Here is a 70605-nt window from a genome sequence, read left to right as displayed (position 1 = left end):
TACCAATGGATAAATCAGCGTCCACTTCAAGTCTTTACAGTAACGTTGTTAAAGGGGATACGGATTTCGAAGAAAGTCCCACGTGGCTGCGAAAATATCAGCAAGAAGACGAGGAGGACGCCTTGAAAAGAGCAATAGAGGAGTCTTTGAAGGTAACTATCTCAGTCGAAAAATGAAAATGTCATTATACCAATCGATCAGTCTTATAAGGCGTTATTCTTCTTCTCCCGTATAGAAACAAGACACAGACACAGACAGCTCAGACGATAGCCTATTAGAAGTAACTGGAGGATTCTCATCCACGGCAATGAAGGTACTCAATTTTCAGCCGAACAAAACCAGTGGTCGATGCAATACTAAGGAAGCTTCGTTGAGTCTCTATTTTATTACAATAAAATCTGCAATTCCACAGCGACAAACCAATGAGTGGTGCCGGATCACTTGTAGACCTGGATCAGCAAATTATCTCAAATACAAAATATTAACGGCAGACTGATCCCAACGGCGGAGGTGACGAGCTTGATAGAACGAACAACAAAAGCTAGAATAACTGAAATATATTTGTTTTAAAAAAAAAAACAAATTTTTGCCTGATATTTCGGTTTGCAATACAAACCTTCCTCGGGGGCTGAACCACACTAAACAAACTATTCCATTCAGCCTTTTCCTGCGAATCTGTCGCATATGCTCTACCGACGCTTTCTTTGATAAACGAAGCGAAGAACTCATCAAGCACCTGGTCCAACGTGGTTATAGCCGCTATTCCCAACAAAAAGATGCAAATCGCGTACGAGCCATCCCACGTCACGCAACACTACAGCCACAAGAACAGAAAGCCACAAAAACAGACAGAACACCGCCCTTCGTCATATCCTTCAATCCTGCTCTTCCCAAAATCTCATCTATTGTGAAAAAACATATCAACATCCTCCAGTCCTCCGCCAACTGCAAACAAGTTTTCCCTCATCCACCAGTTATCGCCTACAAACGTAACGCAAGTGTACGTGTTCTCCTGGTCCATTCCGAGCTACCTCAAAACAAGCCTTCCAATCAACAACCCTTGGAATTCATAAATGCAACCACCCACGATGCCTAACTTGCCCATTTCTCCAAGAAGGTCAAACGAACTACATTTTTTTCAACACTAACGAATCACGCAAAATTAGTGACTACATATCTTGCAATTCCAAAAACCTAATCTATTTAATTCAGTGTAAGAAGTGCCACTCCCAATACATTGGGGAGACAAAGCGCAAACTTAATGAACGTTTCGGGGAACATCGCAGATCTATCCTGAATCACCATCAACTACTCAACCCTACTCCTGTCTCGCTACATTTCAACCAACCTGGCCACTCAATCAACGACGTCCAACTAAACCCGCTTGAACTTATACGCAGCAAACGTGACTCAGTTAGAAAGGATCGTGAAGCTCATCTAATCAACAAAGCTAAAACATTGCACCCTCTTGGTATAAATAGACGTGACGAAACACGCCAATGACATGTCTCACACTTGTAACTTAGTCCTAATCAACCAATCATTGTCATGTATTTTATATTTTAAATCTTCTTTGTAACGATCCTTTTATGTTTCTCACTTTTCTTTTTTGTTCAGCCCCCGAGGAAGGTTTGTATTGCAAACCGAAATATCGGGCAAAAATTTGTTTTTTTTAAAAAAAACAAATATATTTCAGTTATTCTAGCTTTTGTTGTTTGTTCTATCAAGCTCGTCACCTCCGCCGTTGGGATCAGTCTGCCGTTAATATTCTCTATTTTATTGCCAACTTCAAGCGGTACGGGGGGCCTAAATTTAGTTTTGTTTTCCGAAAATTTATAATATGCAAAAGAATAGTGTTGTGATAGCTAACTTCACAAGAGGGGCTGTACTTATAACTGGAAACGAATTTTACATTTCGTAAAATATCCACCCACGGATTTGCGTACATGGACTACAATCTTTGCCGTTTTACGGCTAGGAAAATGTCAGATAATTTCTTTGCAAAGTGTGGCATATTTTGGGCATGATACAAATTATTCGAGACGCCCCTGTTTTAGCTAATTCTTATTTAAATGCCCTGTTCTGATTAGGTTAGAGATGTATCTGAAACTGAAGAATGCAACAATGTAAGGAAAACACTGCCCCCTACCAAGAAGAAGGTAAATATTGCCAAGTATTCCTTATTTGGACGCTTGTTTTTTTTTTTCTTAGATAAAATAAAAATTAAAGCACTCCAAATCTCCAAAGCTCCGCTACCTAACTGGGCCTTAATCGGCCGGGCTGATGGCCGACTATTGATTATTAACATTATTAAATGTTATCTTTGAAACTTTTTTTTTCCAATGCTACCCCTTAAATCTAGGAATTGAGCCTAATAATTTGATTTTTTTTTACGTTAGAATAAGAGAAACGCTATTTTTGAATCTTGGAAAGAGGAGGACCTCTCCTGGTGTTCCTGTGCTACCGCTGGGAAATTACACCTATCGAAACGTGAGTAAAGTGAGTTAGAGTTAAAGCATTCCCATTGCAACCGCTGACACGTTGGTGTACACTCTCTGTCACCACGAAGTTATTCTGTCTTAAAGGAGGCTAAAAACGGTTTTTGGCTTGGCGCGGGCTCATAACGTTCACACGCCATAATACACCTCCGGGAATAATCGGAAGTCTTCATAAGTGATCTTCGGGAGGAGCCCCGATCGGGTGAACTTCGGCGATCTTTGCAAAACCTCGGATGACCCTGAGCTTGTCTTGATCATGAAGTTTCTTTGAACCAACTTCGGAAAACATTGTAATTTGCACTGAATTACCTTTTTTCTGCATCGCGTTTCCTGAAAACTGCATTTTTCTTAGCTAGTCAGAATCGAGAATTTTTTATTGTGTATACAGTCGAATGGGCATAAACCAGCACTGCATTAAGGGGTCGCCCTCTATTCAGCGGATGCCAAAGTTCCTAAAATTACGTATCTTAATTACTGTCATTTTGACCTCTATAAAACGGTCCCAACGAGCTGTTTCTATTGTATTGACCTGTTTTAAACGATCAATTTGTGAAAGGAAACCACTCAAATATGGTAACAAATAGCGTGCCAGACAATTGAATTTCTAATGACCTACAATATTGATTGTAGGATCTTGGCATTAATGTTTTGTCCGTTTCTATACTATGTTCTCCTTTGTCATACCATTTAATCGCTGCAATTTCTTAACCAAGTGAGTGATTTTTTGACCGCTTTGGTGCTTACCTCTTACGCTTCGTCCGTGCATGCTCTCCAAAGTTCCCGCGTGCCAGTCCATAACTCGATATACGCACGCTAAGCATGGACCAATTTTTAAATTAACTTAGTTTACGTTAACTTACGTAGTAAGTATGAAACAAATGGAGGATAAACACCTTTTCTCTGGTACTAGCTGTATATCCTACATATTGATTTTCCTTTACTTCAAGCAAGAAAACGCAGCTGAACTGAAGGAGACTGAAAATCCTGCTTCGAAAAAAAGAAAGAGGAAACAGAAGTTTAAAAAGGAGGTAACTGAGCTAGTCAGACACGTTTTTGTCTTATTAGGCACATCGTCCAGCTCTCAAACGTTACAAAAACTCTGTCGCTCTGAAAATGCCCTAATTTGAAAAAACAAAACAAAAACATAACAGCTGTTGATAGCCGAAATTCGCTTTTTTCAGTACTTTAAGTAGTAATTCTGTTTTACTCGAAAGAAACATTTTGTTAGACGAATAGCGATTTCAGAGATGACAACAGTAATGGAATAATGTGGTCATCTTTTCTTGAACGTATTTTGAGTTCAACCCAGTTCAGGCCTCGTGAATCAATTGCCGTGATTTTGTATTTAAAATTGACGGACTTTGGGTTTCGTTTTAGGTTGCAAGGTCCAGTAACCATCTGACTGGTACTTTTTCCGGAGGGCCATTTTTAATCGACTTGACGACTTCTTCGCCCGAAAAAGAAAGTACAAGGTATGTACTGGAGAACAATCTCTCATTTGGTTGAATACCCGGTATCAGTATCGCCATACTTGTTTTTTTAAAATTTAATTGATGACTGTTTTTTATTACTTTTCAGTAGAATGCATAATTACAAAGAAAAGAGATAATTCGTGCATTCACAGCTTGGTATAAAAATACTGCGAGAGCCTGCTATATTATACTCGTTTCTACTGGAAGAATTTGTGTTATTCCGGCAATTACAGAAAGAGTTTACACAGTGGGTCGGCTCCTCGTCATTCAAAACGACAAGTTTGTCCTAATGATGACGGCACTTTTGGTGCTGATAGGAGACAAGGGTATAGATCTCGACCATTAATTTTGGCGGGTTGGGGGAAAGGATTTGAAGGTGTGCGACGCATAACCCGACCCAAAGTTTTTAGAGAGTGCCCCCCCCCCCCCCCCCCCTTCAGTCAACGTTACTCTGTATTTTTCCCAGAAAGCAGATGTTCACGCAATGTGAATTGTTTTTTAGTTAAAAGCCTTTCAATAAAATCTTCCTCTTGCTCACCAGGGTCTATTCCAGTGGGACAGAAAGCGATGAGGATATACCAAACACGATCAAAAAACAACGGAAATACGACCCAGATATGTGGGAAAGCGCCCCAGTACACGACGTCACCCAATTGCCCGAAGGTATCGATGGTTTAGTTGTTTACAACATAGTCAACATCAGCGACGGTACAAATAAAAGAGCAGCACTCGCCACTGATGGAAGAAAATGGAAAAAAAGTACTGTCACTCATTGGAAAAAAATTCGGTCCTATGCGATATGCTAACTGCTATGGATCGTATAGATGCAAAAACGACAAATGCCCATTTAGAACGGAGTATGGAGTTATAAACAAAACTCAGTTCAAACGTAATCAATACGGCGAGGAAATTTGCCGAATCTGTGAAAGCGTGGGTGAATATGTACCTTGCACCGCACGGCGATACATAAGGAAAGGCAAAAAGAGCGTGAAGGTATTCCACCTGGGTACCCACACATGCCCGCTATTATCAAAACCTGAGAAGCCAAAACAACAAGTGAAAGAAATATTCCAGAAAAATCCGAATTTAACACCAAGTGAAATACAATCTTCATTAGCAATGTCGTCTTTAAGAAAAGGAGAAGACTGGGAAACGGTAGAAAGTACAGCAGCAAAGATAGTGGACAGAAAGTGGATTTCGAACCAGAAACAAAACGCCAAGAAAGAAATTCACCCCAGTGGCGAAAACTTCGAGGCTGTTGTTACATTTAAATTATATTACGACGCAAAAGACAATCTTCTAGTCTATAAGGTCAATGACAGTCGTCTTTTTTCTTTAAGACGAGCCGCGAAAGAATGGATATTGCCGTGAAGATGAACAAGGATGAGGACCATTTTCTGCGGGAAGAGTATTGCTACTTTGATGGTAAAGTAAAGCGCTGTCGAAATTACGTCACCTTGACAGCAAGCACTTATCATCCCCTTCTCAAGAAACAGATACCCCTAGCCATCATGGAGACTCAAAGAGAAAATTCCCAAAATGTAGAACTGTTCTGGACTCTTTTCCAGGAAGCTTATAAAGTTGTTGCTGGTGATGACACTATGTCTTTTAATCCGAAAGGCTGTTGTACAGATATGGCTGGTGCCAACATGAACGGTTTACAAAAGGTGTTTGGAGACAACGTTCTTACACGCATCAAAACATGCGAATTTCAAAGAAAGCAGAAACAAAATAGCAAAGAAACTTGATGAAGATGACGGAAAGGTTTTCAAGGAGCTTTGCGATCAAATACTAGCTTCCAGCTTGGAGACGAGCTATTTAAATGCCAAAAAAACCCTGGAAGAATTTATTCAAGAAAAGACAGAGCGTCAATTTCTGAGTTCCTGGATGAAGTGGTGGGACAGTCGACGAGTAATTATTTTTGGTGCATTCGCACCTAAGAATGCACCAAAAATGAACTTGGCCAAGGTTATCCACGCTGGATGGAGCAATCGTGACTCTCCAAACCTTTCTCTCTTAGACGCGGCTCAAATCGACGCAAAAGACAGTATTTTACTGGCTGCAGAGTTGAAGGCCATTGAAAAGGGTAGCTCGATAGCCTTTGGGCAAGGTCCTTCTTTCCAAGAAAAGAGAGCAAGGAGTCACTACCAGGAAGTAGCCAGGGCGGTAGAATTTGGAAAAGATATTGTTTCCTTAAGTGATTTCCAAATCGACCCCAACTCTGCCCATCGCCCACCAACTGCAAAGAAAACGAAACAATGTAGCAGGAAGGATACCAAGAAAAAAACAGAACAAAGATCCTCACAAAACCCATCCACGTCCACGCAAGACTTCCTCACGCCCCCCACGCAACAACCATCCACGTCATCACCACTGCCCGTCACTCAGCAGCAAACTGAAACAATTAATGTGACGGATAAACAAGACCAGTCACAACTCAATCAGATTTCTGTGGCATCTTCCACACGTGGCTTGCCGCAGTTTGGTACGGTACCGATAGCAGATCCCTCAGGGCGTTTGTCTGCTCCAGGCCCCTCAAATCAGTATCTCTTGCCCGGTCCAAGTCATTTCCAACAGCAACAGCAAGTTTTGTTCTCGTCAACTTTGGATAACCTACAAACCTCTACAGCAGCTACACATAACCCAGACATCTCTCATCAACCTCTTTCACAACGACAACCAGAAGGAATCCATACACACTATGGATTAGCCACTCCTTGTGTGTCTAAGCAAGCTAGGTCGGGGGGAAGTTGGCATTCTGGTCATTCACCTTATAGATATGAACTGGTCGAATTGCCTTCCAAAGTCAGGAAGTGTTACGGCTGCGGTGTGGAGTTTTCTGAAAAGTTCCGACAACCTCCTTATAATTTTGTTGTGAAACATGTAGACCGTAGACTAGTAAGGAGGGATGAGCGAACAGGCCAGTTTCACTACAGCGCTGATATAGCGCGTAAAAATCCAGTGTTTGACGGCAATGTTTATCTTTCCATGGTGACATATCAAACCCTTGATGCTAGACAGTATCATGTCATCAGCACTTCCAACGTGAACGTACTTTTGGTTTAATTTGTGTTAATTGAACTACCAAGATGGGCTATCGTTAATGTTTTGTAATCGCTTGAATAGAATTAAATATACGAGCTATACAAGTTAATCAAAGGTTTCCTTTTGCAAACAGGACGAGCTAGATCTTGTCACGCTAATTCCTTAACCTGTCAATTCACCTGTTGTCCACATTATACGCCTGACAACTGTAATAAAGTAATCTGCGCATTTGCGTATAAATGCCCCCTTCCGCAGTGCCAAGTTACTCTATACTCCTCTAATTCAAATAACAGATGATGGGCTTGAGGAGTTCATGAATACATTACTGTATTAAATCTATTTTTGATTTGTTCGGGACGGCCTTTATAATAGACTGGTCTGGTGGGAAAAGAATCGTAATGGTCACGCAACGACGTCACGCTAGGTTGTCACGCCAGACGGGACAACATGTTACATAAACAATAAATGAAGGGGATGCCTACATAAACAAAGAATCAAATTTCAGAATTGACTGAAAGGGACGGGAGGGTAAGCTGAATCGATTACGAGGGGATAGACTTGAGCCCACGATGCTTGAAGGATAGGTGCAGTTGTCAGCGAAGTTGCACACACTTTACGAAGGTTTTTGAATTATTTATTTTAATTATTTTAATTATTTTACCCACGACTTTTACCCAGGTTTTTTTAAGTTATTTATTTTAGTTGATTTATTTTATTTATTTAATATTTTTTTTTACCCACGACTTTCACCCACGACATTTATCCACGACCCACACCCACGACCCACGACCTCTACCCACGACCCACGACCCACGACAGATAGTCATACTCGCGGCCGGAAGGCTTGCATCACCGCGTTCTCCGATATCAACATTGTTTATTCTTGGTTTTGACATGACGTCATAAAAAAACTGAAATTCATAACTAAACACAGTTTTGGGATTTTATCTTCATCACATATAAGAAAATCTAAATTTCCATCGGCTTGCTTATTTTCAGCAGGATAGCATTCTTTGTTTTGAGTTGTTTAGAGCAGTTTGAATTTTAGATTTTTGCGCAGTGCGTGACAGAAGGATTGCTGCTCTAAACATGTCACGTACATGAAAACATCGATTCGCCTCGTGTTTTTTTTAGGTCTGATCAGCTAACATGTAATAGAAGCTTTTTGTCAATGTGTGAAAGTTCAGCAGAGAGATGAAAAGCTTTGAAATAGCCAAGGTAAACTCCAGATGTTTTTGCTGGTTTCCGGACGCCATGTTGGTGCCCATCAGACGGGGCACCAGCATGGCGTCCCATACTAAACTCTGTAATTTTCCGTGGTACATTTTCTCGAATAACTCGATTAGGAGATATCGCACAGCCCAGTGGCTTTCACACGTTGTTTCTGTATCACTCTTCTACAACATATCAATTTCTTGACTTTATCTATTGAATGGTTGAGGATTTTATTTTTTCACTTGCGTGACGATGTGTGAGGTGAAAACCACCTGTTGTGTCCACAACTCGCTTTCTAGCATCTGAAGACAAAAGTCCATCACAAGTAGATGAAGAATGCTTTATAATATCCCAAGAGGCTAAAAAAAGTAACGGAACGTTCTCCATTTTCCCGCCACAACTCACTGGCCTAAATGCGACAGATCTCGCTTGGAAATAGCTCAAGGGACTTTCCTTTCACAAACTGGCTGGCCTTACGGCCAACCAGTTGACTTGAGAGGCTACATCATCCGTTAACTTGGGCTCAGAGGTGATCCATAAATCCGATAAAGTGAAAAATCGTTCGCTGCCTCTGCAATGTGCGCCATTGTTCATGTTGGGGCGCGCGCACGAAGTGAAATGGATTTGTCTTTCCCACAAAATTTATCTTGCCTCTTAAAACGGTCATTCGATAAAACATTAACAATTTTGTTCTGCTCGTCATTAATTAAGTTTATTTCAAATCCAAGCCGATCGATCCTGAACACATTAACACTTTTCTGAACACGAAACACCTTTCCTGGTTAGCTTATCGCCTTCGTTGGTGGATTTCTAGACCGCACGTTTAATTATTGTGTTTCATGAAGAGATCGACGTCCAGTCGCGAATTCCAGAGTCGAGTTAAGCTCGTCATATACTGTGTCAATAATCCTGGACATTTCCCGAAAGTTGTTAGCGGGTAAAGCGAACATCTGAAATGTTTATTTTTTGTAGATAAAGAAAAAGTTCTATTCGTTCCCTCCTGCATTTTCCCAATTGCTGTTAATCATTGTTTATTTATTTATTTATTTATTTATTTATTTTTCAATCTGCTCCCGATAGTAGAGACATATTAATGGACCCTATTTACAAGTGGCTGGCTCTTTAATATTCCTTCTTTTTGTATTTAAATTAGCCTTAATAACTACGTTCTTGAGTTCAAAATAAAAAAATATATATATTTCACTTGAACAAGGCGGCCAATTTGAATGCAGGCAAAAGAATATAAAATGTGGGCCATCTTTGCATAGGGTCTATACGTTTCTTCGGATAACGTAGAACTTGGGAAAGTTTTTGGCGAAAAAAAAAAATGGAGTACGGCCAACAAGGCCTCAAGCTTGCTTGGAGAGGTATCGGGCGTCTCAAGCCCTGGAGGAGTTAGAAGGAAAAATTTCTCGTAGTCTTCATCTTCGCTTGAGTTTCTGGTACATGTTATCAGTTGTAACATTGAGAAATTGTTTATATCCCACAACCTTGCAGGTACAAGCAGTGTAAAGTTTGCTTGCGTTTCTGTTACATGTTACCAGTCGTAATTGAGAAATTATACCTATCCCACAAACCAGTGCAGGTACAAACAGTGTAAAGTTTGCTTGAGCTACATCGAGTACCACGCCGCGAGTGATCCTGGAGCCACGACTGATTCCGGACAGGAAATGATCCCCGACCGGGAATGATCTCCAAATTGAACCACAAATGATCGCCGATCACAAATTATTCCCAGCCGGAAACGATTCCCGTAACAGAGAAAAATGATCCCGTGTAAATTTAAAGGAATTGGGTGGATTTTTGATGAAAGGTACGTTTGTGGCAAAAAGGAAACAAAACGCAAATTGCGTATGAGTCAAATAATTTTAATGAGACAAACGTCACAGTTTCTATCTATTAAAAAATAAAAATAAATAAATAAATGACTAAAATAAGAAACATATTTTGGAGTACATTTCCAGGTGTTGTACCGTCAGTCATTTGAGAAGGTAAAGGCAGGTAAAGTCGCACAAAAGCCTAAGTGGCACACACGGCAGGAGCTTAGCCCGGTTTCTGTAGCATGAAGCAACTAGGAGTATTGGTACTCCCCCCGGGATGGGATGCTAGTCCATCACAGGGTTATCCCCGGCAGTATGTCGCTGGTATATACACCTGGGCGAAGAGAGACAATATGGGACAAAGTTTCTTGTCTAAGGAAACAACACAGCAATGAAGAGACCAACCTGGCCTCGAACCAACGACCTTCAGATCGTCCGACCGTCCGATCAAAAGTCCGACGCGCTAACCACTACGCCTCCGCCAGTCATTTGAGAAAGCCACCTTGAAATCGTTGTGCTTGCAAGTATATGCAATTGGAAACAATAACAAAGTTGCGAAAAATAAAGGTAAAAATAAAAACCACAGGTAGATTTGAAATTTATATTGACTTTCACCGTTACTAACAAAACACACGGCAGATTATACTTGAATTATCAGAAAGCTAAGCGCTTCATTTTTACACATGGTGCGCTCATAACATCCTCGGAGACCAAGAGCCCCCGGACAACAATTTCTTCTCAAAATCGGGACTTGGGTCGAAAACTTCCTCTAGAGCTATTCCGTTCCGTTTTTTTTTTTTTTTTTTTAAGTTTCCCTCTTCCAAACTTTGCGCGCGGAATGTTCGACCCTATCCATCTGCCAATCTTAGGATCTGCAAAGATATAACCCGCGGAGATATCAAGTGAGAATAAGTATGATTCTGTCTTTCGAGAGGTCCTCGAAGTTATCCATGGTAGCTGTTACGTGCCTTTAATTTCAATACCGTTACTCAACAGGATTTATATACTTTAAATATATTAAAAAAAGAAAGACGAATTTTCACGGGTTGGATGTATGGTTAAAATCGGACTGGAATAATTTTTCAGCCCACGAAACTGACTTGCAAAATCAGTCACAGATCGCACTGAAACCTCCGTAGAACTTTCTTGCAAACTTCAACTGTTGGTGCTGAAGAATATTTTCTCTAAATATTGCCCTGCTTAACTTAACCATCTTCCAACCCTTCTTGCCTTAAACCTACCCTAAAGCAAAACAAAAAACAAAGATGAAAATTCAGCTGAAAACGTTTTTGAAAAATTGTTGGTAATTTTGCCTTCAAATGGGAAACGTTTTCCCCAATAGCAACACTTAATATTTCGCTAAGTGGCACTAGTACGCACATTGCCAATATCAAAATTAGCACTTTTGTAGAGCCTGGGGTACCTGTCTTCACACTTGTCAACTTAGCAAAAGTACTCTTGCCTATAAGGAGCGTGTCGACGGTCTTAATAGTACAGGGTGTCCCAAACGTTCGTTACTCTACTTTAAAAGCCTGCATTTAAACGCAATTTTACTCGATTACCGAATAATTTCAAATACAAGTTTGCAAGACTATTACCTTTCATTTGTTTTACTTTATTTCTAAAATTTTCAATTTATTTTTATTTTCCCGCCAAATTCGCGCGCACGCGTCTAATTTCCCGCCAAAACTGTGATCACTTTTTCAGCAGTTTTTTAGTTGAGCTGCTGCACTCATCGAACCATTTTTTGTTCTTTTATGGAAAATGAACCCTTGAAATGGTATAAAGCTTACGTATTTGAGGGCCCAAGCTTATGCACTAAGAGTTAACGGATTCACAGTCAAAAAAATCGCTAAAGAGCTTGAAAAATCTGAGCGTTGGGTTGTGAAATGGTCGGCGAGAAGTGCCGAAAATTTCGAGGATAAACAACGACGTGGAAGGCCAAAGGTAACCAAAGATGTACCACTTCAAGTTTTGAATAAAGCTAAATACAAGAGAGGGAATTGGACAAGACAACTTGCAAGAGAGGTCGAAACAAAAAGGCTTGATGGGGGTAAAAACTCTGTCTGGAGGTACATAAAAAACCAAGGATGGAGGGCACTTGGACGGCCAAAGAAGCCTCTTCTCAGTACAAAGCAGCGAACCGCGCGTCTGAAATTCGCAAAGGCGTTTAAAAATTTCACTGCAGAAGATTGGAGGGATTTCCTATTTTCAGATGAATGCCCCAAATACCTCTTTCAACTTCCAAACCCCAAAAATGACATCGTATAGGGCTCACAAGAGGACAAAGTTTTGCCAGCTTACCAAGTCAAGAACAGCTCAAAATGGATGGTCTGGGGTGGGATGACCGGACGTGGCTTGACTTCTCTTCATTTTGTACCCCGAGGGAGAACTGTAACTGCCGATTATTACATCGAAAACATCCTAAAGAAAGAAGTAAAGCCTCTGCTACTCCGCATAAGTGCAACAGAAGCTGTAGACAAGCGAAAACTGTTCAGCTCTAAAAAGCAGATAACGCTGGTACAGGACGGAGCACCAGCCCACACTGCAAAGGCTACCAAAGCATGGTGCGGTAAAAACTTGCCGAATTTCGTCGCTAAGACAAAATGGCCAGCCAATTCGCCAGATCTCAACCCTGTAGAGAACCTTTGGAGCATCACGGATAGCGAAGTCTACAAGGACCCTTCTCCTAAGAACATGGATCACCTAAAAAGACGCCCGAGACAGGCCTGGAAGAACATCAAGCCATCTACGCTGCGCAATTTATCGCATTCCATGCCACGCAGGCTTCAAAATGTGATAAAAAATGAGGGGGCGGGGGGGGGGGGGAGCACTCAGGATATTAAATTTTGGAAGACTTGTACTTAGTTGAAATATAATTGCTTTGTTTAAATTCTGTATAGAAATAAAGCTGCGTTCTTGAGATATAACCATTTAAAATAGAGGAACGAACTTTTGGGACACCCTGTAGATGCACGTTTTGGGATTCAAAACAAACAGTCAACCAAACAACCAAACAACAGTAATTCGCTTCTCAACAGACTTTTATTTTTACATTAATTCTTAATTATACATAATGTAAATGAAGCAACCAAGGCGAGAGATGTAGATACATAAGTTATATTTAAACACGTTGTGTATCAAAGCTAAAAGCTTCTGGCGTCGTGTGACTAAAACTAATTACTTTCTAAGCAAAAAAAAAAAGTGTAAACTGGTGAAAATAGGAGCTATTTACAGGACGATAAAAACGGAACAAACATTTAAAAGTACTTCTGAACCTATAAAAATTATAAACAAAACATGTCAGTTATAAGAAAAAATTATTAAAGTTTAAAACTTGAAATTTAAGCTGACGGGACACAAAGATTGAAATCTTTAAAAATGCGACTAACACTCATTGGATGTTAAGTTATCATAATGCGGACAGACAACTATCCAAAAATTAACGTCGGGTCATTGACTAACTCGCAGCGATTTCACAGTTCACATTTGATACATAGATCTTTGCACTTCGAGAAGGCCGGAACTACCATTCTGGAAATATTGGAAAGGTCAGTGATATGACGTCTCACCTCTCGTTGCGGATCTCAAAGGAGACACCTTTGGACGTTATATCTATACTACGAATATTTTTCTTGTTCGCCGAGCGGTATCATCTGGACACTTGGACCCCTCTTACATCAACTCCCGGTAAAACTGTCAAATTTGTTTGAACAATTTGCATTATCCGATTACATGTGTAATCATAAGACGAACTGATCAAGAAAATTCTATTTTTTTGTAAATGTAGCTGCACTGAAGTCCAATGGCGCAGCAAATTCAAAGTCAACCCGACCAACGAAAGGTAGGAAAGCTTAGGGATAACGTCGTGTTAGCGTAATCTATGACTCGAATGCCAGTATACAGGGAAACGTTTTGCACCAGCGTTGCGTAGACGTGTCTACCTCCGCGTGAATCAAAGGAAATACGAGGCGTCTACACGAAGCTTAGGGAAACCGCGTTTGAGAAAGTAACGATTAGTTTTGGTTTTGCTCGTGATTGGAGGAAAAAGTAGAACGATTTTACCCACAAATCACAGGGCGTAGCAAGTAAAGAAAACCGAAGGATAGCGCAGTCCACTCGAACGTATACCAGTATTAATAAATCAGTCATCATTGGCTAAAACTGTAGCTAAAGGAATATGGGTTCCTGTTCTAATCATTTACTTGTTGAATGAATAATAATAATAATAATAATAATAATAATAATAATAATAATAATAATAATATAATGTTAATAATGATAGATGAATTAATCGTTTGTCTCACAATTGAGTCACAAAGATGTGGATCGCGACGTTTCGACCGCTATACTCCTGTTGTTGATTGGAGGACTTCGATCCTCGTCGTTCAGACTAGCAATTGTTCCCTTGGCCGTCCGCCTTGGTACTGATCGGCTGCTGTGTTGTTTGATCGTGGGCATCCACGCTTCCGGAATTTCAATTCCATTATCCCCATTGATGTTGTCAGGGTGAAGTCTCATGTGAATAGCCTCAATCGTGAGACAAACGATTAACTCATCTATCATTCTAAACCACGATGACAAACACCTATCATAATAATAATACTAATAATAATAATAATAATAATAATAATAATAATAATAATAATAATAATAATAATTATAATTATAATAATAATAATAATTAACGATTCGGGGGACTAAACAAGAGAGAACACCTCCCAGTTATTAGGTTTGAAATGGTACGACCCCGCTAGGATTGTGAGGTTGTCCCCTGTGTCTATTCCTAGTGGAATGGAATAAGAGTGTCCAAACTTTGTGTATGAATTATCATTTCTGTTTGCCTGATCAGAAATCATGATGTCGTGGCCGCCGCCAAATACTGGACCAGAGTGTGAGCTCCTGTAAATTGCTTGTGACCGACTTTTCACCAAGCTCTTAAACGCTCCTCGTACTTTGTTGCGAAGAGAAAAAATAAACGCCTTGTTAGTGTTACCATAGGAACCAGTGGAATCAGTGTCTGAAAGTTCAAAAAATAAAGATAAGTTTTTGTATTTGTCTATTATAAATAAATGGGGAAATTACAAATGAGGGGCAAATAGGTAAAAACCACTAGAAAGGTGCGCAAAATCAAGGATCAAGTGGTCTGTACGAGACAGACCACCCATAAAAAACGGACACTGTTTATGGCTTCCGTGTACTCGACTGAGCTCAGCTTACTGCCGGGCATAGGTCCTAATACACAGGTAACAGCAGAAAAATGTTTTGGGGATAATTTGAACATGTTTTAAGGCGGATAGCTGCCATTTTAATCAAAAAAAAAAAAGAAAAAAAAAAGCGACCCAACAACGAAAACGCGGTCATTAAATACCATCCGTCCCAGTTGTAAGTAAAGCGGAGGTCAATATCTTGCAACCTTAAGTTAAATTTGAGGTAACCACGCTTATTTCAGAGAAAACTTAGCAAAAGGAGCCCTGATTACGGCTCCTTTACGTAAAGCGACAATTATTCTAAAAAGCTTTAAAGTGCATAACAATGTACGTACGTATACGTCATTTTTTGCCAAATTGAAGCTTAAATATTGGCTGTAAATTACAATACATGCCTTGCAGCCAATTTCGTCGGTAGCAAACAGGATGGTCAAGTCGGGGCGATAGATCTTACACATAGAAAAGTGACTTTTTAGGGTTACTCGATTTAATGAGTCAGTTCTTAGGAGTCACTGGATCCACCTTTAGTAGAAACAAACCACAGGGGACCCAAGTCTTACGAACGTCTATGTTGTACTTTGTAATGCTACAATCACGAACGGTAAATTGGGACGTCATGGCAGCCGTTGCGTAATAGCGAACTTAAAGGGTTTTGTGTAGCAGAAAAACGTTTCCGATAGGAAAACAAAAAATTACGAATGATTTTTGGATAATAATTCCCCAGTAGTGGAATCATGGTAATACGATTGAATATAAAGTAATACTATGGAAACACAACTATTTGGATTCGCCTTAATTCGACTCAAAAGGGACACATGATACAAATAACCACGCAAAGGAGTTTAAGTTTTATCAAAAAGTATTGGTAATTTTGTTTCAAAAAGGAAACGTTTTTTTCCCATACAAAACCTTTGATATTTCGCCACTACGCAACGTTTGCCGTGACGCTTCAATTACCGTACCATGATTGTAGCATTACAAAGTTCCACGTAAACAATTGTCGCACCTGGACTACCTGTAACTAAACAAGCATTAGAAAAAACAACCACAACAACAATCAGACCATTGACTTACTCCAAGAAATGTCCGTGTATCCACCAAAAATATTAGTTCCTTTTTTTATGATGGTAACAGTATTGTCCTTTCCATCGCATTTTGTGTGGAAGGTACTTGCCAGCCAGCCATGGAATGAGGCGCGGTAGCAGAGCAGCCAACGAGAATGTTTCCCAACCGCAGGCTCTAGATACCGTTGGAGAATCTCATAATAATATTGATTGTCCGATAATATCATTGATTTCATTGAAAACTCTGAAAAATAAAGAGCGAAAAAAGTTAATATTTGTGGAGAGGTAAATACAAATTTGGTTAACCCCTGGGAATTAAGGGAAATGGTATTTATTTGACATGAAAATAAACATGGTAGATGTTTGTCTGTTTTTTTTTCAGTCAGTGACACAGGCATACCCAGAAGTAGAAAATCCAAGTTCTCTCAAAAGGAGTCGAACTAAATACCTTCCGATTACTAGTTTGGATGCCCTACCATTGAGGTACAGGAGACTCGTGGAAGTCCACCCATCGATATTGAAATCCAAGAAGTATTTAGGTTGTTTATTTATTGTTAATTACGTATAATGCTATCCATGGACTCACTCCAGCGTATCTTAGCGAACTTATCACCCTAAGTACCGTATCTAGATATAGTATTAGATTGTCCGGCGAAGCCCTCCTTCAACCGCCCAGAATCAAGACCCTGCGTACACTGGGTGATCGTGGCTTTACCGTAGCCGCACCAGCGCTCTGGAACAATTTACCCAACGCAGTTCGCTGCGCACAAAGCGTTCAATCTTTCAAGGACAGGTTGAAAAGTCATTTATTTCGACAAGCCTTTGACCTTTATTAGAATTGTAATTAGCTATTAGGAATCATCTACAAATATTTTATTGATAGGTTATTTCCTAAAGAATGAAGTTGATCATTGTATTTTAGCCATTGACCTTGTAATTCCATTGTAATTTTAATTATATTTATTAAGGATATCTATATTGTAAAGCGCGCGAGAGCATCTGTTTATGACTCGCGCGCTATATAAGTAATAAATTATAATAATAATAATAATTATTATTGTTATTATTATTATTAATAGTGCTTTCGAATTACACAGGCAAGTAAAAACCAACGATATAAGGTTCCGACGTTTCGGCGACGTCATGACGCCATTCTCATTCCTTGAGAATGGCGTCATGACGTCGCCGAAACGTCGGAACCTTATATCGTTAGTTTTTACTTGCCTGTGTATTATTATTATTATTATTATTATTATTATTATTATTATTATTATTATTATTATTGTCCTATCTGAACCTAGTTTACTGGCCTTAGCTCCAAAGAGCCTCCAGTAGCTCAGTGGTAGACCAACCGAACTAGTCATCGGAAGGTAATCGGTAACAGGTGATGGGAGAACGTGGATTTTCATTTTTCGAGTATACCTATGTTTCTGACTGAAAAATATCTAACATTCATTCGCCAGCCGCTGAAGACACAGCATCGCATTTATTTTACAAATATATTGATAAAGATACTTGTCATCCTCATTCGTTACGACAGAATCTTACAAATTAAACCCATTTATATTGAGAAGTACAAATTGTTTATACTTTAACGTAAGATCTGAAAATTGTGATTATTTGTATCGAAATTGTGACACCTCGAACAGGAGGAAGCTGAAATAACTACTCTTAATAGAAAGTATGTATTTGATTATTTTAGACGCCTTCTTAAATGTTGCTAAACGATCTTCTTGTGAAACATGTGGTCTGTTTACACTGAAAGATACAAAATGCATTGTTCCAGATCACTTTTCCAACTTTATCATAGCAATTATACTAATTCTTGTAAATTTTGAAAGGATTCAGTAAGATTTCCAATCAATTTTCTCATCTCGGGATTTAGTATGTGTGTAGGTATAACTCAAGCGAATAAATTTATACAAAAATTCGTCTACCTTCATGTAATATAGCTAATCGAGGCGGGGGAAGAAAGAAACGAAATTCAAGTAAATAAAATTGTAACTTAATTGGAAGACTAGCTGTAAAAACTAACAAAAAGTAACACTAATAAAGATTATTATGTGCAGGAAGGATGTAAAAATGAGATAAGACTGAAATTGTAAAGATTGGTAGATGTCAAGAGATGAACAAAGAAAAATACAGGCCTATAGGTATTACATTACATTACATTGATAAATTGGGTGATCTCAAGATAATCACTATTATTAATGACAATTTCCATAAGTCTTTATTTAAGTTAAGCTGGCGACACGCTAGGCGATTTTATTCGCGCTTCTGGTTTGTGTAGTGGCTGGCTAAAGTTTCCTTTCGACAAACCGGAAATCTGTTTTTTCCCCTAATTTTCCAAGTCCTAGTGTAGTATTTCCAAAAGGTTTTTGAATACTTTTGACCCACAACTTCACATGCTTTTGTCTGTTAGTGTATTAGTCAATCTTTAGCGTCGTAAGTTGGTTTTAATTTGTGTGGATTTGAACAGTGTCGAATTCATGCACTTTACGCTAATCGTTAACGAGTAGTGTTCCGCGTCCTCTTTTGCAAAAGTTTCAAATTGTCCCACCCTAAATTTTACAAATGTTGAAGACCGATAATTTTTTTCATAACATAACAAAATATTAGCTGGATATATTTGTATATAGCAGCTTTACAAAACTGCAAACTTTACATCTTGCTGCACCGCGCTTGCGTGCGACAATAACGCCATTAATGGCGCGTAACATGTAAATTGTAAACAAACATTTTTTAACTATATTTTCTTCATTCCCCTTGCAAAAACTTAACAACGTGCAAATTGTCACTGCAGAGTGACAATTCATTTGGAAGGAAGAATCGCTTTTCCTGAAATGAATAGGCATTTGGGAGTTTTTTAAACAGAAATCGACCTTGTACGAATTATAAAATCTATAAGATATACCGCTGTCATCATGGCAAATCATCACATTTTCTTTGTTATGAGTTTGGCCTGCTTCTCGCTTTTATTCAGTTGTTTATTCGTTTCATTTCAAGATTATTATCAAGTTAGAACGGTATAAAACATACTGAAACTCAAGTGTGGCTTCAATTGTCGACCACGTTTCCTTTTCTTGGGCAGCGATTGGACAATATTCAGTAGGAAATGATTGTCTTCTGAACTTAAATTGACACTAGAGATACTATTTTAGACGTGACCTTCACCCAACCCACTTATGCATACCGGGAACTACAACTATGGCAAGTGAACTCCAATTCTAGATAAATCCAGGGTGATGAACAGTGTTCATATTTTTGGCCCTCATGGGGACAACTGTTTTACATGTCCTTATTAACACTGATGAGTCCAATTCTGATTAGGGGAATGTATCTGTCGTTCCAAAGAGACTAAATCAAGATATTTGCCAAGTTCGTTAATATTCCTTGCAGCGACAAACGTGTTTATGTTCACAAAACATGTCAGTTTTCACTTAAATGGCTACAATATGAGTAGTCTTGTTGCCTTTGATGCTTAGGACTTATAATTAACCTAATTTGATGCTTAAGTCTTATAATTAACCTAATTATGAAGAACATTAAGCAGCCAAATGTCAATGAAGTTGAGAAATGCTTTTACCTTGCTCAATCAAATGAGCATCTCCCAAGGACAGATGGCCATAATAACCTTTATATAACTTGGGCAGTTAATCTATAACAATTTTATAACCTGATGATGTACAGATAAAACCTTCAAATATTTGAATCACATCACAAAAGAGTTCAATGCTAGTGGGTACAAGTGCCTTCGTTATCCAAATAGTCTTAGTTGAACAAGTACAAATATCAATATCGCCGAGTTAGAACCTACAAATGCTTCAGACTCCCCGTTTTAGCATATGCATTGCAGATTTTGTGTCTGAAAATTTGACCCATTTTTTACTCTTGAGTAATGCATAAGGAATGAATAAGTTGTAGCATTACTTCCACAGTCATTGTCTGCAACCTTTTGGTTTAATTCTGCTGACACCAAAACCATTGAGTGATTTGTTAGCCTTGACCAAACCTTTTAGGATGTGTCACAAGAAAACTATGAGAAAAAGGTAACAAATTATGTATCTGATAATTGAGTGTACAAGGCAGCAAACCATTTTTTTTAAACATAAGATCACTGCTAGTCTTTTTTTTACTGCACAAACATTTTACTGTCTTTTTTGCTCTCATGAAGACTAACCACGTGTGCAAGTGAAATTAATACACACCAAAATAAACTAGTAACAATATAATTTCCTACCCCCAGCACTAGCCCTGCACGTTTGACTCAAAATATAAAGATAAAGTGCCCCAAAATTGCTACAAACCCATAAGCATTGGATAATTTAGATGTTGGTTGGTATACATTTTTGGAGTGGAACACTTAATAACACGTAAGAATTTTGCTTCAAACAAGACCAGTAAATAAACTGACCATTTTATTATAATAACAGATCAGTTCCCAGTACAAAAATCCCACAGTATATGAAAAAGTTTGCAGTTTTTACATTATTTGCTCATTTTATTTGTTTGCCTATATTTTATACTCCTCCCTCCTTCCATTCCTAAAATAAGAACATTATGATGTCAAATACTAGTTTGAAACAACAACAAATGTTTGAAATCTTCAAAATCTTCAAATCAGGATTTCTAAAAACTCTGCAGCCCGCAGGGTAACAATTGGAAAGATTTTAATCCGCACAGCCCTCAACATTAACAATTATACATGAACCATTGTCATACAAATCCTCTTTTTAAAACGGCAAGCGTGAATAGAGCTTGAGCCGCAAAATGTATACATAATTAAATATATGGTGCCGTGCAGAAATCTTGCCTTTTAATTTACAGACTAGTTTCTGGATCTTCAGTTGTGCAGGGCCGGAGAAAATCAAATATTATTTTTTACAAATACTAATATAAACGAAAGAATTATATAGAGAGAATAAAAATAATATTTAACCTGCAACCGATGTTAAAAAAAGTCCGTAGATCTGTCCGGTTCAACTCTGTTTGTACAAATATCGCAGTAACTGACTCCTCAGCAGTCAAGACCTATTTGCTACTATCTGCCAACCTATTTAAAGTTTATCTTACGCTAGTAGCAATGATGCATTGACGTTCGTGACAACTCTGAAGAAGCTTCACCCTTCATTCAAATCAACACGTGCCGTTTTGTTCAGCACCCGCTACCACTTTAATTTAGCTTTTAATTCGAGCCCAGTCCACTGTATCACACCTTTTTGCTCGGATCCGCTCGTTTCACCGCCCAACATCTACCCGCCCTGATCGCAATCACCGCACCAGGCACACCGGGCGATTTTCGCCGATCGCCGCGATCGGCGTTTAAAACCGCCAAGTGTGTCGCCGGCTTTAAGTTTAAGTTTTTTTTGGAAAGTGACGCAATTAGCTAGACAGTACCTGAACAACGGCGTCCATCTCCAACGAATCCAGGTTTACATATGCAGCTGTAAGACACTTTGGTATCAATGCACGTGGCATTAACCATGCAAGTGTGTGTTCCATCGTTACACTCATCAATTTCTGAAAACATCACCAAATATAATCAACGTTTAACGCTTAGCGTAAAATAATTTTATTCAATATTTGGACTTTCACCCGCGTGTCCGATTTTAGGATCTTGAGCCATGCAACTATTTAATATCATCGATTCGTATTCTCAAAGAGGACAGAAGAAAAAAATGTCCAATTCACAAAAGTCTTATGGATTAGTCTTGTTTCTAAATGGTACGTCTGGCACTTTCACATTTCAAGTTCTTGTTTACTCTCCTTCTTGTGTGTGGAACCAGCATAAATGGAATGAATTTTGTTAGCATTCAATGTTCTTTTAGTTGAAGTGATATTGAGATAGAAATATCTTTTCTTTTCTGTATTTTAGAAGGGTTATGATGAACTGGCATTCTTACCTGGACGTTGCATTTTTTCTCGTACTGCCTGGATTTGTTCTTGAGTCAAAGCCAAGTTGTAAACCTGCATCTGGGCGATCCTGCCTTTGAAAGACCGCCATTTGTTAGCTCCAATTCTGACTTTATGGTACGTGCTAAGTCTAAGGCCTGTTTTTATCTTTCGCTCGTAGACTTCGTATCCATCAACCCATAACTTGGCTTCACCAGACGTGTGGTTATAGGATGCTCCAACAAACTTCCAGCCGCCTGCTACAGAGGCGTGTCTTGAGTAGACTGAACGAAAGTAATATTCACTTGTGAAGCTGACATAGAGTTCCCCAGTATATAACCGCAGCTTCACTCCCCAGTAACCCTCCGGATTGTACTCGAAGATTGGTCCTCGACCATCGTAGTACAACCAGCATAACATTGTTATCGAGTATTGTACATCCAAAGCTCCTCCAGGGCTTTTGGGAAACTCGATGAAGCTATTCCGGGTTCCTTTGAACTCATAAGAACCGTTAGCTCTACCATCAGGACCTTTAGCAAGGCAAACGTCTTTCAAGATACCTTGGGTTACCCGATTGTTGACTTCGTTAATGCCATACGAGATATTGAGAGGGAACCATGCAACGGGATCTGGAACTTATTAATGAAAAGATTTAGCGGTAAAAAGTTACGATGAAACAAATGCTAAAGTAAAGGAACAGAAATAACGGAAATTAAATTATTTTGTGACTGGATTGGGAAATAGTCAGACACTTAAATTACTTAAGATATTAAGTTTTGGCTCAAACCATTTAAATCGTACATTTTACAATCTCACCAAACACAGTGTTGAGATTGCGAAAGGAAATTGAAAATGTAACTACAGCTGAAGAAGCAAAAATTAGCATTAATTCGCTCTGACGAAGGGATAACGTCCGAAACGTTTGCAATCGAATCTCAGTGCTGTGGCCAAAATACATGATCAACTCTGTTGATAAAACCAAACATTTAGTATCCACTGCTCACCAACGCAGCAACACAGTTTCTTTAGAACCAACCCCCTTATACTTTAATGGTGCACTGGTTTAAGTTTAAATTAGCTAATTCATTCAGATTTCATGCTTACGTTTTTGTGGTTTTGGTATATTAAATTTCGAATGCTGTACGTAGTGTGTGGCCTGATCCCAAGCTATTAAGGCAATGGAGTCTAGTTGTACAATAAAACCTGAAGTACAGTCGAGTCCACTTAAGTCACCGGAAGTCTAGTTATAAGATGAAACCGGGAGTGTAAACAATACTTTGAGGAGGGTTGGAAAGTTGTCCGATGGCGTCCATCGGATCCATTGGAAACACATCTATTCCGACGGAATCTCCGGAAGTCTAGTTGTGTCATGAGCCAAAACAAGCACACTGCACCTGTAACATAACTCCTTCTTTAAGCCCTAAGCCAAGACTTGAACGATTTATATGTAATACAACTAGTTCTTAAAACCGGGAGTCGATACACGCACGTTACACATGTAACATAACTCGTTCTTTAAGCCCTAAGTCGAGACAGTCACTAGCACGCTACGCATGTAACATCACTTGTTCTTAAAACCTTGAGTCGAAACAAGCACGCTACACGTGTAATCAAGAGAGAATACAAGTTTAAATCAGCAGCAAACTAACAACGATTAAACTTAAGGTTAGGCATCAACTAATTGTTCTCCTCCACTGTGAAGCTTCCTACTGCTTGAAAATCCACGAAAATAGATCGATAAAAATAGCAAACGGTGGATTCAAAGAAGGAACTTACGGAGTAATTTCTTTCTCTAAATTTGACCTACTCCTTCGTCCCATCAAAGGGGCACTGTTATGCTCGGTTATTATTAGTTGTAAGAAGTAGTAGCGAGGTGAAAGCTCTTGGTCGTCATGACTGATTTCAGTTTCTCAGCCAAACAAATATCAATCCGATGCAAGGTTTGGCACAAATAATCTATTGCTGTTTCTTGTAAGAGACACGAAACATAACCTTTAGGAATTTCATTTCTAGCTGTAGCACTTAATTTCAATGTATTTTTTGTAGAAACAAGTTGGCTTAAAGAGTCGAACTACAATGAACCTCAAAGAACTCGTTGTTTTTGGAAACAAAACAAATTAAAGAAACCAACAAAACGTAGAACTGGCGTGCTCAGCTAATGAGGAGCGAGTATTTTCGCCGCTTGGCCTATCAGGAGTATAAAGTAATCTTTCCCTCCGTGAAAGGAAAATTAAGAAAAAAATGCCCTCCGTTACAACAAATCAGCATTCAGTAATTTTGCCCGCTGTATTACATTGTTGTTGTTATTGTTGATGGGCAGTTTGCTGCGCATGCACTAAAAATATATACCTTTTATTGTTGTAAACCGCCATATGACCTGTCCTTTTCAAATTGTTCATTTCAACATCCAGGACTTCAAGTAATATAGCAAACACACGAAAACCTGGCACGGATTTCTCTTCAAAAAGCGTGAGTTTGAAAAGCTATTCGATTATTTTTACGGCCTTAGAACTAAAGAGATGTTAGTGTAGTGATCGATTACTCGAGAACTGTCATTTCGGGTCGGATTTCCGGTCTCGGGTGTCGTAAAAAATTCCCAGATGTTCGATCGCCAATAAACAAAATCACTCCGTAAAAGTCGATTTATTATCAACTTGACAACGCTTTTAAAGATTTGTTTCTAATTTCGCCTACAAGTTGTCTAGATTGAGTAGTTTAAATCCCTAAAGTTTCGTCATAAAGTGTCTGAGTAGATTACGAGATAATCGACAATGTTTAAAATGAGAGGCTATGCGCTACCGTTGCTATGATAACAGTTGTTACTTGGTAACTGATGAGAAAATTAACTTTGATCATATGTTGAAATGATGATGTAGTATGAAGGAGAACGAAGTTTATATTCTATCCGAGATTGTGATTTCAAAATTTCCACCCTAAGTCTAGAAAAACTGCTACGAGGCTCCTTAAGTCACCGGAAGTCTATATGTAAGACGAAACCGGAAGTGTAAACAATACCTCTGCAAGTGAATGATCCTTCAGTTTTAATGCAAGCGGCTCTGGTACTGCAGTTGTGTGTTCCTTCTTCACACTCGTTAATATCTGAAATAGGTTAAATGAGAAATGACCCTGTGATGTAATGATGTAATGGCCTGAGCATCACCATCAGTTGAGACCTTCTCCTGTGTACACTTGTTTACATTCACAGAACGTGTTAGTACAACATTACTTGAATTATTGAATCTATCTGCTACCTCTAAACAAATGTAAACAGAATAAAATAAAGCAATAAAAGATTACTGGTTATATAATACTGGAACGTTAAAACAAACAAACAAACAAACAAACAAGCCAATGATCAAAAGAAAACAACAAAAGGAAAACAGTATAACCTTAAATGACATACAAGCTCAGGCATACACATGCAGAAAATGACAATTCGGGTTGGAAGGTATTACCGTAGCTGTACCACTTGAGCGGACAGTGTGAAGAAATGTCAACCCCTATCTACCTGTGCAGTTTTTCCCGTCCCCAGTGTACTCTGGTCTGCATGTGCAGTTGTACGATCCGTTGGTGTTGTTACAAACGGCATTTGCACTGCAGTTGTGTTTTTCTTCTTCACACTCGTCCACATCTGAAAGAAAACAATTTTAAACAAATCTCTGTCCATTTAAAGAGAATTAGAAAAAAGGAACAAAAATACTTCACTCATCCGAAGAAACTGGCGTAGGCCTTAAATAAAAAAAGAATTACAGCCGTCAATTGGAACTAAAAAAATCCACAACGTAATATAACAATTTCGATATCTGTCAAAGTGGTGGTTTTGTTTACTGATTGCGGTTGATCAAAGTTCGACCTTAAAATAAAAGACCAGCTGTTTAGAATGAATGATATCAAGGGATTAGCGATTAAAATTTTGAATTTAACCAGACGTTTCTTCTGCCATTAAATTTGAAAGAAAACGAAATCGAATGATGAATGTTTGTCACTCCTCGACTTCATGAACAGAATAGTGTTTAGATAGCGCATTAAGAGAATATCAAGCTTATATAATTTTTCTTCTCACTTTCTTATCCTTTTTAGTGTAATATTATGTCCTGGGAATTATTACCATAGTACAGAAGTAAAAAGCGCAAACAAAGAGTATAGTTCTAATGAGAATAACAAACAAATCATAGAATCTTAACCTGCACAGTTTTTTCCGTCTCGTGTGAATCCAGCTTTGCACATGCAATTGAATCCTCCTTCGGTGTTGTTACACTCAGTATCATTACTGCAGTTATGTGTTCCTATCACGCATTCATCTATATCTGAAATGAGGTGAAAAGGATGATAAAAATGATTTAACGAAATACCTCTAGTACCAGTAGGCCCATCCCCAGCGACAGCATCGCCAGCGACAGACAAGAAATATAAAAATATAATGGAGATTTCGTGTGATTGCGCTTGCAGAAAATGACAATTCATGTTTCAAGGTATTAGCTGTTCCACTTGAGCGGGCAGTGTGAAGAAATGTCAACCCCTATCTACCCGTGCAGTTTTTCCCGTCCCCAGTGTACTCTGGTCTGCATGTGCAGTTGTACGATCCGTTGGTGTTGTTACAAATAGCATTTGCACTGCAGTTGTGTTTTCCTTCTTCACACTCGTCGACATCTGAAAGAAAACAATTTTAAACAAATCTCTGTGCATTTAAAGAGAATTATAAAAAAAAAAAGGAACAAAAATACTCAACTCATCCGAAGAAAGTAGCGTAGGCCTTAAATAATGAAAAAATTACAGGTGTAAATTGGAACTAAAAAAAATCCACAACGTATTACAACAATTGCGATATCTGTCAAAGTGGTGGTTTGGTTTACTGATTGCAGATGATCAAAGTTCGGCCCTAAAAAGAAAAGACCAGCTGTTTGGAATGAATGATATCCAGGGATAAGCGATTAAAATGTTTAATTTAACCAGACGTTTCTTCCTCTATTAAATTTAAAAGAAAACGAAATTGAATGAAGAATGTTTGTCACTCCTCGACTTCATAAACAGAATAGTGTTTAGGTAGCGCATTGAGAGAATATCAAGCTTACATCTTCTTTCTTTTCACTTTCTTATCCTTTTTTAGTATAATATTATGTCCTGGGAATAGCACAGAACTTTAAAACGAAAACAAAGAACACAGTTCTAATGAGAATAACAAACAAATCATGGAATCTTAACCTGTACAGTTTTTTCCGTCTCGTGTGAATCCAGCTTTGCACGTGCAATTGAATCCTCCTTTGGTGTTGTTACACGCGGTATCATTACTGCAGTCGTGTGTTCCTGTCACGCATTCATCTATATCTGAAATGAGGCGAAATGGATAACGCTTGCTCTCAGATAGTTAAAAAGTGCACTGTCTTGTAAATCATCGAATAGAGATGTTAAAATGGAGAATGCTAGCCAGGCTGTAGCAGAGAATTAGGTCTAGTAACTGGGCAAGTGGGCAAGTCAAAATATTACCGGTAATGCCAAGACCGGTAATATTTGCGCGTTACCAAATGGAAACTGGTTTTGACTTGTACTCCTTTTAAGTAATGGCTGTTTTAAACAATAAGAGAAACAAAGCGCGGTCATGTTCACCTGTACAGTTGTATCCGTCGCCAGTATACCCTTGCTTGCACGTGCAGTTAAATGATCCTTGGGTGTTGTTACATAAGGCATACTTGCTACAGTTGTGTGTTCCTGACGCGCACTCGTTAATATCTGCAGTAATAAAGGGAAACAAAAAACGAAGATAAATGAAAACCAATGGAAAAGACACCTAGTGGACCATCAGTGTGGAAAATGAAATAAATTAAATCTTAATTTTTATATCGCTGTTAGAAATTGCTTTTTGCTAAGATTTATGAGTGTTTTGGTCTTGATTTAGTTAACGTATTTGCCGTAAACATTAACTTTAAAAGCAATAGAAGCAACGAGACTTTCATTTATGAGATCTTCAGGAGTAGCCATCTGCACGACGGAATTGTTTTGCGCGTTTCTGTTGAATGTAAACAAGTCGAGGACATTGTAAATGCAATGCCTTCTAATAAGGCTCCTGGGATTGATAAAGTGCCAACTCGAGTCATCAAAGACTGCCTGCCGATTATACTCCCTTTTGTTACATCAATCATCAATGCTTCTCTTTCATCTTCAACATTCCCAGGGATCTGGAAAACAGCCGAAATAACACCTATTCCCAAACAAGGCAATCACGAACTTCCTAACAATAATAGACCAATTTCGCTACTACCTGTGTTGTCAAAGGTCTGTGAGAGAGTCGCTTATAATCAGTTTGTCACCTTTTTGACAACGAAGAAGAGGCTGACGACAAAACAAAACGGAAGCAAAAAATGGCACTCTACTGAAACATCAGTACTTCGCACGACTGATGCATTTCTTAAAGGAATAGATCATAAGAAATTAACTGCCTGTGTTCTCCTAGATATGAGCAAAGCGTTTGATGGTATACTGTTACGAAAACTACAAGACGTTGGCGCCTCAACTAGTGTGCTACAATGGTTTAACAGCTATCTCACAAATAGATATCAAGTTGTACGAATTCACCCCACTGTTTCCAATCCAATACCGATTGAATATGGAGTACCTCAGGGCAGCATCCTGGGCCCCTTATTATTTAGTATATACGTTAATGATCTACCAGAAGCTCCACGAAATTGCTCTACTGAATGCTACGTAGACGATACAAAATTGTTTGTTTCTTTTCATTCACAAGACACCCAACGGATTGTTGAGGAGATGAACGAAGACCTCCTCGGGGTGCGCAACTGGTGCTTCAGAAATCGGCTATTACTAAATCCAGACAAGACGAAATTAATTGTTTTCGGGAGCCGACAGATGACTTCGAAGCTCCATGAGTTTCGTTTGTCTTTGTTGGGAAAGGACATCTTCCCTGTACAATCAGCCAAAGATCTCGGCGTGATTTTGGATTCGAACTTAACATTTGATGATCATATTAAGACCACAGTATCGGAATGTATCGCACGCCTTGCGCAAGTTGATCGGGTCAAACACTGTGATAACCGTGATAAACGCCTTAGTTTTCAGTAAGTTGTACTACTGCTCGAACGTCTGGGCAAATACCACAGAGAAAAATATACGGAAATTGCAGGCCGTGCAGAACTTCGCTTGTCGAATCGTTAGTGGCGCGAGAAAGTACGATCATGTAACTCCCCACTTGAAAAATTTGTCTTGGTTACCCGTTAAGGACGAACTCTATACTACCGCCAAGCTACCATGGCTTTTAAATGCATTTCCGGACACGCCCCCAAATATCTGACGTCCCAATTCATTACCCGCGAGCAAGTTACCAAGCGTACAACTAGGAGTGGCCAAAAGCTTAATGTACCTCTTTTTAAAGCAGCCTCAGGTCAAAGAACATTTTATTACAGAACTGTTGGACTTTGGAACAATTTAGACCCCCTTTTTAAATCAAGCCGTTCTGTTCAAGTTTTTAAACGTACCTTAAAGAATAAGCTTTTAGACAATTTTGTAAATACTTCCTGAACTTCATTTATTTTTAGTATTTTTCTCGATTAGTAAGTTTAGATAATGTTGTAATTGTTTTTTAAATTTGATTAATTTTAATTGTGTAGTTATCAGTAACTTAAGTATTTAAATAATTGTTCCTGAAAAGCCCCATTGGGGAGGTAACAATAAAGTATGTATGTATGTATATGTATGTATAAAAGTAAGGAAACGGTCAGAAAAAGGAATTGAGATAGAAGCTGCTAAACAGGCAATCAAATAATTAAAAATGACAATTTCACTTCCACGCGTGGCAAATTATTTAATATTTGCTAGTATTTCCACAACGAGTCGAGTATGTTGGATTTATAGAAGAAATCAACTAGATGATTGGGAAGATTTGGATCGCACTGTGTAATCATCTCCGCGTATAGTCTTCTACCAGAGTGTCAGAGCGACCAGAACGTTTTTACGAAGACTTTCTCTTAATCAGTCCACATGTGAACTTGGACACAAAATTGATCTAGTCATTACTCGTCCTGCATGAAATTACATTGTCTGCGGTTAACCGTGACTGATCATTTATCAGTTATCACTACCCTAAGAGCAGCTATACCAGCTTCCACAACGAGAGAAGCATCTTTTAAGGAAAACTAAATAAATAGATATACACCTATTTCACCGACCTTGCAGCTACTGAACTGTGCCAAGACACCTTCGGGAGTTGAATGAAATTTTAAATTGTTCCAATAATATCTTGGCTTAGCAACCATTCACAATAAGAAGGAACTTCTCAAAGAAACACTATTACTATGAGACCACGTGTGCCTTGATATAGTGACGACATTCTGACAGCAAAATGAATGAGAAGAAAAGCAGTTGTGTGTTTCTTCTCCACACTCGTTTAAGAAACTGTACAATTCCAAAATACAAAGAAAAACAGGTGGTCATAACGAATTGACCATAACATGTGTTCCGACTGAAAAATATTCCTGAACGTGGCTACTCTAGGTTTTAAAACTTTTATATAAATGCTTGTTGTTGGTGTGAAAACCTAGTTCTGGAAAAGACCATGAAAGACATAATGCGCCAGGGCTATTGCATAAATTACTCATTGCTTTATTGCCCTTGTGATTGGCTCGAAGCCCCTTGCCAGTCTCCTCTTCTGATTTCATTTTGTTCGGCTTTGTGCTTTGGAGAAAGTTGTTGAGGCATAAATGTCCTTTAACCTTTTTTCTCACACGGACTCTGGCTAAATTATTGGAAGTAGTCATGCAAAATTACGGTGAACGATTATTTTCGCTGATCGTTTTGCCGAGCAGGAACATATTTGTACAGAATTCCTGTTTCTGCAACTTACTTGGTGGAAACTGTTTATTTTTTTTTTATTTCTGCAAGGTCTGGCGAATTAGGTGCGGAAGAAGGAATGGCATGCATGTTAATCAGTCGTCCCTCCCAAGTTGCTCCAGAGTCGAACTTTAATTAATTAGTAAGGTTTGACAAATGAGCGAAGCGGCGTCTGGGACGGGCCTTGAACTTTCGCTAATTTTGAGAGAAATATGTATTTTTTTTCTAAATATGAGTGTTTTTGAAACTTAAGGTCAAGATGTCAACCATTCAATCACCATAGATGGTCATCATAGTAATCTGCCAAGGTGCTAGACTTTAAACTCACCTGTACAATTACGTCCATCCCCGGTAAATCCTACTTTACAGGTACAGTTATGCGATCCCTCAGTGTTCGTGCACTCAGCATTACCATGGCAATTGTGGCTTCCTGTTGTGCACTCGTTAACATCTAGATAGAGAAAACCAAAAGATAACTTTGTTTTTAAATCAGGGAAATTGGTAGTGATTATATTGCTATATTGATACCGTGATAGCGTTATACGGCAAAATAATATTGAGACTGTTATATGTTAACAATGGCATGAGTTCCATTCAATACACAACGTCTTTCCAGTTATGTAACGGAATAAAATAATTGCAAGTATATCAAATTAAGACGCAGTAAATGACTCGTTAGAATCTACAACCTCAATTCCCTTTTATCATGGAAAAGACGACGAGGGCCAAATAACGTTGAGGGTTGTCCAATATAACACAATCCGTACGGTTTGACAAACTGTTACGGTCTGAAAACACATCATAAAGGCACTTTTCGGTCGGTATATGGTCCGTAAATGACATGTTTTTAAGGATACTTAGAATATTTCCACTTCTTATCTGAAGGGAGGGGCCTATACGGTTTGATGATCCGCACGGTTTGTACGGATCGAAAAGACACTTTTCGGTCCAGACACGGTCCAAAAATTGCATCTCACTTAGGACATGCAGAAAATTTTCACATGTCCAGCAGTGTTCATACAAATTGCATTTCCGTTGCAGTTGTGGATGCCTTTGTTGCATTCATCAATATCTAGGTTATTCGAGTACAATAAAGGAGACTAAAATGATCAGGCAAGAATAAAACTGAACTGGCTTTAGGAAAGAAACATAAATAACCTAAACACAAACGTACATCTCGGAAAACATGACAACAAATTATACCTGAACATAGGTGACCATCCCCACTGTAACCCACGTTACAAGTACAGTTAAAGTGTCCAGCAGTGTTCATACAGGTTGCATTTTCGTTGCAGTTGTGGATGCCGTTGCTGCATTCATCGATATCTAGGTTATTCGAGCACAATAAAGGAGATGTAAAATGATCAGGCTAGAATAAAACTGAACTGGCTTTAAGAAAGAAACAAAAATAACCTAAACACAAACGTACATCTCGGAAAATACGACAACAAATTATACCTGAACATAGCTGACCATCCCCACTGTAACCCGCGTTACAAGTACAGTTAAAGTGTCCAGCAGTGTTCATACAGGTTGCATTTTCGTTGCAGTCGTGGATGCCATTGCTGCATTCATCGATATCTAGATTATTTGAGCATAATAGAGAAGACGTAAAATGATCATGCAAGGATGAAACTGAACTGGCTTTATGAAAAGAAAAAGAAAATGACCTTAACACCAACGAACATCTTGGAAAACAAGATAACAAATGATACCTGAACATAAGTGACCATCCCCACTGTAACCCGAGTTACAAGTACAGTTAAAGTGTCCAGCAGTGTTCATACAGGTTGCGTTTTCGTTGCAGTCATGGATGCCGTTGCTGCATTCATCGATATCTAGATTATTCGAGCATAATAAAGGAGACGTAAAATGATCAGGCAAGAATGAAACTGAACTTGCTTTATGAAGCGAACGGGAAAATGACTTAAACAAAAATCGTACATCTTGGAGAACAAGACAACAAATTGTACCTGAACATAAGTGACCATCCCAACTGTAACCCGAGTTACAAGTACACTTAAAGTGTCCAGCAGTGTTCATACAGGTTGCATTTCCGTCGCAGTTGTGGATGCCGTTGTTGCATTCATCTATATCTAGAGAATTGGAGAATTATCTTAGATGAGTACCCTGATAAGGCAAGGATGAAATTATAGGCAAATTATAGCTGAGTAAATGGGCTGAATATGTGATAGTTAGTGTCCAGACCCCCAAGCGGGTGTAATTTTCGCCATAGGCCCTTGTGGCCAGAGAATAAAATGAGAACGCACATGGTCAACATGTTTGTGTGTTGAGAGGTATATTTTACCGTTTCTTGGAACAAAAAACCAGCCCTCCAAGACTCTGTCGAGGACGAGAGTTACAAATAAACTTATAGTATTTACCTTTTTCACAATTTTCTCCTGTAAATCCGGATGCACATACACAGAGGTACTTTTTGTTAGTGTAGCCAAACAGGCACTTGGCGTTGTTGATGCAAGGTTTGATGATCGAGCAAAGATTCTAATGGGAAAAAATAAACACATTTGTAATACACCACTTCTATCCCCTCAAGCTAGGTCACAATATCAAATTTAAACTGACGAACGAGGCACATAGTACTCAGCTGGTTAAAATTTCTTGATAAAAGGAAGTCCGCGTAAAAAAAAATATTTTGTTGAAAGCTACTATAAATATCAATGCGGGGAAAAAGTGAAACGTGAAAGCAAACAAGCGTCAATCACATGACTAACCAAGAAAGGCGCCAAAAAAGCTTATATATTGAAATTATTCAGGCAAAGCTAAGTAATTTCAAGATTTAGTTTCAATACAACAAAAGGGGTACGATGTCCCTGCCATTTTATGTTCTTTATTTTGTGTAGTGTTTTGGATCTTTTAGTATTTCAGTAAAGAAATAACTTTTTTTTTCATAAGATAACTTAAAAACTGGAGGTGAAGAATATAAGCTGAAGCCTTATATCTCAACACGGCGCTGTAGCAGGCCCTTGGATGGTTTTTAAACAATTGACTGCTCAAAAATTAAGTATTCATTTTGATTTGAATGTCAGTACTGGGGTGCTTTCCATTTGTCAGAACTGGCCAGCCAGACTGGCTCGTCTGATTCATAAATGGAGTCTATCATTGTTTGAACGGCTTATTTCTTGAATTATTCAAAATGGCACCTACTGAGATCTAGTGTGTCATTTTGAACCAATTAAAAAGTGTACCGGAACTAGAGCGTTCCGTTTGCAAAATAAATGAACTGGCTGGACAGTTCTGACTAATGAAAAACACCCTTAGTATCGACGCTTTTTTTATACTAAGTCCGCTAAATCAGTGATTTTCCCTACAAGTTGAATCGCTTTGCTTTTGAGCAAAGTTCACTTCTTACATGATCTAACCCGTTTGTTGAACATGTCTGGTCCCAGGAAGTTTTTGTCCTTGGAGCGGGATTATGAGTTGTTAAACCTGCTGCAATTAGTCAATCAAAAGTTCAGTTTAGTCCAGTTTGAATTAGTGATGTCAAAAACCCCGTTATTTTCAAACGCATAACTACTTATTTATTTTTTCAGATCAACAATTCATACCTCAGTGGCTCCATATGTCCAGTCAGGCCTCCTTATAACGTCTTCCGGATGCTGGAAGTGTTCCGAATTACTCAACTCACAAATTATTTTGTTATCAATTGGTGGTCCAATGTTGACTGAAACGCAGTCACTTTCCATAAGGCAATGATGTTCACATAATCGGAACTTGTTTTCAATGGTCAGATTCAAAATTATATGACCTTCCAGGTAAAAGCCATGCTGAGGTGGCAGAAATTTGATAGTTCGACAGCTCCCTACGAAAAAATAAAGTTCTTAGTCATAAACATCGTTATAATTAATGATGTAATAGTAGGTGGCTGTTTTAAGCCTACCTCAGATTGAACAGTTGATTTGATTTGATTGTAAATCTGAAACTTGATTAAATAAAATAAAATGAAAAATCAAGGATGATAAAAAATTCTTTCAAAGGGAGAAAGAAAGAAAGATCGAAGGGATTTTTAACTTAAAGCTAAGGCTTTGTGATTGGCCTTTTTCGTTATGTGGTGTGATGTTCGCGTGATCAAGATCAGGGTCCAAACAAAATCTCTCGTTATATTTTACGACAGCACGAATTCATATTTATTACAATGCATGTAGCTATTAAAAGCCATCACACTTTTTACAGGGATCGTTGAGGTTTTACAGGCTTTCTCTCCACAGCTGCTCAGTTAAAAGTTGCGTAAATAACTGCAAAGGTCTTTCTTCTATTTAATCTTTCACCCGCAGTTCAGACACATATTTCATATAGTCATAGTCATAGTAATATTTTTGTCAACCGAAGTCGCAAAAAGAAAAGTGAACATGAAATTTAACTTACTACGGATTTACTCATAGTTCCTTGAATGCGAAAACTATAAACCATATTCATCGATTTCTTCACCCTCAGTTTGTTCCTAACCAGATATAAGACATTTTCTATCCCAGGTCTTTATTTTCTAATCCTTGATATGTTGTCTACTTGTCTAATGTTCGGCTAGAGTACGCAACATCGAAAAAACTGCTACTCTTTTAAAATTGGCGCGAAACAACACGCGCTCTTTAGTTAATTTAGTTGTTTAAGTCATTCCGCATATCTCGTATTTCGCATAATTATGCCATTCCGCACTTCATGTCACATGCCAGTCCACAAACTCATACGCTTTTATCCCCATCGGTTGGTGAACCAGCAGTATGTAGGACAGAAAAATCGTCATGATTAGAGATTTTATCTAAAAAAACGAGTGACAGTGGGGATCGAAAGTTTAAGTGCCAGGATAAAACAAGTCAGATTAACATTCAGACTTAGTCACACACGAAATCTCAAAGTTTGAACTCTGCCTAAACTAAAATTCTCGCTGAAAAATCCATTTGACTTTCTGCATGTTCAGACAGTGATAGCTTAACGGAATTTTTTCCCAATGAATTGCATTAAAAGAGAAAGAGAATAATATTTAGCTTCCATAATCAGTAACGATTCTATAAACGTTGTGTATGCACTGATAGTTTAACGGCCAGGCAAGTTAACGGAACGTTCGAGAAGCAGGCGTCTGTAGGTCTCACGTCTTAGACGATGACATAAAAACAGCCAATGACGTTTTGAATTAGCAACAACTTAAAACTCGTTTTCTTACCTTGCTGGGCATCAGTTTTGTATTGTAACCAAGCTCCCCAAAGAGAACAGAGGAATAGGAAATCAAAAATGGAGAGGTAACAACCTGCCATACTTGAATAGAAAAAAAAAAAAGAATAAATTAAATGAGAAATTTAAAAGCACCAACAAGAAACCGATAAAGATATATGCTGTATTCATCATTCCAGCTATGAAAAACTCTTTGAGTTCCTACAGAAAGAATACTTGGAGGTACCTTTTCCGTCCCCACAGAAAATTTATTTCCAGTGAAGTTTCGTTTTCACGTGAAAGAGAAATGAACTAAAATTTAAGTATGCTAGCGCTTCTTCGACAAATTATCCACAAAAATTTGTTTACATTTGTCTGTAAAGCGAACCAGCCGTGAACTGCTACTAAAAATAGTTCGCGGGAAAAAAATACAGGGAAATGCATTGAAAGTTCAAAACACGACTGGACGCTTTCTGGCACAGCTACATTTCTCCAATTTTTTTTCTGAAAATTCTTTTCTTAGTGCCAAAAGTTTCGAATTTCTGAATTTTTCAGAAGCGATGTTTTATGAAAATTATTTCACATCGGATTTCCAAACAAACACTGGTATTTCAAGCCTGATTGCCTACTCGTCAAAATGGCGTCGAAAACCGTGATCAGGCCTATTTGTTAAGGCTAGTCACAGGTTTCACGGGTGTCTCCACGGAAATCTTGCGTACGCGCGCTTCTTTCGATTAAACCACGGAAAACTATAAAGCTTATTAAACGAAAATTGTAAAAATCTCAAGGTTTTTATTTTTTTGGGTAAATACGCGCTCAGAGGCCTGCAAACTCAACATGAGCGACACGTCAAGGAAATAGTCTTTTGAATTTTGTAAAAGCCCGACACACTTAAAGGCATTAATATCTGATTAACATTTTGGCCAAATTACGTTTATTTAAAGATGCGGAATTCGCGTAAAAGCAAAAGCCGTGTTTTCGGCTTTGAAACATTTTCAGCGTTTTCGCACGACATTAAAATTATTGTCAACGCGCTCATGCCGCCGGCCAATTAAACACAAAGAATCATTCCCGGCGGAGTTCTATTACAAAACAATAATTTTAACTCACGCAAAAGCATTCAGCGTTTAAAGCGATATCGTAACGGCAAAAGTTAAGTCTGGTGCGATAACGCCACCGGCTAAATCAATGCATCCATCGGTTCTGCGAGCTGAAATTTGCTGCCAATTTTTGAGCCAGTCGAAAGCAGCAAAAGTGGCTAGATCGTCGCCGACATCTTCGAATTCGGACTCCGAAGGAGAAGCGCTGGTGTCGGAATCTCCACTATCTGGTAGTTCGTCAATGAATTCCTCAGCTGCCGAGGCAGTTATTTTTCATTCGACTCACCCCGATATCTTTCGACGAGGATGGTTTTGAAACAGCATCGAGCTAGTTGTACCACAAATCTTTACCGCTCGCTACCAGCTGAAGTTTATTTTGTTTTCGTTGAACGGTTAGAATTTGACCTTGTTCGTCTCCTTTAGCCCCGGGTTTTTTTTACCTTGTTTGTCTTCTTTACCGAAGGCGACTTTTCTTGCTTCCCTCTCTTCAATGAAACACTGTCTCACTGTAAAATTTAGTATAAAGCGTCCTGACATGCGATGAACACGATGTAAGCAAATTTGCCGGCAATTTGAGATTGCGGGTAAACTTTGCCGCGCAAAACGTCAACACAGCCCCTTATCAACTGAATTATGACATACTCACTCGTTCATCACAATTCCTACAAAACTTTATTTCCAGATAGCTCGCGTTCTTTTCAAGATTTCAAACTACCGTTTTCATTAAACCCTGCATCCCTTTCTTGTTTCCTGTTTGGTAAACAACACACTCACCGCGGAAATAATTTTTTAAACACGGTTAATTTATACGGCCTCGAAATAGCGATCGAAACGTAACCAAAGATATGTTTTCCAGCTAAAGGTTACCGTATACCTTGAGAGGTGTTTCGCGTCCAAGCGAGGTAGCGCGTCCGGTTTAAACTATAGGTATACCTAAACCCCTATATCAAATTAAAGCGTATAGAGCTGGCTATAACACTATACCAAAAATATTGAAATAAAATGAATTGCCGAATTTTTCACGACCTCTAAATGCGACCGTCCGAATACCTTTTGAAAGCTACAAGTCAAAGCGAATTTTGTTCATCGCTAATTTAATTTGCTCCTCAGTTTCCAGACCCAAAGGGCTTTAAAAAAGTGTGTGCGTTTTGCCATATTTAATTGCAGTGAAAAGTTACAGAACATTTTTGAAATAGGATTTAAAAAAAATGTGGAGCGATCGTACAAAAATCGCTTTCGGACAAAAAAATATTTCGAAAGAAAAATTCGCAGAGACGTATTTGTTTTTTATATGTTAAACTAGCTACTGTCTAAATTTGAAGGCAAACGAACAAATTCCCTTTGAGTTTTAGCTCTTTAAAGTATCCCCTTCGAGTGAAATAAATTGATTCGAGAAAACAGCGCTAAAAATTCAACAATTTATCTTCTTTCAAAATTCTTGGTATAGTGTAATAGCCACCTCTATAAGATTTAATTTGATATAGGGCTGAAGAATCGACAGTTTAAACCAGACGCGCTTCATAGCTTGGGCGCGAGACGCCTCTAAAGGTACCTATACGGTAACCTTGAAGTATTAGTTGAAGGAAGTAGAATATTTTCAATAAATTTCGCCGGGTTGTAGATTTTACCAAGTTAGTGTTTGGAGACTGTTTAGATCTCCCACAATTTCAGATATCTCAGGCTATGCGGATTTTTCGGTTATACGGTCATTTGTCGGTCATACGGTCATTTTGGTGGAATATCCGTTCGAAAGATACCACCCGTCTCAATCAGAAATTCGGATTAAATTGTGAAGAAAGCCAAGCGTTATCTTTAACAAAAGGTCATCTGAGGACAAATGCGTCGGTAAAAGGGCGGAAAAAGGCCCGCTCAACAACAGCTCGTAGATTCGGGGAATAGTATTCTGTTCCCTAAAATTTTCAGCTAAAGAATACGAACGGATCAAGCTGCGTCAACTTGTGAAAATTTACGTTTTGGAGATCGTAAAATGATGCGAGATTTTTAAGGAAACAACATTTTAACTATTTGTGGTTGGGTGCTTTGGATTTTATGCTAAACGGAGGAAATTGTCCCTACACAAACTTACATTTTGCAATCAAATACAAGATTTCGTACTTCTACTTCTACTCTTCTAAACAAGCGAAATACGTCGAAATCGGAAGACAAATGTACACTGACATGGGCCAAAATTGTGCTTGACTAGTTTGATACGAAGCTTCTCGTCTCTACTTGGTTTTATTGAAGGACACGATGAACCATGTAATTTTTTCATAAGAGAACAATCCTTTTATTCATTGTGGTTGCCAAAACTTCCGTAATACGGCATAAAATATTTTCATTTTGTTTCCGTTAATAAGTCTGGCGTATCGTTGGCCAGAAATAAAAAGCAATGAGTTCACGAACTGGGAAAATCGTTTAATGCTCGAACTTCTTTGTTTGGCAATAATAAAATTTCCTTTTGAAACTCCGTTCGACTTATCTCTGTTAAAGACCAAGAAAATAAAGTTCACTAACGGCGGCCGAACGTGTTTCAATGGCTACAATTATCATTATCAATTCTATTTTACCTTTCTGAGCATCTGAGTAGTACTGCAGCCACACTTCCCAGGAAAGAGCAGATCAACAAACTCGAACTGAGACGATCTTTATAATGGCCCTTAACAATGATTCACGGCGAGAACTAGAAAGATATGGATTGGAAGTGGCAGGTGAGTATTGATCATGATTGGATGGATAAAGTTGTCATCCGTCTGGGAATGACAAAATTAAATAAAGGCACCAAACCACTTTCTCATCTATTATTGATTACACTAACGTAAGCACTTATACCAATTTTTTCTTCCTTGATGATTTCTATCAGAAAGAAAATAAGAGAAGGAAAAAGGGAGATATGTGGAAGACGTATATATTATGCTTGACTAAAACAAAGATCCCTTACACAATTGTACTCAAAACAGGAAGTTTTACCAAGCGAACAGGCCTCCCAGGCTGGCGCTTGCGTAGGGGGTAAATTAAAATGTCTTGACTGACGATTGTTTTCTTTCTTTTTTTTTCTTCGCATTTATTAATAAGGGAAGGAGATTTGTCATGAAATAAATGTGATGGTATATTTTAAGCCTGGTGAATGGATGAGAATAATGCATTATTCTAGAAAGTGGCACAGACAAACTCGGAAAAAAGAAATTCGAGTGCTCCTATCAGGAGTCGAACCTAAGGCCTTCCGACTATTAGTTCGGATGCTCTACCCCTAAGCATAAGAGATTTGTCATGTGCATAAATTATTTGTTGACGGCTGAATAAGAAACACAGTGCTGAATTTTGCGACTTTACTTTGGATATTCTCCCAATATCTCCAACCAAGTATGAAAATAAATGACTTCCTATGGATTTTTGTTCAACATCGTGAGAAAATTAAGAAATCGTCGGAAGTCTAAAGAAAGAAATTGCAAGATGTTAAAATAATGCAAATTTGTTGGGTTGGACAGGTGTGTTTTTTAGCAGTTCCATCTATTCGTGTAATTTATAGTGATGAGTTGGATACGAAAATTTAGTTTCCTGCTGTTCATTCAAAGACATAACAAAAGCACTCAGGACTTGTAATAAAAAAGGCAATACATTCTTCTACTTTGTTTCTTTAATGAAGATAAAGGGTTCTTTACTACATGAGTTAAGGCGTGAAGTATTTGTATTTCTTGATAGTTTTTCTTTTCGCTCTAATATAAGTGCTTATTGAAACAAATATTTTAAAAGAAGAGTAAAAATAAAACTATTAAAGGAAACGTACTGAAGACTGATATATTTTTCTTGAGTCAAAAGTAGCTAGTCGATCGAAAGCTTCTTGAGGGAAAGACACTAGCTGTCCAGACGAGGTCTGTGATTGAAGAACGAAACAATAGGTCATTGGCTGGAAACAATGGATCCCCCGCAGAAAGCAATGGGAGCTACAGTACTAGGGACCAATGAATATAGAGGTCTGAAGGAGGTACTGTATCCCGAGGCGTCCTTGCGTCCGAGGTGCAGTTGAACACAACATGAGTCAGCGATATTAATCACACAGACGATTAGCTGGTGTAGTGCGTTAGCAATTAGGTAAGGATAGTAACGTGTGCCAGCAGCTGATGACGGCAGTGAAAATTTCAATCCAAGGCAAAATGCCTTTCTTGCGTATGTTGAAAATAGTTACTTACAATGGAGAAAGCAAACAGAGACAAATTCACTAAGCGAGAAAAATTAATTTATGCTGAAAGTTGGATGATTGTTGCGAAAAAAGTACAAAGATGAAAATATTTCGGGCAAAAGTTACAGCAATTTTTGTGGTAGAATAATTACCGAAAAAATTGCTGTTCATCTGGGAGTGAAAGAATTAAATAACGGCACCAACCCACTATTTCGTCTATGATTAATTGTCGGATGACTTTTATGGGAAGACACTACCGTAAGCACTTACACCAGTTTTTTTTTTTTTCCCTCCCTTGATAACTTCTATCAGGAAGAAAATATGAGGGAAAAGGGAGATATATGTGGAAGACGTATATATTATGCTTAAATAAAACAAAGATCCCTTACACAATTGTACTGAATTGTACTGGAAGACATACCATGAGGGAAAACTTTTATTAAGGCTATAATATGAACATGAGAGTCGCGCAAGCCTGTCAACCCCGTTATTGCCATATTAAAATACGGACGCTTTTCTTCCTTTTTTTTTTCTGTTTTTTGCTTCTAGTTATCTAAGTCCTTACTATTGTAGAATCAACGTATTTATACGAGAAACCCATAATTCATGCATGTGGGACTTGGAAAAACAGCTACAGGCGTCTGCCAAAAATTAATTTTTTACAATGTTTTATTCTCCGGTCATGCAATAAGACGTTCAACTAGTTTTGATCGTTAGTGCTTGTTACAAAATCATCAGAATTCAAAACAGCCTTGAGAAATTTTAGGTAAACACCTTACATGGTTAAAGAAAAAGATAGAAATCTAGCCTTCTCGTCCGACATTCAGGAAGAAAATATACTTTGAATTATTTGTATTTGGCCTACGTTTTGGCGTCGGTAGTGGACGATAATTCTAATGTGTTCCCGTTAAAGATCAACTTCTGCTAATTATTTTCATTTTACATAAACAAAGGCGGCAAAAATGGAATATCTATAAGAACTTATTGTAAAACGTTAAACAACCAAATCATCCTCGTATAATTATAAAGCACTTCGATCGGTACTACTTTGCACCCTGATGTGTTAATTATGATTTTCATGGAAAATGTTATTTTTTATTAAAAAAAAAAAAAAAAAAAGAAAAGAAAAGAAAACGGAGAAGCTAACATAACCAGATAAAAAGTTTATGTTTAGCATGAAACTGACAGTAGGAGCGAGTTTTATTGACATTTGAAAATATTACACATTTAATTATTTGCAATTACTCTACTTGTTGACGTCAAACCCAGTGCTGCTGAGCCAAAGTTTGCTAAACCTTACATTAGTTACAAAAACTATTTACTTACGAGAAGGAAGGTGATGATAAAGGATTGAAAAATAGCGCCGGCATGGCTCGCAATATTCGTTGATAAACCGTTCTTCCGTTTTCCTAACAGCAGGCCTAATCCAGCTATTCCGAAGAGCAGTTGCTGTTCGGCGTTATATTTTTTTAAATTTGTACCCAGTGTTTGCGAAAAAACTAGTTAAAAGCTGCCATATTTTAATATTAAAATTTCAAAGGCAGGGTATAGCTCCCGATTCTTTTTTTTTTTTTTTTTTTTTTTTACCCTGTTCGGATAGTCCTCTATAATCAACTAAGGCTGAAGCTTAAATTTTCGCAAAAATCCATAAAATTTTAATTTTGGGAGTTCACGTTACGGTTTGTTGGTGAAGTGTTTTGTATATATATTTACAAAACCCGGTTGGAACTCGCATATCTAGGATTATAGTTTCATATTGTTTACAGGATTTGGCCCTAACATCATTGTTATTCAAACGACGGAAGACATAAGCGAACTCCAATGGACGATCCGCCTCTTTGACGAAACGACTGGCTAACATTTCGGGCGGTATTGTTGGTATAGTCTGGATAACATTATGTAAATCCCGGTTGTCTTCGAAATTTTTGAAAAGGACCCAATAAAGGTAAATAAATAAAATAAATAAATTTTACTGGCTTGCACAGTTACTGGTAGACTTAGAAGTTTACATTGTGGGCCAGAAAACAATAACAATACCTAATATATACAAGAATGGTAAAGGGACTTCTTATAATTAATACTGTAGAAAAAAATATCATCGTGAGAAGTGAAGAAGGAAAAAAAGGTAAAAAATGCGAAGCAGTACACTACAATCGATATATAAAAAAACGTGCTAAAAAAGACCTTTTAAAGCGTCTTTGTAATAATAAAACGTTCCCGATTTGAATTGACGGGCAAGAATTCTGTTTTGTGGACGTGGTCCGAACAATTTTTTACCCCTAAAAGGTACCGAATCAGTGGACTGACATTTACTTCCTCTAATTTTTTTCGGCTCAATTTCCTAAAAGGTACCACCATATCTCTGACGGAAGAAATTTTAAATTTTTGAACCTTATAGTCTACCAAACCACGAATTTTAACCCATTAAGAGAAAGACGATCACCCCCGTGACTTTTATATGAGAGTCCCCAACCCACCCCTCATAGGGATGTAAATAGCTTTTTCAAAATGGAATTTAGAAGAGAAGATCCATCTTTATTTATTGCATTTTTAATATTTTATATATTTTATTTATTTATCTATTATTTTTTTTTCTTTTTTACGATAAAGGATAAGGCATTTTCCAATCAGTGAAGAGCCGTTTAATCTTCCGTTTCTGTCGCCATGTCCCACGGGTTTTATTTCTTCTTTCGGGAGGAGTATTCTTGAACATTAAGAGAGATATACAATTACGTTTATGACAAACGACAGAACTTGCCACGTGATCATGTTTACCCTATATTTGTCGCTCGCTGTTTTTAGTTTCTCTGTGAAATTGATCAGTTTTGCGTTAGCATTAAGAGTCATAATTATTTTGCACTATTTCCATACGTGTACTAGTTCTTTTTTAAGAAAACAAAAACCTTGAATCTCAACAATGTCATAAACGCAATTCTAAGTCTCTTTTATAACTACTTATATCTCATTTTTTTTTTTAGCTGAAGTTTCCGACATCACTCCAATCGAAAGCCCAGTAGAGTGCGGCCCGATATTAAACTCTTAAACACCAATAATGATCGGTCTCTAATTTCTCCTTACCATATCACTGTCTGATTAAACAATCAGGCCAGGAGAATAAAGAATATAATCACCAAAGATAAAATTTTCTTAATTCTCCTACCTGGTGCCACAATAAATAAGCACAGAGGAGTAAGGAGAATGTACATGTTGATATTGCTGCTTAAAGGACAAACGGGGTGTTCATGTAAGCAGGCTTCAGCTTGAAAGAAAGAGAACAAAAAGGAAGGAAGGACAGGAAGAAAAGAACGGCATCAAAACAAATAATCACTCGTGGGTTCGAAGGGACGGAAACTGTCGTTAAGAGAGCAAAATAGAACCAGCTGGCAAATTCGGAAAGCCAAACGGAAAAACCGGAAAAGAGAGCTGTTTTAAAAGAAATAGTTATAAGATAATAAATAAATGCCACTTAAAAATTCAGCTAAAGAATGCGAACAGATAAACCTGTGTTAGTCTACAACAATATCGCTTATGAAGGCTGGATATTGAAAACAGGATTTTGGAAACAGTAAACGATATTTTAAGTACGTTTTTCAAATATTGAGTGAGTGTCCCCGCATAAATACTTTGGTAGTTAGCATATAAAAAAAGGCAGAATTCTAGTTTGTCTAACATCCTGCAGAGCTATCACTACATATCCAGCGTGTTGCCTGCAAACCTATTGTTTCATTTATCATTTCACTGGTTAAAATGTTTTAATATGTATTCTTATTTTATTTTATATTTGCACAGAAAGAAATTTCTTGCCGCAAAACAATCGATTAGCATCTGAATCAACTAACGCGAACTTTACAGTGCCACAATTAATTTTTCACAATTTTTCGTTCTCCGGTCATGCAATAAGACGTTCAACTAGTTTTGATCGTTAGCACTTGTTAGAAAATTACCCCTTTTTTTCATTTATCAGAAATGAAAAAAGCCTGAACAAATTTTAGGTAACCACCTTACATGGTTAAAGGAGAACATAGAAAATGAGCCTTCTGGACGTTCAGGAAAAAAAATTATTTTGAATTATTTGCATTTGGTCTGCCTTTTGGCGTCGGTAATGGACAATTACCCAATATTTTCCAGTTAAAGATCGAATTCTTCTAATTATTTTCATTTTATATAAACAAAGGCAGCAAAAACGGAATATCTATAAGAACTTATTGTAAAACGTTTAACAACCATATCATGTTCGTGTTATTATAAAGCAGTCCGATCGGTACCACTTTGCACCCTGATGTGTTAATCATGATCCTCATGGATAATATGGAGGGTTTTTTTTAATGAAAAAACAAAAATGAAGAAGAAGAAGAAGCTAACAGAACCAGAAAGAAAGTTTATATTTAGCATAAAAGTGACAGTAGAAGCAAGTTTAATTGACATTTGACAACGCTACACATTTGAGTCTTTGCAATTACTGTGCTTGTTGACGTCAGACCGAGTGTTGCTGAGCCAAAGTTTACTAATTGCCTCCACTAGTTTAAAAATATTTACTTAGGTGTAGGCAGGTGATGATCAGGAATTGAAAATAGTGCTCGAGTCTTTCCTTAACATGGTTCGCAATATTCGCTGATAAACAGTTTTACCGTTTTGACAACAGCAGTAATATGAAATCGAATGTTTAAGGCCTAATCCAGCTATTCCAAAGAGCAGCTGTTGTTCCGCGTTATGTATTTTTGTGCTCAGCATTTGCGATAAAAGTATTCAAAAGCCGCAATATTTGAATATTTAAATATCATAGACAGTATACACCTCCGGATGCTTTTTTTCTTTTTTTTTTATATATATATATATTTTGTTTTTAGTTTTCTAAGTCCTTACTATAGTAGAATGGCCGTATTTGTGCAAGAAACTTATAATCCATGTGGGACGAACTTGAAAAAAACAGCTCCAGGTATCCGGTTAAGTGTCTCGTAGTATCCATTAGTATAAATATGGGCCCGAGCCCAGAGATTGCAACTCCCCCGGATACGGAACGAGTATTGCGTACTGTTTCTAGTAAAATGAACGGGTTCGGTGCGAGGTTGGCGAACAATGTATGGGACGAAATGGTTTTTGAAAATCATTGTTTCACGTAACAAAATTCTCCACAATCAGTGGAATATTTCGCATCGTGGTCCAGGGTCTTCTCTATACCACCAATTTAAATATAGCGATGACCCAGGGGATTAGGTTGGTGCATATGCTCATTGTGGGATTGCAGCGTCCTTCCCATCGAGCCCTGCGCGAGCCTCTCTCCGCAAACTACATGGCCCTTGACCAAGTCGTATTATTCAGTTCTTTTCCCCCATAAAAGACTATTTAATCCATAGCTAGGGTTTTCATACTCCGAGTAACCTACTCCTAGCTGGATTGCCAACAGCGTCTAAAGAACCTCCCCTGTCCGTCGTTGTAAACCAACCCGTGGTGGTCTGACGGATTTTGTTAGCACTTGCTAGGTGCTGCCAGGAAGTATGGACGGCAGGAGGTCCACATTTTCATTTATTGTTGGCTTAAGGCTAAGCTTGGTCTAACTCGTGCCTATTTTGTATCCTATTACAACGCGAGAAACATTAGTAGTTCCTGTTGCACTCTCGCAAATTCCTTCTAGTTCTCTTTTTCAACTTGCATAATTCAGTACAGTCCCTTTCGCGTGGGTGATCTGGAGGAAAAATGTGTGACCACCCGAAGTCTAAGTCCTCGTTTCTGAGCTTGCTCAGATCATTAAATCATTTTATCACCTTCAACTTTTTAGAGCCCCAATTTCAAACTGTGTTTACTAGCTATACCGTGCTCTTGTCGACCAATTGACAAACTACATGTGCTTTTTATGTTAAGTTTTATTTTTACTTATCTGCTGTTCAGTTCATAATCAAGAGATAGTCATACAACATTGCGGTTATAGTGGTACAACTTGTTACGATGATGGCTTTGTTAGTGATAATCTAATGCCCTTTAGTTAAATTACCTTACAAAATGCTGCCTTCTGAAGGACTAGGCAACTGATAAAATCATCATCATTATCATCATCATCTTTCATTTTCCTACTTGAACTAATTATTTACATTTCACTTATTTAGCAATTTTCTTAACAATTTTCGAATAATATAAATTTACAAAATACAGTAACTAAAACCATAGGAATTATCAAGACCTCGCAAATTCAATAACAATAAACTACTTTTGGAAAAATTGAACAGATTTGATTCCTTCATAAGCAGGAAAGGAAAAAAATATATAATCAACGACCACGTAAAAAATTACAAAAACACAGAATACAGCTCAGAGGTTATATTTAAAATTAAACAAATAAACATTGACATTCTAAATCCCAACCCCGCCAAATTAATTGTTCAGATACTCTATCACTGGGCTACAGGAGACTCGTGCGAAAAGTATCCTGCATGCCTGTGGTATTCGCTGAAATTGAAGAAAAAACTAATTATTTTATTTACCAGGCTTAAAACATAACATCTCATTTCATTTTCTTTCCTAAAAATTGGTAAGACTTTAGTAAGTAATGTCAGCTGAAACGAACCTAAACTCCCTCAAAATTTTCAGGCCCGATCGTTTCAATGCCAACAACAAAATTTAATCACGTCACATGGCACAAGAAAATTAATTTTCCCTCCCGCATGAAGCTGGCTAATCGAGGCTGGGATAGAAAACAAAGGAATTGCAAATATCGTGGTAAATGAAATTGTTACTAAATTTAAACATTAGCTGTAAAGGAAGCAAAAGGTAACACCAATATTAAGGATTGTGGAAGGATTAAAAATATATAATATAACTGACATTGCAAAGACTAGTAAATTTAAAGAGAAAGTTAAAAAATGGACAATGGTAGAGCTATTGCATTACATTGATAATTTATTTTCTAAGAAACTTCCATGGCCCTTGGTTAAGTTTATTTTGTAAAAGTAAATTTGGGCAAATTCCGGAAATCTAAAGTTATTGCGTTCCAGACTAATAGTTCAATTCTAAGAAATGAATTTTTTACTTTCTCGAGATTGGAATGTTCCCGTGTTTAATCACTGCCACTGTAGCGGAGTTTGGGTCTATTTAAAAGGGGTACCATCAAGGTAATACACATAGAATGAGCTACAGTTCCTAACTTTGATGGTAGTGGAAAAGAGACAACAATTGTGGTACCCGCGAAAGCAGACCCTTCTCTTACTTTCTCCATCCGCGACACTCGGATGACCTCATATAAACTAACCAGGAAGGCGAGCGCCTCAACGTTTTGAGTGTGGACATGTTGAAGCCATTCTTGTACCTCCTGCGCCTTCAAATCGAAACCAACCAGGACCAAGTCCATTATCACTCCGCAAGATATATATAGATCGTTTTCACGTGAGGTCACGCATTGGCCCGCCGCCATATTGGTGTACCACTTTTGATTGCGTAATACGTCATTGGTAGGTCACAACTGCAATTGATATTCCCTCTAGCAAAAATGGATTTATACAAAAGCAAATCGAACTCCGAGGATAATTCGAAAATTGCCCAATATTTTCCGATTTCTGAAAATGCAAAGAAGCTGGATTTGCCGGTCACAGATCGATATTTGCAGAAAATATCCACAATCGGAATCGATCCAGTTTTGATCGAAGGGAAGCACTTTCAGCCTGACTGTTTACCTCAGGTCGAATCCACAGATATCTTGTGTTATCTCGTTTTAGAGACAAGCTTCTACACTAATTATTTGACATCTGCTGCTACTTTTTTTTTTAATCCAGAGTGTATTCTTTTCCGAATTCGGCGATTGTTTAATCTTTTTCATGCGATTTATAGTTTTTGAGTTTTGACGTTGCGCGCAGGGTACAAGCTGTTGCATTAAAGGGAATATTTGTTTACAAATAGGATTTTATGTCTTCAATCCGATCTGTTGTTTGTCTTTTTATTCAGTACTGAAGTTTCTTTAGGAATTTTGTTGTATTGTGTGACATAATGTCACGATACCAGGGTCACGGGCTAGGGCCCTGACAATCTATATTGTACCACCCTCTAGCGTTCATGACCTTTGCATCAAGACACGCACCACGTTCGTCAGTGGATTACTTCTGAACGAATTCAGCCGCCTTTTATTTTTTAATTTTTAAGGTAAGCTCTTTCTTATTTGCATACGTTTAATTACGGCCGTATTTTAAGGTTCAGTGGCTAAGTTAACGCGTTTGCAATTGTCTTTCTGGTACGACTTGAGAGTCGCTTTCACCGCCCGCATTCCTGCTTAGTCGCGACTCATACGCCTCTGTAATTTCTTTTATTCTGCAGTAACGCCTTTGTTTCATGGCTTCTGCAGCGGCCACAGTTCTTATTTTAGGGCATTCCTTTGTTAAGAGGCTAAAGAGCGATATAGAGACTGGATTTGACTCGCGTGTTGACGGGAATTTTAATCTGCATGGCAGTGCTTTTGTCCACATGTTCGGCGTGGGAGGTCGAACTGTTTCGAAGCTTCAAGCCCACGACCTTAACGTTATTTCACGTCTTACTCCGGACGTGGTCGGTACCAATGATCTTTCACAGTCAGGGCCTGAAGTAGTAGCATCGGAAATTGAAGTCCTTGTTTCTTAACTGCGCGAAAAATATTCTGTTCGCGTCATAGGCGTTTGCCAAGTCATTCCTCGTGGTCAGTCGTGCGCGGGCTTTCAGTCCTTCAATATAAAAGTGCCAGTTCTACATCAGTGTCTTAGTGCATTATTAGAGCACATCGATAATGTTTTCTGTTGGTATCATAAGGGTTTTTCTAATTTATCACAGACCCGACTTACTCATGATGGTGTGCATTTAGACCCACTGGGTCAATACTTTTTGTACCGTAGCTATCGCGGCGCCATTTTAAAGGCGTTATGCGTGGTTCAATTCTACCTGTTACCATCCCCCTCCCGGGCACACCCCCGGGAAAACTCGACCCGTCTGGCCCGGGGGCCGGGAATTTCCTCAAGCGGTCTTGCCCGGGGTTAGGGGGCGGGGCAAATCGAAATAACTACTCACGCAAGGACTTATGGGGTGACAATGGCGGCTAACTACGCGGAAAAGGCCATGTTTTTCGCTGGCAAGTCCATTGAGTACGTTAGCGAATAGCTGGACCAGAGTAATCTGTCGAAGCTGAAAGCTCTGTTTGAATTTAAGTGTTATTGGTAATTTGTTGCAGTTTATAAAATGAAAATATATTTTATTTTATCGATCTGATGGAGGCGATGTGATTTATATTTTCATTCATTACTTTAAAAGCTTATCCCAGAGCTTGATTTGACGTAAGTATCCGAATTTAGTAGCTTTATTTCGTATATTCAAGGCTGTTTCATTTTTATACTTTTATCTTAAAGGCTAGGTATACGCTTTGGGTAAATGTTTCGGTTCCCAGATTTGTTCTCAAATTTTACAGTTGGTTTTCTGCATGCAATGCGTACGCGTTGCTTCGAATTCAACTCGAATCTGCGGCAATCAGCTTTAACTTCTTTAAATATGTATACGCGTTCGCTCTAAAAGTTTAGGATTTTTCAGGTGCCTGGTTTTGTTTAAATAAAGAAATAAATCATCAAAACGAAGCAGTTTATTTTTAGTCCATGTCATGAGTCCCGGGGGTGGGGAATTGTCTCTTTCTGTGTGCCCGGGGGTGGGGAATAGGACGTCAAGTACACAAATGCCCGGGGTGTGCCCGGGGGGGAGATGGTAACAGGTAGAATTGAACTACGCATTAAACATGCTTTAGGTGTACATCATTGTCACCCAGATCACCGTTTTATTCTGGTTTATGTTACGTTTGTTAAGGCTAATTTTCTGCTCCATGTATTAATTTTCCTATTAATGTATATTTTTGTTTTGTTCATTTGTGAGCTCTTAATTGGCATTGCCACTTTGGCGACATTTTGTCAGCCCGGCTTGTCCTGCCCAATTTTTCTTTTGTTGCATTGGGCAATTCCAGAAAATATCCATACCCAACCACGGACGGCTTCCATGTTTTAACCCCCTCTTGCCTTCGGAAATTCCAAAATGCGTTACCCCCCCCATGCCCTCAGAATTCCATAATCGTGAACCCCCCCTCCCCTTCAGAATTTCCGGTTTTTCTGGGAAGTACATTTTCGATTTTAGCAACGCCTATATGAACAAACGAACATGAATTTATGCCTCCTCAGGGCTGCGATCTAGCGGCGCTAGGCGACAAGCTTTACTCTTCAGCAACAAGAAAAACCTACCGCTAGTGGCCAGGCCGTGAAATGTTCTTTTCAAGTCCGAATTTGGCTATAATAATAAACACCATTTACGGCAGTTTTACTCCTCTTTGTTTTCTTGTGCCATTCATCTCCTTTAGGAAAAGTAGGAAACTAGAACAACGCATTGGATGAAAACAAAAATTATTTCTTTTCACCCCTTGTTTTATACCCGCGCAAAATCTATGCTTCAGTCGGCTTCAGTTTCTGAACCAAAAATTCAATTAAATAAAATTGTATCTGTGATTCCAGGCGCTATCAAGAGAAAACTTGTGGTTTCAATTACCACATTACGAATACCTAGTATTAACTATTTCAAACGCTTTTAGCGAGGAAGAAGAAAATTACCGATTGTCAACTACATTGAAAACAACTTTATGCAAATTTATCAGTGATATGTGATGCGCGTCTTGAATGTTCGATTCCACGTGCCCGAGTCCCTCACGAGTAAACATACATCATTGCTGTTTTGTAATTATCTACTTTATTTACAAAATGTTACTGAAAAAAGTAGCAGTCATTAACCCTCATACAAGAGCAGCCTTCCAATCGATCGACTCTTACGCCGGAGCACGTGGACAAGATTGCGGTTTTTTCGCGGAATGTAACACGATCGCTTCTGAAATATCTTCGCTGCGCAAGCAGTACGCTGTGCAAGATTATACTTGATTGTACTTGAATCTTTCGAATGAAAACTTCGGAAAAAGCATTTCCTTTTTTAAAAACGTACAACGTCTACGGTAAAATTCGGCAAGGAACCGGGGAAACTTCAACGTGGCCGCTCGCTTGCCTTTGAGCAGACTTTGTTTACATCTTTGGCGTAGCGTTACAAATTTGCATAAATATTATCGAGATCATCGAATCTCAAAAGGCGATGTCACGTTTTCTTCATTTCAAATCGTAACCGTGTCTTCCTCTCAAAGATGACTACCTGTCCACTTAACCCAGTAAGAAACAGTGAAGGAAGCGATATTAAAGGATTGCACCTTTTTCGGCCGCTGTTTCACAAGCTGAGAATGGAAACACGCGCGATCGCTACCAGTACGCTGCACATAATTATGCTTGATTGTACTTTAATCTTTCGAATCAAAACTTCGAAAACAGCATTTCCTTGATTAAAAAACGAGCAAAGGCCCCCCCATGCCCTCAGAATTCCATAATTGTGAACCCCCCCTCCCCTTCGGAATTCCATAATCGTGAACCCCCCCTCCCCTTCGGAAATCCTAAAAGCCGTCCGTGGTATGGTATGGATATTTTCTGGAATCGCCCATTACATTTTATTTTTATTTTTAAAAATAAAAATAAAATCTGAGAGGGCTTTGTTCCCTTATTGGCTGTTCATATTCTTATGACAGCTCTGAATTTGAGGCTTTGTTCCTCATTTATTTTGCTCACTCTCTTGTTATGTCAGCTGTGCTGGTCATATGTTTATGCCAGCTGTAATTCGAGGCTTTGCTCCTCGTGTCAATTGCTGTTCGTAAAATTTTTTACGTCAGCTTTAATTTGAGGTTTAGTTCCTCTTTTTATTCCAAGGTCGTTGCGGCCTTGTTTTTTGTAATGGGCATTGCTCCCTTATTTGCTGGCCATATGTTAACGCCAGCTTTAATTCGAGGCTTCATTCCTCGATTTTTATTTTTTGCTGGCATGTGAGCATTATTTTGAGGCTTTGTTCCTCTATTTTTATTATGGGGCTTTGCTCCTCTGATATTGAAATTATGATTTACTATCTTGGGTAATGGTCTTAATTGTTATGTAAGTTCATTGAGACTCCATGTCTGTGTATTTCCTATACCAGTACCAGCCTGTAAGTTTGTTTTTGGACCACAGAGTCTGCCGCTTTTCTCTGTATTCTAGAATGCCTCCATGTCGCCAGAAACGTCCATCAGTTCATCCGCCCGTGCAACCTCCTCCTAAACGGACACGGCGCGTCACTAAAACTACTGGCAAGGGCAAAGTTCAGCGTGTGCCTGCCGCCACTGCAGAATCACCCACCACAGGTCTTCATCCTTCTGCAGCATCTTCCATCCCTCCTGGTCTTCTGGAACAGAATGTGTCCAAAGTAACCACAGAAGTTACCAAACAGTTAACACCCCTTCTTATTCCTGCTGGCCAGTCTGCTCCTCCAAGTTCTCAGCTTCAAGAGGAAGTTCCAGCCTGTACTCCTACTGATGTCACTATTGCAAGTGGGGATTCCCAATCATCGCGTAGTGTTGCTGCTGTAGTTAGTGATTCAGTAAATGCAGTTAATGCAACCCTCTCAGGTGAGGTTCTGCCTGCCACCACATCAACTCCTTTACCATCAGGCCCTTTGTTTAACTCTGCCAGCCTCCCAATTGATTCGAGGGTTTCTCCTAAACTTAAGGGAAAGATTTGGCTGCAAGAGTACATCGATTTTGGCTCATTACTGGTTAATCCAGTGCTAGACAATAAATTCCAGCTAAGTTTGCAAACAACTACAGAGGGCAGAACCCCGTCTCTGTGTTTTGAACCGGCGGCCAGGCCTAAGAAGATTCAGAACATCGAAACTTGGATGCATGCCTTCCATATTTTTGCGGGCATTTATGTCCAGAAATATCCAAATGAGGCCTCAGTTCTCATGAAATATGCAGATGTTATCCAGGACTTGGCAGCCAGGGGGCACAACTGGAAATATTACGATGAGCATTTTCGCTTTCTGAGACAGACCCAGCCCACTTCCCTCCCCTGGGGTAATGTTCACTGGGAGCTCTGGCTACGATCACAGCAGACCCCATATCAGAGAACTGCTCAGAGTTCAGGGAAAACCAACCGGTTTGTAGCAATCCCTAAGGGTTTTTGCTCTAAATACCATAAAGGCAATGAGTGTGCTGGCTGTAACTTTAAGCACACCTGTTTCAAGTGTGACGGCCAACATCGAGCCTCTCAGTGTAATTTTCGTGGCCCACGCAAATCCCCCATCACCCGCACCCAGGCTGCCAAGCCCTCCTCTTCCAACCCCAATAAGAGTTCATAATTTATGTCTTCTTCTTTCTGGTTACATTCATTCAACTGTTGAATTCTTGCATTCTGGATTTACTGACGGTTTTCCCTTACATTATGAAGGTGATCATGTTTGTTTTGAGACCACCAATTTGAAGTCAGCTCTTGAACATCCTGAGATAGTAGATGCAAAACTAAAGAAAGAACTGGATGCCCATAGGCTAGCTGGCCCATTCCACTCTCCCCCATTTCCAATTTTCCATGTGTCCCCCATAGGTGTGGTCCCTATGAAGTCGCCTGGTGAATTTAGACTTATTCATCATTTATCCTATCCAAAAGGTACATCAATTAATGATGGGATGTCTTCTGTGAATATAAGTGTCCATTATGCTACCATACGAAATGCCATTCACTTTATTAAACTTGCTGGCCCAGGTTGTTTTTTAGCCAAAACAGATGTTAAAAATGCATTTAGAATAATTCCAATTCACCCCCGTGACTACCATCTTCTCGGTATAAAATGGAATGGAAGTTATTATTATGATCGCTGCATGCCAATGGGTTGTGCCAGTTCATGCAAAACTTTCGAAATTTTCAGTACCTCAGTTGAATGGATTGCCCAAAAGAAGTTTGGCATTCAAAATATTCTTCATTTACTTGATGATTTCCTGATTGTTGCCCCATCTGATTCACTTTGCCAAAAACAGTTGGATATTTTCTTTTTAAAAAAGTTTATGTCAGTATTTAGGGATTCCCATAGCACCGGGTAAAACTTGTGGCCCCTCAACCGTCCTTTCATTTGCTGGTATTGAACTTGATACCGTTCAGTCTGAAGCTCGTTTGCCTCAAGAGAAGCTTAACAAATGTACTGAGCTCATCTCCAATTTCCTCCATCGCAAGAAGGTATCTTTGCAAGAATTACAGTCATTAATAGGCCTTTTGAATTTTGCATGCTCTGTTGTTCTACCCGGTCGGGCCTTCCTACGAAGGCTTATCGACCTTACTATTGGCATTAAAGCAGCTCATTACCGCATCAGACTTTCGGGCGAAGCAAAAGAAGATATGAGGGTTTGGTTGTCCTTCTTGTCATCATTCAATGGCAGATCCTTCTTCCTTGATGATATTTGGCATAGCTCAGATAAGCTTAATTTATTCACTGATGCAGCCGGTTCGCTTGGTTTTGGGGCCATTTTTCAAAACCACTGGTGCTATGGGAAATGGCCTGTGGATTGGCTACATAAGAATATTGCTTTTCTTGAATTTTATCCAATTGTTTTGAGTCTCCACTTATGGGATCATCTGATACGTAATCGCTGCATTTTATTTTTTACGGATAATGAAGCCCTAGTTTACATCATTAACAAACAATCCTGTCGTGACAAATCTTTAATGTCCTTTGTCCGAAAGCTGGTTTCAGTCTGCTTGAAGTACAACATTGTTTTTAAGGCTAAGCATGTCCCTGGGGTCCACAACAAGTTAGCAGATTCTTTATCTCGATTGCAGATTCCCATCTTCAAGCAGCTGGCCCCTGCTTACATGAACCCCTGTCCATCGGAGATTCCTCACCATCTGCAGCCCCAGCATTGGCAGCTATAGTTTCTAAGCTTATGCATGCAAGCCTTCAGCCTCTACGATGTATTTCAGTCCACAATGTTTTCACTCCCACTCCCACCACCTACATTAGCACTTTTCATAGCCTATTTGTTCGATAAGCATTATGCCCCTTCCTCCGTGAACACCTTCGTTTCTGCTCTGGGGTACTCGCATAAGCTCGCGGGTTTTTCTGACCCAGGAAAAGTTTTCTACATTGTGCAAACATTGACAGGATATCGAAAGATTGGCCACCGCTTGGACTGCAGATTACCAATTACTCTTAATATACTGCATAGAATATTAGATTCTGCTTCTCATATCACTGGGTCACAGTATCGGATAACCTTATTTCGAGCAATGTGTTCTCTCGCATTTTTTGCATTTTTAAGAGTGGGTGAAATTACTGCAACACGGGCTTCTGCCCCCCCCCCCCTTTGCAAATTCATCAGCTCACTAAGCTTCTTAACCCTGCTAGAGAAGTCGTGGGCATAAAGCTTACATTTCATGATTTCAAGCATAACTATAATCAACGCCCATTTTCCTTAGTAGTCAATCGTCAGGATAACCACTGCCCAGTTCAGTTAATACTTGATTATTTTGCATTACGAGGCAATGCTGCAGGTGCTATTTTTCTCACCATTCAAGGGACCCCAGTACCCAGGGTTTTGTTCGCAGACCTACTCTGTCAAACTATTAAATATTGTGGGCTTGACCCCTCCTGTTACAAGGGACATAGTTTTCGCATAGGAGCTGCATCATATGCTGCAGATCGTGGTTTTTCCGATGCTCAGATCCGTATTCAAGGGCGTTGGAAATCCAATGCATTTCTTAAGTATATCCGAGTATCTACTGTATCTACTTGATTTGTTTAGATGTCGGTGGAGGCTGACTTGCAAGGGCAGCAGTCTTATTCACCACCACAGCATTACTTATAGTTTTGGTTAATTAATTTTTATTCATGTAATTTGGTTACATGTATGCAGGAATTTGAGCGGAATTGTCTTGCAAGGGCAGCAGTTGCGTTCAACTTACAGCCGCATTTTATCTATTTCAGTACAACCATAGTTTAATAGTAGGTTTAGGCTTAGGGCCATTTACCAAGGGCATTAGCCCACCCCCCCCCCCCCCCCTTCCTTTTTCATTTCACCATTTTTGTATTCCTAAAGCATTTGACTTGCTTGAGTGAGGCTGTCTCGCAAGGGCAGCAGTCTCACTTATCTCGTTAATTGTTGGCTCGTAAATCCTTAACTCTTGTTTGATTACTTGACGTAGGGACTGTCTCGCAAGGGCAGCAGTCTCATGCATCTCTACATTAGGTCAGTATTGTTGATATTATTTTATATTAAGTATATGCTTTGTTACAAATTTTACTGTGTTGAATGGGGCTGACTTGCAAGGGCAGCAGTCTCCTTCCTCTCGGCAATTTTATGCTCACTTTATCTGTTCAACTGATATTGAGAATTGCGGCTGTCTTTCAAGTGCAACAGTCTTGCTTATCTCATTTTAGTATATTGGAACCTTGTCGCTGTTTTCATTATATTTCCATGGCCATGTTTTTAGGACCATATTTAATCTCCCACCTTTAACATACCTTTTGTAAGTTATTCAATTTAATCATGTTGCAATCTTGTCATCAATGCGTATTTTGTACATAGGGTGCTGCATTTCCCTTGGGTGGGGCGGCATGATGTCAATTGTCATGATGCTTTGGCGTTTTGGTTGCCCTCACCTTTACTGGGCAAAATCATTAATAGTTAATTCAGGACAGTAGTAGTCCTTTCGCTGATGTTGTAATGAGGTGGCTATGGGCCTTTGTTCATAGCCATACATTAGTTCAATTTATATAAAAAATAAAAGGGGCTATGAGACTTTTGCTCATAGCCATTTTCACCAAATCATGGTTAATTGTTTTGTTATCCTTTGCCCAGCAAACTGAGCCCGGGACATGCAGCACACAGCAATAATATTTATGTTAGTAGGGGTGAAGACATAAATTACCTCTATCTCTCTTATTATTTGTTCTATGGTGCTACTTTTTTTTTTTTATTAATTCGTGTATTCTAATCCGAATTCAAAGAAAGTTTAAGCTTTTTCATACAATTTAAAGTTTTTGAGTTTTGACTTAGCACGCATCAGTAATTAAAATTTTCCGGCGTGTAATTTAACACAAATTGGGTTAAGCGTTCAAAAGCAGTTGCATTCATTTGCCTCTATCTCTCTTATTATTTGTGGTATGGTCCTACTTTTTTTTTTTAATAGATAGTATATTCTAATCTGAATAAAACGAAAGTTTAAGCTTTTTCATACGATTTATAGGTTTTAAGTTTTGACTTAGCGCGCACAAGTCATTCAATGGACAGTGCATTCTTTTTCAAATGCAGCAAAAGTTTAAGCTTCTACATACAATATACAGCTTTTAAGTTTTGTCCTAGCGTGCACAAGTCATTGAATATTTCCAGTGTGTAATTTAAAAAAATTGGCTTACGTGTTTACAAGTGGTTGCATTCATTTGCCTCTATCTCTCTTATTATTTGTGCTATTCTGTTCATTTTTATTTTCATAGACAGTGCATTCCTTTTTAAATTTAGCGAAAGTTTAAGATTTTTCATACAATTTATAGTTTTTGAGGTTTGACTTAGCGACCACATGTCATGGAATATTTTTAGTGTGTAATTTAACGAAAATTGAGTTACGCGTTCACAAGCGGTATCATTTATTTGCCTCTATCTCTCTCATTATTTCCTTGATGCTGTTCATTTTTCTTCAAATGGACAGTGCATTCTTTTTCAAATTCAGCGAAAGTTTAAGCTTCTTCATACAATTTATAGTTTTTGAGGGTTGACTTAGCGAGCACAAGTCATTGATAATTTTTAGTGTGTAATTTAACGAAAATTGGGTTACGCGTTCACAAGCGGTTGCATTCATTTGCCTCTATCTCTCTTATTATTTGTCCTATTCTGTTCATTTTTCCCTAAATGGACAGTGCATTCTTTTTCAAATTCAGCGAATGTTTAAGCTTCTTCATACAATATATAGTTTTTGAGTTTTGACTTAGTGCAGACAAGTCATTAAATATTTCTGGTGTGTAATTTAACAAAAATTGGGTTACGTGTTTACAAGTGGTTGCATTCATTTGCCTCTATCTCTCTTATTATTTGTGCTATCCTGTTCATTTTTCTTTAAATGGACAGTGCATTCTTTTTCAAATTCAGTAAAAGTTTAACCTTTTTTATAAAATATATAGTTTTTAAGTTTTGTCTTAGTGTGCACAAGTCATTGAATATTTCCGGTGTGTAATTTAACGAAAATTGAGTTACGCGTTCACAAGCGGTATCATTTATTTGCCTCTATCTCTCTTATTATTTGTTTGATGCTGTTCATTTTTCTTTAAATGGACAGTGCATTCTTTTTCAAATTCAGCGAAAGTTTAAGCTTCTTCATACAATTTATAGTTTTTGAGGTTTGACTTAGCAAGCACAAGTCATTGAATATTTTTTTAGTGTGTAAATTTACGAAAATTGGTTACGCGTTCACAAGCGGTTGCATTCAATTGCATCTATCTCTCTTATCATTTGCTTTATGTTGTTCATTGATATTATAATCGACACTGCATTACTTTTGAAATTCAGCAACAGTTTAAGCTTCTTCATACAATATATAGTTTATGAGTTTTGACTTAGCGCGCACAATTCATTGAATATTTCCGGTGTGTAAGTTAACGAAAATTGGGTTACGTGTTCACAAGCGGTTGCATTAAATTGCATCTATCTCTCTTATTATTTGTTTTATGTTGTTCCTCGCCGAGCGTAGCGAGGTTAATAAATTTGTCGGGCCGAGCCGGCCCGAGCGGAGCTAAGCCGCGCGAATTCGAGCGAAAAATATATTTATATATATATATATATATATGTTTTTTTGAAGGTGTCCGCACTTGAATGACGTCAGACTGTCTGGCGTCGTCTGAAAAAAATTTGCATACATCGGAAAAAATATGCGTGCATGATCAAATTTCAACTGCAATGTTCATCAATATTCACTGGATACAGAACTATCTATCCACAATCTTTTCCCTTTCTTTTAGAAATCTTTTTTTGTGTGCATTGAAGAAATTACACGTTTTGTGGCCGCGGTAAAATAATTTTCCGTGGGAAATAAATTCATCGAACACGACAGCGCTGCACGCCCGTTGTCATTTCATCGCGTCAGAAATAGATTTTTAACCGCAAGCTAGCCTGTGGAACTACGAAAAGACCATGCTCATCAAAATAGTTGCTATGTTCAGAAACCTTTTAACCTCCTCATTTGATGCTACAACACGAAAGAGGGCTTTCCACCCAGCCCCAGCTTCGCGAGGTTTTGCGAGTCACGTATTTCTAGTTTAATATTATTTTAATAGACAGTGAGTTCTTTTTCAAATCCAGCAAAAGTTTAAGCTTCTCCATACAATATATAGTTTTTGAGTCTTGACTTAAAGCGCACAAGTCATTGAATATTTCCGGTGTGTATTTCAACAAAAATTGGGTTACGCGTTCACAAGCGGTTGCATTCATTTGCCTCTATCTCTCTTACTACTTGTGCTATTTTGTTAATTGTTCTTTTAATGGACAGTGCATTTCTTTTCAAATTCAGAAAAGTTTAAGCTTCTTTATAAAATATATAGTTTTTGAGTTTTGTCTTTGCGCGCACAAGTCATTGAATATTTCCGGTGTGTAATTTAACGAAAATTGAGTTACGCGTTTACAAGCGGTATCATTTATTTGCCTCTATCTCTCTCATTATATGTTTGATGCTGTTCATTTTTCTTTGAATGGACAGTGCATTCTTTTTTAAGTTTAGCGAAAGTTTAAGATTTTTCTTACAATTTATACTTTTTGGTGTCTGACTTAGCGAGCACAAGTCATGGAATATTTTTAGTGTGCAATTTAACGAAAATTGGGTTACGCGTTCACAAGCGGTTGCATTAATTTGCCTCTATCTCTCTTATTATTTGTTTTATGTTGTTTATTATTATTTTAATAGACAGTGGGTTCTTTTTCAAATCTAGCGAAAGTTGAAGCTTCTCCATACAATATATAGTATTTGAGTTTTGACTTAGCGCGCACAATTCATTGAATATTTCCAGTGTGTAATTTAACGAAAATTGGGTTACGTGTTTACAAGCGGTTGCATTCATTTGCCTCTATCTCTCTTATTATTTGTTTAATCTTGTCATTTCTCTTTAAATGGACAGAGCATTCTTTTTTAAATACAGCGAAAGTTTAAGCTTTTTCATACAATATACAGTTTTTAAGTTTTGTCTTAGCTTACACAAGTCATTGAATATTTCGAGCGTGTAATTTAAAAAAATTGGGTTACGCGTTCACAAGCGGCTTCATTCATTTGCATCTCAGTATCTGCCTTATTATTTGTTATATAATGGTTATTTTCCTTTTGATGGACAGTGCTTTTCTTTTTAAATCGAGCGAAACTTTAAGCTTCTCCATACAATATATAGTTTTTGAGTTTTGACTTAGCGCGCACAAGTCATTGAATATTTCCGGTGTGTAATATAACGAAAATTGGGTTACGCGTTTACAAGCGGTTGCATTCATTTGCCTCTATCTCTCTTATTATTTGTCCCATTCTGTTTGTTTTTCTTTAAGGGAACAGTGCATCCTTTTTCAAATTTAGCGAAAGTTTAAGCTTCTTCATACAATTTATAGTTTTTGAGGTTTGACTTAGCGAGCACAAGTCATTGAATATTTTTTTAGAGTGTAATTTCACGAAAATTAAGTTACGCGTTCACAAACGGTTGCATTTATTTGCCTCTATCTCTCATCATTTGTTTTATGTTGTTCATTGATATTATAATCGACACTGCATTACTTATGAAATTCAGCGAAAGTTTAAGCTTCTTGATACAATATACAGTTTTTGAGTTTTGACTTAGCGCGCACAAGTCATTGAATATTTCCGGTGTGTAATTTAACGAAAATTGGGTTACGTGTTCACAAGCGGTTGCATTCAATTGCCTCTATCTCTCTAATTATTTGTTTTATGTTGTTCATTGATATTATAATCGACACTGCATTACTTTTGAAATTCAGCGACAGTTTAAGCTTCTTCATACAATATATAGTTTATGAGTTTTGACTTAGCGCGCACAATTCATTGAATATTTCCAGTGAGTAAGTTAACGAAAATTGGGTTACGTGTTAACAAGCGGTTGCATTAATTTGCCTCTATCTCTCTTATTATTTGTTTTATGTTGTTTATTATTGATTTAATAGACAGTCAGTTCTTTTTCAAATCCAACGAAAATTTAAGCTTCTCCATACAATATATAGTTTTTGAGTTTTGACTTAACGCGCAGAAGTCATTGAATATTTCCGGTGTGTATTTTAACAAAAATTGGGTTACGCGTTCACAAGCGGTTGCATTCATTTGCCTCTCTCTCTCTTATTATTTGTTTTATGTTGTTTATTATTCTTTTAATAGACAGTGGGTTCTTTTTTCAAATCTAGCGAAAGTTGAAGCTTCTCCATACAATATATAGTTTTTGAGTTTTGACTTAGCGCGCACAAGTCATTGAATATTTCCGGTGTGTAATTTAACGAAAATTGAGTTACGTGTTCACAAGCGGTATCATTTATTTGCCTCTATCTCTCTCATTATTTGTTTGATGCTGTTCATTTTTCTTTGAATGGACAGTGCATTCTTTTTTAAGTTTAGCGAAAGTTTAAGATTTTTCATACAATTTATACTTTTTGGTGTCTGACTTAGCGAGCACAAGTCATGGAATATTTTTAGTGTGCAATTTAACGAAAATTGGGTTACCCGTTTACAAGCGGTTGCATTCATTTGCCTCTATCTCTCTTATTATTTGTTTTATGTTGTTTATTATTATTTTAATAGACAGTGGGTTCTTTTTCAAATCTAGCGAAAGTTGAAGCTTCTACATACAATATATAGTTTTTGAGTTTTGACTTAGCGCGCACAAGTCATTGAATATTTCCAGTGTGAAATTTAACGAAAATTGGGTTACGCGTTCACAAACGGTTGCATTAATTTGCCCCTATCTCTCTTATTATTTGTTTTATGTTGTTTATTTTTATTTTAATAGACAGTGGGTTCTTTTTCAAATCTAGCGAAAGTTGAAGCTTCTCCATACATTATATAGTTTTTGAGTTTTGACTTAGCGCGCACAATTCATTGAATATTTCCAGTGTGTAATTTAACGAAAATTGGGTTACGTGTTTACAAGCGGTTGCATTCATTTGCATCTATCTCTCTTATTATTTGTTTAATGTTGTCATTTTTCTTTAAATGGACAGAGTATTCTTTTTTAAATACAGCGAAAGTTTAAGCTTTTTCATACAATATACAGTTTTTAAGTTTTGTCTTAGCTTGCACAAGTCATTGAATATTTCCAGTGTGTAATTTAAAAAAATTGGGTTACGCGTTCACAAGCGGCTTCATTCATTTGCATCTATCTGCCTTATTATTTGTTGTATAATGGTTATTTTCCTTTTGATGGACAGTGCTTTTTTTTTTAAATCGAGCGAAACTTTAAGCTTCTCCATACAATATATAGTTTTTGAGTTTTGACTTAGCGCGCACAAGTCATTGAATATTTCCGGTGTGTAATATAACGAAAATTGGGTTACGCGTTTACAAGCGGTTGCATTCATTTGCCTCTATCTCTCTTATTATTTGTCCCATTCTGTTTGTTTTTCTTTAAGGGAACAGTGCATCCTTTTTCAAATTTAGCGAAAGTTTAAGCTTCTTCATACAATTTATAGTTTTTGAGGTTTGACTTAGCGAGCACAAGTCATTGAATATTTTTTTAGAGTGTAATTTCACGAAAATTAAGTTACGCGTTCACAAACGGTTGCATTTATTTGCCTCTATCTCTCATCATTTGTTTTATGTTGTTCATTGATATTATAATCGACACTGCATTACTTATGAAATTCAGCGAAAGTTTAAGCTTCTTGATACAATATACAGTTTTTGAGTTTTGACTTAGCGCGCACAAGTCATTGAATATTTCCGGTGTGTAATTTAACGAAAATTGGGTTACGTGTTCACAAGCGGTTGCATTCAATTGCCTCTATCTCTCTAATTATTTGTTTTATGTTGTTCATTGATATTATAATCGACACTGCATTACTTTTGAAATTCAGCGACAGTTTAAGCTTCTTCATACAATATATAGTTTATGAGTTTTGACTTAGCGCGCACAATTCATTGAATATTTCCAGTGAGTAAGTTAACGAAAATTGGGTTACGTGTTAACAAGCGGTTGCATTAATTTGCCTCTATCTCTCTTATTATTTGTTTTATGTTGTTTATTATTGATTTAATAGACAGTCAGTTCTTTTTCAAATCCAACGAAAATTTAAGCTTCTCCATACAATATATAGTTTTTGAGTTTTGACTTAACGCGCAGAAGTCATTGAATATTTCCGGTGTGTATTTTAACAAAAATTGGGTTACGCGTTCACAAGCGGTTGCATTCATTTGCCTCTCTCTCTCTTATTATTTGTTTTATGTTGTTTATTATTCTTTTAATAGACAGTGGGTTCTTTTTCAAATCTAGCGAAAGTTGAAGCTTCTCCATACAATATATAGTTTTTGAGTTTTGACTTAGCGCGCACAAGTCATTGAATATTTCCGGTGTGTAATTTAACGAAAATTGAGTTACGTGTTCACAAGCGGTATCATTTATTTGCCTCTATCTCTCTCATTATTTGTTTGATGCTGTTCATTTTTCTTTGAATGGACAGTGCATTCTTTTTTAAGTTTAGCGAAAGTTTAAGATTTTTCATACAATTTATACTTTTTGGTGTCTGACTTAGCGAGCACAAGTCATGGAATATTTTTAGTGTGCAATTTAACGAAAATTGGGTTACCCGTTTACAAGCGGTTGCATTCATTTGCCTCTATCTCTCTTATTATTTGTTTTATGTTGTTTATTATTATTTTAATAGACAGTGGGTTCTTTTTCAAATCTAGCGAAAGTTGAAGCTTCTACATACAATATATAGTTTTTGAGTTTTGACTTAGCGCGCACAAGTCATTGAATATTTCCAGTGTGAAATTTAACGAAAATTGGGTTACGCGTTCACAAACGGTTGCATTAATTTGCCCCTATCTCTCTTATTATTTGTTTTATGTTGTTTATTTTTATTTTAATAGACAGTGGGTTCTTTTTCAAATCTAGCGAAAGTTGAAGCTTCTCCATACATTATATAGTTTTTGAGTTTTGACTTAGCGCGCACAATTCATTGAATATTTCCAGTGTGTAATTTAACGAAAATTGGGTTACGTGTTTACAAGCGGTTGCATTCATTTGCATCTATCTCTCTTATTATTTGTTTAATGTTGTCATTTTTCTTTAAATGGACAGAGTATTCTTTTTTAAATACAGCGAAAGTTTAAGCTTTTTCATACAATTTACAGTTTTTAAGTTTTGTCTTAGCTTGCACAAGTCATTGAATATTTCCAGTGTGTAATTTAAAAAAATTGGGTTACGCGTTCACAAGCGGCTTCATTCATTTGCATCTATCTGCCTTATTATTTGTTGTATAATGGTTATTTTCCTTTTGATGGACAGTGCTTTTTTTTTTAAATCGAGCGAAACTTTAAGCTTCTCCATACAATATATAGTTTTTGAGTTTTGACTTACGGCGCACAAGTCATTGAATATTTCCGGTGTGTAATTTAACGAAAATTGGGTTACGCGTTTAAGAGCGGTTGCATTTATTTGCCTCTATCTCTCTTGTTATTTGTCCTATTCTGTTTATTTATCTTTAAGTGGACAGTGCATCCTTTTCCAAATTTAGCGAAAGTTTAAGCTTCTTCATACAATTTATACTTTTTGAGGTTTGACTTAGCGAGCACAAGTCATTGAATATTTTTTTAGAGTGTAATTTCACGAAAATTAGGTTACGCGGTCACAAGCGGTTGCATTTATTTGCCTCTATCTCTATTATCATTTGTTTCATGTTGTTCATTGATATTATAATCGACACTGCATTACTTTTGAAATTCAGCGAAAGTCTAAGCTTCTTCATAGAATATATAGTTTATGAGTTTTGAATTAGCGCGCACAATTCATTCCATATTTCCAGTGTGTAGGTTAACGAAAATTGGGTTACGTGTTCACAAGCGGTTGCATTAATTTGCCTCTATCTCTCTTATTATTTGTTTTATTTTGTTTATTATTATTTTAATAGACAGTGGGTTCTCTTTCAAATCTAGCGAAAGTTGAAGCTTCTCCATACATTATATAGTTTTTGAGTTTTGACTTAGCGAGCACAATTCATTGAATATTTCCAGTGTGTAATTTAACGAAAATTGGGTTACGTGTTTACAAGCGGTTGCATTCATTTGCATCTATCTCTCTTATTATTTGTTTAATATTGTCATTTTTCTTTAAATGGACAGTGCATTCTTTTTTAAATATAGCGAAAGTTTAAGCTTTTTCATACAATATACAGTTTTTAAGTTTTGTCTTAGCTTGCACAAGTCATTGAATATTTCGAGCGTGTAATTTAAAAAAATTGGGTTACGCGTTCACAAGCGGCTTCATTCATTTGCATCTATCAGCCTTATTATTTGTCGTATAATGGTTATTTTCCTTTTGATGGACAGTGCTTTTCTTTTTAAATCGAGCGAAACTTTAAGCTTCTCCATACAATATATAGTTTTTGAGTTTTGACTTAGCGCGTACAAGTCATTGAATATTTCCGGTGTGTAATATAACGAAAATTGGGTTACGCGTTTACAAGCGGTTGCATTCATTTGCCTCTATCTCTCTTATTATTTGTCCCATTCTGTTTGTTTTTCTTTAAGTGGACAGTGCATCCTGTTTCAAATTTAGCGAAAGTTTAAGCTTCTTCATACAATTTATAGTTTTTGAGGTTTGACTTAGCGAGCACAATTCATTAAATATTTCCAGTGTGTAATTTAACGAAAATTGTGTTACGTGTTTACAAGCGGTTGCATTCATTTGCCTCTATCTCTCTTATTATTTGTTGTATAATGGTTATTTTCCTTTTAATGGACAGTGCTTTTCTTTTTAAATCCAGCGAAAGTTTAAGCTTCTCCATACAATATATAGTTTTTGAGTTTTGACTTAGCGCGCACAAGTCATTGCATATTTCCGTTGTGTAATTTAACGAAAATTGGGTTACGTGTTTACAAACAGTTGCATTCATTTGCCTCTATCTCTCTTATTATTTGTTTGATGTTGTCATTTTTCTTTAAATGGACAGTGCATTCTTTTTCAAATGCAGCGAAAGTTTAAGCTTCTTCATACAAAATACAGTTTTTAAGTTTTGTCTTAGCGTGCACAAGTCATTGAATATTTGCAGTGTGTAATTTAAAAAAATTGCGTTACGCCTTTACAAGCGGTTGCATTCATTTGCCTATATCTCTCTTATTATTTGTCCTATTCTGTTTATTTTTCTTTAAGTGGACAGTGCATCCTTTTTCAAATTTAGCGAAAGTTTAAGCTTATTCATACAATTTATAGTTTATGAATTTCGACTTAGCGCGCACAATTCTTTGAATATTTCCAGTGTGTAAGTTAACGAAAATTGGGTTACGTGTTTACAAGCGGTTGCATAAATTTGCCTCTATCTCTTTTATTATTTGTTTTATGTTGTTTATTATTATTTTAATAAACAGTGAGTTCTTTTTCAAATCCAGCGAAAGTTTAAGCTTCTACATACAATATATAGTTTTTAAGTTTTGACTTAGCGCGTACAAGTCATTGAAAATTTCGAGTGTGTAATTTAACGAAAATTGGGTTACGCGTTCACAAGCGGTTGCATTTATTTGCCTTTATATCTCTTATCATTTGTTTTATGTTGTTCAATGATATTATAATAGACACTGCATTACTTTTGAAAGTCAGCGAGAGTTTAAGCTTCTTCATACAATATATAGTTTTTAAGTTTTGACTTAGCGGGTACAAGTCATTGAAAATTTTTTTAGAGTGTAATTTCACGAAAATTGGGTTACGCGTTCACAAGCGGTTGCATTTATTTGCCTCTATATCTCTTATTATTTGTTTTATGTTGTTCAATGATATTATAATAGACACTGCATTACTTTTGAAATTCAGCGAAAGTTTAAGCTTTTTCATACAATATATAGTTTTTGAGTTTTTACTTAGCGCGCACAAGTCATTGAATATTTCCGGTGTGTAATTTAACGAAAATTGGGTTACGCGTTCACAAGCGGTTGCATTCAATTGCATCTATCTCTCTTATTATTTGCTTTATGTTGTTTATTATTAATTTAATAGACAGTGAGTTCTTTTTCAAATCTTGCGAAATTTAAAGCTTCTCCATACAATATATAGTTTTTAAGTTTTGACTTAGCGCGTACAAGTCATTGAATATTTCCGGTGTGTAATTTAACGAAAATTTGGTTACGCGTTCACAAGCGGTTGCATTCAATTGCCTCTATCTCTCTAATTATTCGTTTGATGCTGTTCAGTTTTCTTTAAATGGACAGTGCTTTCTTTTTCAAATGCAGCGAAAGCTTAAGCTTCTTCATACAATATACAGTTTTTATGTTTTGTCTTAGCGCGCACAAGTCATTGAATGTTTCCAGTGTGTAATTTAAAAAAAATTGGGTTACGCGTTTACAAGCGGTTGCATTCATTTGCATCTATCTGTCTTATTATTTGATGTAAAATGTTCATTTTTATTTTAATGGACAGGGCTTCTCTTTACAAATTTAGCCAAAGTTTAACCTTCTCCATACAATATATAATTTTCGAGTTTTGACTTAGCGCGCACAAGTCATTGAATATTTCCGGTGTGTATTTTAACAAAAATTGAGCTACGCGTTCACAAGCGGTTAGTAGTATGACACTTGAGGGTATAAGCGCATTTTTCAAAACTATGCCACTTTTACCCCCGATCTCACCCATGATTATCGCTTAAATCAACCCAACTCATCAATTTTCGATTTTCATAAATGACACATAATTTGACCCCTGTCTGGAAATTTAAGGTGCTGTGCAGCATGCTTCGTAAGGCTACACAGGTTATCGTGCAATAAAGAGAATAGTACTCTGGTTATCATACAGCCTTCGCCACCAAGTACTTCTGTCAAAAATTCAGTTGGACGACCTCCTCCACGTTTCGCAAATGCATCCAAACGCACTCAGCGGAGGATTAAGAAAAACATTAGAATATGCACAAAACAGAAAATAGATGAACTTAAAGCAGATGTTGAAAAGATGGGTGCCTCATATGAGGAGATTTGCAAAGAGATCCTTGAAACAGAATTTGAGAAAGAACGACATGTAGGAAAATGCTTACAGTAAATAAACCTCCACTCTAAGTGCCTCATATCTATGATAAATGCCCCTGTAGAATTTTTATTTTGTATTCCAAAAGACTCTTAAAACAAAGGACAAAACAGCTCAATCAAGCAAAACAAATATGAATCCAAAACTATTTCACTTCAGAAGTTGGGGTATATCCAAATGTCTTCTTTTTGTTAGATGAACAAATAAATGAGGTATGCACTGATTTTATTAATAAGGGTTACCGGTAAGAACTTATTTGGGCATTTGTTTTATTTTTTTTAGAGTCTGGATGCCGAAACCATTTCAGTTTTTGGTAGTCTTGTTCCACACCTGGAAACCTACATGTAGCTGTAAAAGTAAAATCGAATCAACAAAACTGGCAACACAAGTTATGAGGGCATTTGAGTGTGCCCACAACCATATTGAAAATCAACAGAATACTGATACTGCATTTTAAATTGCAAGTAATCTGCTCTTGCTATACAGGCTAGTTCCAAACAGAAAAATACACAGGAACATTCTAGTAGTAATGGGAATTGATTTTCCTACTGAACACTGTTGACCAAAATGCTGAAAGATGCATACTGCAGGGCTGGATGAAACAGCAACACCACCTTATCAAAGTACTGCATGAAAAATAGCCTGATACTACATGTCCCCTTCCCTAACCAGTAAAATCAGTGCAAAACTCATCAATACCATTTTTTAATCAAACTTTTTTTCATGCTGAGGCAAGAAATATAATTATTGCAACTTTGCTAATGTATTTCTGGGTGTGGTCAACCTTACCCATGTGACTGCCCGAGCCTCATCCGCCTCCTTGTGTTATAGTTTATGCAACAGAAAAGTTGACATGATAACTCAACCTTTACTGAACTAAAATTAATAAAGTCGATAGTCCCTGCCTTCTGCAAAAATTCTAAAAATAAGCCCCAGGGTTCAATTTTTCAAGCTATGTCCCAGTATAAGCCAACTCCTGATGTAATTATCACCTGTAAGTTCCCGCGGGGCTT

The 70605-nt window shown here is 37.7% G+C and overlaps 3 protein-coding genes across 4 annotated transcripts; 2 read left to right on the top strand and 1 right to left on the bottom strand.

Annotated features, from left to right (window-relative positions):
- Nucleotides 1-21710: 21710 nt before the first annotated feature.
- Nucleotides 21711-40224, bottom strand: LOC146454127 (uncharacterized). Its single transcript, XM_085095805.1, has 17 exons — nt 39885-40224; nt 36231-36322; nt 34621-34874; nt 33439-33556; nt 33028-33150; nt 32770-32892; nt 32513-32635; nt 32258-32380; nt 31383-31505; nt 27821-27943; nt 27419-27541; nt 26744-26866; nt 26401-26523; nt 25725-25847; nt 25232-25315; nt 22228-22851; nt 21711-21844 (listed from the first exon to the last, which is right to left on the bottom strand). The coding sequence occupies exons 2-17, from the start codon at nt 36319-36321 to the stop codon at nt 21711-21713; spliced, it is 2535 nt and encodes an 844-aa protein (XP_084951931.1). The 5' UTR covers nt 36322; nt 39885-40224.
- A 9137-nt stretch (nt 40225-49361) lies between these two features.
- On the top strand, nt 49362-54968 carry LOC146454126 (uncharacterized). 2 transcript variants are annotated; one of them, XM_085095731.1, is made up of 2 exons: nt 49362-49618; nt 53584-54968. In XM_085095731.1, the coding sequence occupies exon 2, from the start codon at nt 53585-53587 to the stop codon at nt 54719-54721; it is 1137 nt and encodes a 378-aa protein (XP_084951857.1). In that variant the 5' UTR covers nt 49362-49618; nt 53584; the 3' UTR covers nt 54722-54968. The 2 variants fall into 2 exon arrangements, with proteins under 2 accessions (XP_084951857.1, XP_084951856.1); XM_085095730.1 differs by having other exon boundaries at nt 53525-54968.
- Nucleotides 54969-54974: 6 nt separating this feature from the next.
- Nucleotides 54975-56308, top strand: LOC146454125 (uncharacterized). Its single transcript, XM_085095804.1, has 2 exons — nt 54975-55026; nt 55448-56308. Exons 1-2 carry the CDS (start codon nt 54975-54977, stop codon nt 56281-56283), a joined length of 888 nt encoding a protein of 295 aa, XP_084951930.1. The 3' UTR covers nt 56284-56308.
- The last annotated feature ends 14297 nt before the right edge of the window (nt 56309-70605 follow it).

The sequence above is a fragment of the Pavona decussata genome, unplaced genomic scaffold (genome assembly GCF_977016875.1).
Source record: "Pavona decussata unplaced genomic scaffold, jaPavDecu1.1 SCAFFOLD_313, whole genome shotgun sequence".
NCBI classification, from domain to species: Eukaryota; Metazoa; Cnidaria; class Anthozoa; order Scleractinia; family Agariciidae; genus Pavona; species Pavona decussata.
Note: the sequence above shows the minus strand (reverse complement) of the source record. Positions and strands in the feature narration are given on the sequence as shown.

Excerpts from the sequence above, each read along its gene's own strand:
- LOC146454125 (XM_085095804.1), top strand. The coding sequence starts at position 54,975 with ATGAAGTCGCCTGGTGAATTTAGACTTATTCATCATTTATCCTATCCA. Across the intron at positions 55,027-55,447 it reads TCATTTATCCTATCCAAAAG|CACCGGGTAAAACTTGTGGC; the intron begins GTACATCAATTA and ends GGATTCCCATAG.
- LOC146454127 (XM_085095805.1), bottom strand. The coding sequence starts at position 36,321 with ATGGCAGGTTGTTACCTCTCCATTTTTGATTTCCTATTCCTCTGTTCT. Across the intron at positions 34,875-36,230 it reads CAAAACTGATGCCCAGCAAG|GGAGCTGTCGAACTATCAAA; the intron begins GTAAGAAAACGA and ends ATTTTTTCGTAG. Across the intron at positions 32,893-33,027 it reads GGATGGTCACTTATGTTCAG|ATATCGATGAATGCAGCAAC; the intron begins GTACAATTTGTT and ends CGAATAATCTAG.
- LOC146454126 (XM_085095731.1), top strand. The coding sequence starts at position 53,585 with ATGCCTCCATGTCGCCAGAAACGTCCATCAGTTCATCCGCCCGTGCAA.